At 38.2% G+C, this 72089-nt stretch overlaps 2 protein-coding genes and 1 pseudogene across 8 annotated transcripts; 1 reads left to right on the top strand and 2 right to left on the bottom strand.

Annotated features, from left to right (window-relative positions):
* Positions 1-43513: 43513 nt before the first annotated feature.
* LOC149224208 (beta-galactosidase 9-like) lies at positions 43514-51653 on the bottom strand. Of its 5 annotated transcripts, none has more exons than XM_089386035.1 (5): positions 49340-49577; positions 46886-46985; positions 45131-45310; positions 44687-45040; positions 43514-43553 (listed from the first exon to the last, which is right to left on the bottom strand). In XM_089386035.1, the coding sequence occupies exons 2-4, from the start codon at positions 46922-46924 to the stop codon at positions 44984-44986; spliced, it is 276 nt and encodes a 91-aa protein (XP_089242161.1). In that variant the 5' UTR covers positions 46925-46985; positions 49340-49577; the 3' UTR covers positions 43514-43553; positions 44687-44983. The 5 variants fall into 5 exon arrangements, 3 of the variants coding, with proteins under 3 accessions (XP_089242161.1, XP_089242162.1, XP_089242160.1); XM_089386036.1 differs by lacking the exon at positions 49340-49577 and adding an exon at positions 48972-49097; XM_089386034.1 differs by lacking the exon at positions 49340-49577 and having other exon boundaries at positions 46886-47923.
* On the top strand, positions 49592-51338 carry LOC149224209 (uncharacterized). Of its 3 annotated transcripts, XM_089386032.1 has the most exons (4): positions 49592-50118; positions 50290-50548; positions 50715-50920; positions 51139-51338. In XM_089386032.1, exons 2-4 carry the CDS (start codon positions 50462-50464, stop codon positions 51197-51199), a joined length of 354 nt encoding a protein of 117 aa, XP_089242158.1. In that variant the 5' UTR covers positions 49592-50118; positions 50290-50461; the 3' UTR covers positions 51200-51338. The 3 variants fall into 3 exon arrangements, with proteins under 3 accessions (XP_089242158.1, XP_089242157.1, XP_089242159.1); XM_089386031.1 differs by having other exon boundaries at positions 49592-50548; XM_089386033.1 differs by having other exon boundaries at positions 49592-50548; positions 50579-50920.
* A 576-nt stretch (positions 51654-52229) lies between the features above and the next one.
* LOC149224207 (peptide-N4-(N-acetyl-beta-glucosaminyl)asparagine amidase A pseudogene) lies at positions 52230-54051 on the bottom strand (annotated as a pseudogene).
* Positions 54052-72089: the final 18038 nt, after the last annotated feature.

Here is a 72089-nt window from a genome sequence, read left to right as displayed (position 1 = left end):
ATCAAATAGATTTGCAGAAAGTGAATAGCACACCAACGTGCACTGGTGCAGGTAATTTCTCCTGCTTAGACCAGGCAGGGAAAACCAGTTGAAATCAGATGCAAGAAAAGGAAATTTAAGTACTTCATGTAGCAGATCTTCTCTCACTCAAATAGGAATTTAAAGGATATAAAGCAAATCAAACTTGCCAGTTTTAAAGAATAAGTTAAAAAGACAAAAAAGAGGGTGAACGTGCTGGGTTGGCTGGGCCCTAGCCAACCAACGTGCTTCCCTTTTAATTAAAAACACTGCTCAGCACTTGCTCAATATATCAACATTCAAAACATGAAAGATACGATGTAGAATAGTAAGGCGGAGCTCTCTCTCTTTTTATTAAGTCATAAAGCAAATACATACATGATTACAATCCAGCCCAGATTGGGCGATAACAAAAGACAAGCCTGTTACCACCTTCCTAGTTCTATCTTTGTTCTATACACTTACTTAATCATTCCCCTCCAACTTGTCCTCTCTACATTGCTTCTTATATAGATCCTTAGTCGAAGGCCAAGAGGATCATTCATCTCGTTACATGCTGTTTGCAGAATTTCATTACAATAGATTGCATAACTATTTACAAAATAAGCTTGCGGCCTTCAAAATTAGGCGTTTTAACAAAACAGGCCGTGGCTATCTTTAGCTATCCGTTTCTCCCAAATCTGACCTCAGCTACTCTAGATTGCCTTGCTGTCATAGCTGGGACTCGGCTACCTTCAGATGTGTTCAGCGGTCATGGCTAAGGCGGTGCAAAAATAGGTAGCAATCAAGGGGGGTCCAGATTTGCTGCCAAGATTCACGTCGCTGGCACTGGTGTGAGATCTGATAATCACGGTGCTGGCACTAGTGCGAGATCCATTCTGCACTAAAATTAGCAGTCAAGGTAAGCATTAACTATTAAGTAACATAGGAGATATCGATGAGTTACAAAAGTAATTACAAGTGAGAAATCACGTAATAATAATTAATAAATGCTAAGTTTGAATTAAAAATGTAAAATATAAAGTAAATGTGAAATGTGTCATCGTTCTTGCACTAGTGCAAGATGAGGGCGTAAATGATAGGTAAAACAGGGGTAAATGGTTATGGTTTTAGGACAGAAAGATGGTCAAAAAGGGTACAATTTAGGGGACTAACATCCTCCCATCCCTAAGTTGTTGTGTGTCCTCACACAACTTCTTTACCTCTGCAAAAAAATCAAAATTTTGAGCACTCCAGCTCAATCCTACTTTGGTGCATTATCCTCTGGTTGCACTGTTTCAGCCTTCTTCTTCTTGATGTGCCTTAACTTCTTTTCTACCTTCTTCAACCGCTTAAAACAGCATCTAGCCCGATACTTCCAGGTTCTGACTTCACTTTTCTTTTGCTTGAGCTCTACCATTAATTCTCCTCTGCTTCGTTCGTTCTCCTCCTATGCCTCGGCCATAAATTGCTCCAAGTTTTGCACTTGAAGCTCCAATTCGGCTACCCGATTGGCAGGGGTTACCAACTATTTTTCTCCCTCTGTTTCAGCAGGGACTATAACTTCCTCAGGGACCTCTATATCAGGCATGGTCATATCAGGGAATTCCCCTTCCTATGGTTCCTCTTTCTCTGATTTTTCTTTTTCCTTTTCTCCCTTCGATTCCTCTTCTGGTTTTTCTTCTTCTATGCGTTTTGTTTCTTCTTTTTTGGGTTCCGCCTTCTCTCCTTTGGGTTCATCTTCCTCTTCTTTTGTTTCTTCGTTGTGTGGCTTCTCTCCTTCTACCTCCTCTTCTTCTGGTTCTTCCTCTCTCGCTGACACTTCTTCTTGCACTAGTGCAGGATGGGGTTTCGCACCCTGCGGGGGCTGTGGTTCTCCACCTGCTTCGGCGAATTTGCTATTTTTGTGAGGCCTTTTTATAAAGTCAGGCAGCAGAGTATCATCTCCAACCTCTGAAATCTTCACCGCGTCTGCAAGGACCGACAGATTATCATACTCAAAGGCCTATGCTTGTGTAGAAGGAGTTTCTTCTATGGCGGAGGACAAGGCCTTGCCTGTCGATTTTTCTGGCTGTTTCCTTTTAACACTAGTACGAGAAGGACTTTCTTTCTTGCTCTTGCTCGTATTGGCAGGAGTTTCTATCTTCCTCCCCTCGACTGACCCTTCATGCAATTGTTTCAACAACTCTTCCCACGACATGCCTTTCTTCTCCAGCTGCTTCAGGACCAATATCTTGATCAACCCCTGATGGTATAACCTTGCATCGACCTGGTCCTCCCTTCCATCCTGTACACTTTTAGCCATTTTCTCCAGACTCTTGAGCAAGAAGTAGGGGAATTTCATCCTCCAGTGAATGTGTCGGCCTGCTTCAAAGTGTTGAAGCATTCTGAAATGATACACCAGGGTATAGGTGTATCTCCCTTTGCAGGTCACGAAATTCTGCAAGATAAACAGGAGGTCCTGCCATTGACCCAATAGCGCTTTACATGGGACTTCGAGTTTCCAATCCACGTCTATATATTCCTCCACAACGAAACGCCGCCAATGTTTCCTTTCCAACTTTTGGTTTTTGAACCACTGTTCTCCCGTGTTTTCGAGACCTGTTGTAGCTGCTACAAACTCCCCCATCACCTTGAATTTAAGCGGCCCCACTCTGACTCGGCCATTCTTAAAATTCTTTGCAAACTGGGCGACTTCTCTATCATACCCGTCAAATTTTTGCAAGAACTGTAGGAAACCCCACTCTCGCAACAGTGCAAGACGGTTGCGGTATTCAGCAAACTACTCAATCTTGCTAAGGGATAGAGGTTCATTACGGACGGGTGACATTGTTGCTAGCGGCTGAACTGTCGAGCTCTGAGATTTGCATGCGATGTCGGAGAAACTGGCCACCTTAAATAAAAACTAACCATTTATTAACCAAATCATCGGTTCTCCCTCTGTAGAATCTCATCATTTCTGGTCAGGTCTAATTGGTATGTGCAGCGGTGATCTTAACGGTTAAGTGCGATATAATTATAGTGATGTGATGTTTAGAGTGAATAGAGGAGCGGGGTAATTATGAATGAATGACGTTTAGGATCATGGCGGAGCGAGGTGGATTTCATGCAAACAACTATTACCACACTTTCACATTTCTTCATAATTAAAAAAATCCTTAGCATTCATAAAAAAAATCATGATTTCTACTTAATAAAAACTTTGTACTTTTAATTAATTTCCTCCTAGTTAACATAATAGCATTAATACTTATTGATGAAATGAAAAATACTTCATCTCATGTTTCATCATGACCACTTCCTTATGTCATCTGATAACTCATACTATGATGCTGACGAAGTGCATTCTTATACTGGTCTTGCACCACTTTAAATCATATCGTTCTGCTGGTACTTTTTTTTGCTCATCTCATTACATAGGACAACATTCTTGCACTAGTGCAAGAATAATATTAAAACAGAGAATTAAAACATAGGCTAGATTTTCACATGATTTCTTTAACTTTATGCTGAAATTTTTTTGCCTTGTCTGATGTTTCAGAGCACACCTTTTGCTCTCCATATGCAAGATCCTGCAATAAATTCTCGAGGGAATAAAGAAGTGGGAAAAAGGGAATTTTTAGAATGGGAAGGAATTCTGTTACAGGGATTCCAAGAAAGTGCCAAGAGGGATAAAATAGAAATGGGATAGGGAAAAAAATTCAGGGAAAAAGTGGGATTTCTTCGAAGCGGGTAGGGTAAACTTTTGAAGAATATGGGAAGGTCAATATTCTGGGATCAAAGAAGAAAACTGAGGGGGGATTACAAAAGTGGAGTATGAAGAAAGGCAGAAAATTTTCTGGAAAGTCTGCCTGCACTGGTGCAAGAAAAATAACTGTAGCGAAAATTAGGCATTACTTGAATAAAAATATCCATGCTAATTACCCCAATTGTATAAAGGTTGGTTCTGTTGAACCTGCTTCTACTTGGTGGTAGCTTAGCATATCTAAAGATCAAGCAACATTTTCTTTTTATTAGAAATTTTTGATCTTCCTGCCAGCAAGCTGGTTTTCAGGTTGACCCTTCTGCAATCATGTCAGCAAACTGATTTTCATAATTACAGGAAAATATTTTTTCTTTACTTTTTCTATTTTTTTCTTTATATATATATATATATATATATATATATATATATATATATATATATATATAGATATAAATAATTCTTGAGAAGAAAAGGATTCATGTCTTCAAGAGGTTGGTATTACCATTCTCCACTACTGTCCCAAATTGTTGTTGGACTTGTTGTGTAAAATCTTTCTTGGTAAGTGGCTGAAAATACTTCTTTAATTGGTGTCCGTTTACCAAGAATATTGTATTTTGTCCATAAATAGTTTTAAATTCTATTGCTCCATTCTCAAATACTCGGATCACTTCATAAGGTCCCATCCAACGTGTATGGAACTTCCCTTTAAAAATTTTAAATCTAGAATCATAAAGGAGTACCCAATCACCTGGTTGGAACTGCTTTTTCTGAATGAACTTGTCGTGCCACTTTTTACGTTGTTGTTGAATCAGTATATTTTGTTGAACAACATCCCTTCGAAACTCATCCAACTCATTCAATTGGAGAAGACGTTGTTGCTGTGCCTCAGAGAGATCTAGTCCTAACTGAACTGCAGTCCTGTAAGTTTTGATCTGGAATTCAATTGGTAACAGAACTTGTTTACCATATACCAGCTCGTATGGTGTATGCCCCGTGCTATTTCTCCAAGTGGTTCTGTATGCCCATAAAGCTTCTGGTAATCTTTCAGCCTAGTCTTTCCGATGCATATTGACTGTCTTTGTAAGAATGGACTTGATCACTTTGTTTGTAGATTCCACCTAGCCATTTGCTTGTGCGTGATACGGCATGGACTTCCTGTGCCAAATCTTATATTGCTCTATCACACCTTGTACCAGATTAAAAATAAACTACGGACCATTTTCAGAAACGATTTCTATAGGCACACCAAATCTAGTAAAGATTTCAGTAAAAAGAAAATCAACAACAACTTTTTCTGTAGCAAAAGAAATAGCTTTAGCTTCTACCCATTTTGTAACAAAATCTGTACAAACCAAGATATGCTTTTTACTTAATGATGTTGGATTTATTGGTCCTATAAAATCAATAGCCCATTTTTCAAATGGCTCAATCATAACCTGAGGACATAAGGGCATTTCATTGGTTTGATTAGGCTGACCCATTCGCTGACAGCTATCACAACGCTTGACATACTGTCTGGCATCCTTAAACAAGGACAGCCAATAGTAACCAGTGTGTAACACCTTATATGCAGTTCACTTATCAGCGAAGTGGCCTCCACATGGTTCATCATGAGCAGATTTCAATATGTCAAACACTTCTTCCTCTCTTACACACCTACGGATAATCAAATCTGGGCCTGTGTAAAAGAGATCTCCTTGAATCCAGGAATATGCAACACTTTTCTGAATAATATTCCGCTTTTCATGAGCAGACAAGTGGGGTGGTGTTTTTCCAGTAACCAAATAATTAGCAATGTCAGCAAACCACAGAGAATCTGTCGACATAGCAAAAAGATGTTCATCTGGAAAGTCATCATTAACAGGAGTAGTTTCACCAGGATTATCTAATCTAGAAAGAAAGTTTGCTACAACATTAGATTTTCCTGGTCTATCTACAATAGTAATATTAAACTCCTGCAACAAAAGTAACCACCTAGTCACTCTACCACTAGTTAATGGTTTATTCATCAAATACTTAATTGTGGAATGATCAGTATGTACAAATACTTCATATCCTGTAATATAGTGTCTGAACTTATTAATTGCAAAAATCACAGCTAAAAACTCTTTCTCTGTAACTGTATAATTTAATTCAGCAAAAGACAAATTCTTACTAATATAATAAATAGCATAGGATTTCTTATTTTCCTCTTGTCCTAAAGCTGTGCCAATAGCCAGATCTGAAGCATCAGAGGAAATATGAAAAGGCAGAGACTAGTTAGGACCTCTCAGAACTGGTGCCTGTACTAACTTTTCCTTCAATGTTTCAAAAGACTGTTGGCAAGCTGTCGTCCAAGAAAACTCACTATCCTTAGCTAGAAGTCTAAAAAGAGGAGCAGCTATCTTAGAAAAATTTTCAATGAATCTCCTATAGTAACCAGCATGCCCTAGAAAACCTCTTACTTCCCTTTGAGTTTTAGGTGCAGGAAGATGCAAAATGATTTCAATCTTTGCTGGATCGACTTGGATACCTTTACTAGAAATCAAATGACCAAGTACCACTCCTGATTTGCACATCAATCTACATTTCTTGTTGCTTAAAGCAAGATGAGCTTCCTCACAACGAAGAAGTACTTTTTCCAAGTTTTCAAGAGCTTCCTGAAAAGAATTACCAAACACAGAAAAGTCATCCATATAAATTTCCACAAATTCTAGATCAGAAAAAATAGCCAAGACTGCCCTTTGAAAGGTAGTCGGGGCATTACATAATCCAAAGGGGAGCACTCTATAAGCAAATGTACCCCATGGACATGTAAAGGTAGTTTTATCTTGATCTTCGGGTGCAATCTGTATCTGGTTATAACCACTGAAGCCATCCAAAAAGGAAAAGTATTCCTTTCCTGCAAGGGTATCAAGCACTTGGTCAATGAATGGGAGAGGGAAATAATCTTTGAGAGTGGCTTTGTTTAATTCTCGATAATCGATACAAATACGCCATCTTCCATCTTTCTTAGGTACTAGTACTAATGGAGAGACCCACTGACTGTCAGAAATAGGATAGATGAAACCAACATCCAAGAGCTTCTGTACTTCTTCTTTCATGATGTCTTTTAGAGCTAGATTCATTCGCCTTTGGGGTTGTCAGACAGGTCGGGCTCCTTCCTGAATATAGATATGATGTGTGCAAGTTTCAGGAGGGATACCCTTCATATCTTCATAACCCCATGCAAAGGCACTAAGATGGTTTCGCAACAAATTCACAAGCTGCTCTTGTTGAGATGAGTCCAAATCTGAACTAATATACAGGGATTTACCAGGGCTAATCTCAACAAGAGTAGTATCAGGCTCGGGAGTACTCAAGGGAGTGGTCAAATGCAGTGGTGTAGAAGAATGAGGATCATGATCTTCTTGAAAATCTAGGCTGAAAATTTGGCTCAAAGGCTCAAAATTAGGCATAGTGTCTAGATTATTCAGGAAGTCTTGAATCTCATCTTCTTGCGAGGACCCAGTATAATGATGGATGAGGGAAATAGGTTGAGTCTTGTCATCACTACTTTGATCTAACCATAGAGTATCTCAAAGGTCCTGAATGGATCTGGCAGGGGGATATAAGGTAACTTTCTTCCTAGAGTCTCCATGTGAAATATACATATCACCAGAACGACATCCAATATATGCATTGGCGGTAGCAAGCCATGGTCGACCCAAGATCAAGGGATGTCCTCCTACTGGGTTCTTTGGCTGAAGCACAATGAAGTCAGTAGGATATTCCCAAGAGTCTAATGAGATGATCACATCATCCAATACTCCTTCTAGCTTAATTTTAGATCTATCTGCTAATTCAAGCACAGTGGGAGTAGGACGAAGATGGGATAACCGAAGTTGATCCATGGTTTGCTTGGTCATGACATTAATGGCTGCCCCCAGATCTATAAGGACATTAGAGACAAGGACATTACCAATTTGAACTGAGACAACAGGGTTTCCAGGATCAGTATATTTTTCCATAGATACACATCTTGTCATCAACTCTGCCGCCCTACCAACAAATTGAATGGTTTGGGGTTCCAATTTCTTCCTCCTGGGTTTCTTGAGACAAAGTTCCTTAATAATTTTAGTGCAAATAGGGATCTCTTTGATGGCTTGAAGCAAAGGTATCTTAATGAAAATATTCTGAAGCTCTGATGCCAAGCTAGTCTCAGAAATGGGCTCACTTCTTTCCATCGCTAGCCTCTCTGAAAAGGGAGGCTGGTTGGAAGAAGGTGGTAGGGATCTAGAGGGTAAGGGTTGTTTGGTGTCTGCTTTCAGAGAATGGTTAGGAGTTTCCTCTTATCCTTTCTCTTCAACAATCACTGTGGATCGGTTTTGATTTTCTGATGTTATAGTCCTCCCTAATCTTAACTGGATATCATGAACCCCAACTGGAATAGACTGATACTCAAATGATAAAGGTGGGTTTGTTACATAAATCATTTGCACTGCTTTGTTATTGTTAGGATTAGGCATGGGTTGAGCAGGCAACTGAGGGGGTCGAAAGGGTGGAGGTAAAGGCAATGGTGGATTAGACTGACTCGAAAGTTGCGGCATTGAATTTTGTGTATGAGGATATGACTGCATAGGTGGCTGGTAGGAATATGGGGAATGAGTTGGCCCTCTCCAACCTGGCTGCCATGGTTGAGAAGGTTGTCCATGCTAGTATTGATTTCCATACTGCCACTATTGATTAGTGTTAGGATAAGAATATGCATGTGAATTATAACCAAAATAGTGTGGAGAAAATTCAGGAGCCATACCTATACCTACCTAAGGCCAATTTCTTCTTGCTCCCATAGCATTCAAGTATTCAGCTTTAGGTTGTCCCCCTGTAAATACAGCTTTAAGTCCTGGTATAGAGGGGCATTTTTCCGTGGCATGGTCTTCTACACAAATAACACACTTATTAGTTTCTTTTAGATTAAGAGGACATTCTTTAGGAGGATGTTTATCTCTACACTTAGGATAGAAAATACATAATGAATCTTGTTCTTTTATAAGTTTTTGCTGGAATTTTAAAGAGTCTAATTGTTTAGAAACAACATTCATTATGTCGATTTTCATGTTTTCCATTTTATTTTCTAGTCCAATAATCATAGAATCGGTAGATTTAGTTTTTCGATCTCCTCTACTAGTTCTATACTGATTTCTTGAAAATTTCCTGCATAAATCACAAATTTGATCAAAAGTCTGCTGAGAGATATCACCTTGTCCTAGTAGATTTAGATTATTTCTAGCATTATCGGTAAGTCCTCTTAAGAACAAGGTTCTAATAGTGCTAGAATCAAGCTTAAGTTTCAACCTTTGAAAAATATACAGAAATCTTTCTAAGTAATCTTCAAGAGTTTCATCATCATCCTGTATGATTGTAAAAGTTTCATCCTGTATGTCCCAAGTTTTGCAATATTCCTAATATTTAGACAAAAACACTCTCTTCATCTGTTCCCAAGAGGTTATAGAGTTTCCTCTTAGCCTCATGAACCAGCGCAAGGCTGAGTCCTTAAGGGTAGCAGGAAATAATCTTAACTTCTGAGCATCAGTTGAATAATCATAACTTCTACACAAAATATCAAACTCGAATAGAAAAGAGTCAGGGTCTTCATGAACTTTACCATGAAAATGGGGGAGAGCGATGGTGGAATATTCTTCATCTGTGCCACAGTATCAAGATCCACAATTGGAAACACAAAAGTGGATTGTTCTTTGCTTACCTGATCTTGGTTTTCACCAGACCCTTCCACATAAATTTCATGATCTGCCATTGTCTCTTTCTTACTCTCGACAGGCTGAACCACACCTAAGTTGTTGTCACCAGAATCCAGGTGGATTGTTCCTACGTGATGGGTTTGATTGGGCTTCCTGCTCACAGAAGGAGACCCAATATGAGAATTATTTTCAAAATTCTTTTGGCCCTTAGTGGGCTTTGAACCCCTACCTTTCCTAGGCATGCATTTCAAAGAAATAAAAACAACAAGTAATTCTAATAAAAAGATGCTGTGAAAAATCAATTAACACCAGTAAAATTCCTTCAAAAGAGAAATCTTTCCCAAACAATGTGGAAAGAAAAAATTACCTCTATTGTACAATCAAAAAATTCTTACCAAATCAAATCGCCTCCCCCACAACGGCGCCAAAATGTTGGGTGCAGGAATTACACTTAAGTAAACTCCTCAACACTTAAATTGTCAACCTGGGGGATCCGTAAAATTAGAGATGAAGCACAGGCAATGCCAGAGATGGTATGAATGTTTCCAATATCAATCCCTACTTTCTTTAAAGGAAAAGTTACAAAATCAAACTCTAGAGGAAAAGTCAACATGAATCGCCAAAAGTAATCTAAGATTGGAATAAAAGAAAATGCATTTGAAAAAGAGAAAGAGGGAAATCACTCTAGCTGATTATTGACTAACTACTGCATGTGTGTTTCTTTCAGCGAAGAAACTTTAGCAGTCTTCATAGATGGGCCCTTCAAACCTACTTATATAAAGATTTCATTCTCGCAAGAACCTATCTTGCACTAGTGCAGGCTTCTTGCACTAGTGCAGGAACAAAGATTTATGCCAAGGGTGTAAAATGATGTCTGTACTAAAAGTGTTTTTTCTTTCGTGTAAGGTCCAGACTTTCTCAAGTCTAGAGAACTCAGTCCAAGCAACAAGAAACTAGTTCTTGTGCCAGACCAGAGCTTCTTACACTTTAACTTTTAATCCTTGAAATCAATGCTTAACTACTGCAAGTGTTAGAAAGCCAAATTGCATAAAAGGGTGATTGTTTCTAAGTTTATCAAATTGCAGAAAGAAAGAAACAATCCTTGTAATCTATCCTGTTATGAAATATCAGTGAAAGCAAGAAAGCTATTAGAAATAACTTAAAAAGAATTACTGCATCACACAATCTTGCATTGGTGCAAGAATGGTCCTTCTGCTTTAAACCAGGCAGAAAACTAAATCAAATAGATTTGCAGAAAGTGAATAGCACACCAACGTGCACTGGTGCAGGTAATTTCTCCTGCTTAGACCAGGCGGGGAAAACCAGTTGAAATCGGATGCAAGAAAAGGAAATTTAATTACTTCATGTAGCAGATATGCTCTCACTAAAATAGGAATTTAAAGGCTGTAAAGTAAATCACACTTGCCAGTTTTAAAACATAAATTAAAAAGACAAAAAAGAGGGTGAATGTGCTAGGTTGGCTGGGCCCTAGCCAACCAGTGTGTTTCCCTTTTAATTAAGAACACTGCGTAGCACTTGCTCAATATATCAACATTCAAAACATGAAAGATATGATGTAGAATAGTAAGGCAGAGCTCTCTCTCTTTTTATTAAGTCATAAAGAAATACATACATGATTACAATCCAACCCAGATTGGGCGATAACAAAAGACAGGCCTGCTACTGCCTTCATGGTTCTATCTTTGTTCTATACACTTACTTAATCATTCACCTCCAACTTGTCCTATCTACATTGCTTCTTATATAGATCCTTGGCCGAAGGCCAAGAGGATCATTCATCTCGTTACATGCTGTTTGCAGAATTTCGTTACAACGGATTGAATAACTGTTTATAAACTAAGCTTGTGACCTTCAAAATTAGGCGTTTTAATGAAATAGGCCATGGCTATCTTCAGCTATCCGTTTCTCCCAAATCTGACCTCAGCTACTCTAGATTGCCTTGCTGTCATAGCTGGGACTTGGCTGCCTTCAGATGTGTTCGGCAGTCATGGCTAAGGTGGTGCAAAAATAGGCAGCAATCAAGGGGGGTCCGGATTTGCTGCCAAGATTCGCGTCGCTGGCACTGGTGCGAGATCTGATAATCGCGGTGCTGGCACTGGTGCGAGATCCATTCTGCACTAAAATCAGCGGTCAAGGTAAGCATTAACTATTAAGTAACATAGGAGATATCGATGAGTTACAAAAGTAATTATAAGTGAGAAATCACGTAATAATAATTAATAAATGCCAAGTTTGAATTAAAAATGTAAAATATAAAGTACATGTGAAATGTGTCATTATTCTTGCACTACTGCAAGATGAGGGCATAAATGATAGGTAAAACAGGGGTAAATGGTTATGGTTTTAGGACGGAGAGATGGCCAAAAAGGGTACAATTTAGGGGACTAACAGTTCAAAGAGACCATTGCATCACTCTCCCATTCTAACAACTAGATCCAGGGCATAGCTTTGAGGATTTGGCCATTGGGCCTTTATACCAAATGCGACTCCTACATCAAATGGTGTAAGGTATAATTGTGACTTCATATTGGGGAGATCCCCTTAGTTGATGGATTTCGAGCACCGTAAAAAAATTGGCGCTAGAAGGAGGGCGAGATGACAATTTGAGCCCACTACATGTGGTTTGAATCACTTATCTAAAATGGCTCATACACAAATCCTACTCGAGTGGTGTTTCTCCAATTTTTCTCTTCATCAATTTTTAGCCTGTGTTGAACTTCTTGATCTCTTCTCCTAGTTAAAGTTTGATGGTGAGGATGGGACATCCAAAACTGAGCACATTTCCAATTTTCTTAAATTTTGTGAATCTTATGAAATTGGTGAAGAAAAATTGGCATGTGTGCTTTTCTTCCTCACCCTTGCAGGTTGTGCTAAATGGTGGTGGCATACCTTGCCACCCACTTCCATTCACTCCCTTTATCACTTCCTTGGGGAGCTTCATCAAGCCTTAGATAAGTATAACTACCGAGATGTTTATGGAAGAATCAATTTTTTAAGAATGAAGTATGATTAATCAGTTGAGGATTTTTCTGATCGGTTCCTTCACCTCTATTATGAAATTCCTTAAGAACATTTGAATTAGGATTTCTTCAAACAAGAGTTTGAGCACTCGGTTCATGTCTCTTCATACGGTGAGCTTGAACCTCCTGATTTTTCTTCTTCCCCAACTCTTGCAAATCATGAGGCACCTCAAACCTTAAAGGAGGAGCTTACTATCCCTTTTTTCTTCATCCTCCACCTTTTTTGGTCCTGATGAGGGTGCCTCCTTGCAGTGATTGTAAAATTGGGAAATCTGCGAATCAAATCTCTAGTCCATCTTCTCATTCTTCTTCCGCTTCAATGGAGGAAATTCTAGAATGAATCATGAAGCCTACAGTGAAGACTCACTCCTCCATTATGCAAGATGATGTCACTATTCACAACTCTGGTCACAAAGCTAATCCAGATTTCTATTTTCCTCTATCATCGACATAACATGACTCTTTGTACCACGATTCGCTTGATCAATATGCTTCACAAGCTAGTTCTTCACATTCTCTTGATTCCCAAGATGTTGGCCCAGATTATGATCGGATACAAACCAGTCACAGTACCCAAGTAGAGGAGCATCAAGGTGAAGATGCTTCCAATGTTTCCTCTTTGTTTGAGAATCTTCCATGTCAAAAAAATGAGTTTTCATTCTTGAATGATTCTCAATGTGTTAATCTCGGTGTAAAATCCAATACAATCAATTCTTTCAATCAACCTCGAGCCTTGGGAAATCATCATTCCAATGAGGATAACTCTATTTACGTATGTCATGATGAATGCCCAAGCACATCATATGATCTTTCGGTTTCTCATGAAGATTTTGATTTAGATCTAGAATATGGTTTAGTAAAAGAAGATGTTCATATCGAAACATTGTCTCTGCCTCAATATCCCTTTTGTCCTACCATTTACAAGACATCTTCTTGCAACGAAGATACTCCATCCTCTTCAATTTCTCCATTTGATGAGTTATTCCCTCGATTGACACAAGGCGATGAGGTTGCCCATGATGAAATTGAAAACAGTCAAATCATAGAGTACCCTTCCTATCCCTCATTATCTCTTATCCTACATGAAGATAACTCTTCAAATCAAATTTCTCATGAGATCTCACCGATTCATTTATCTTTGAATTTGCGATTAGAAGAGCCTCTACAATTGAGCAATTTGGTTGTTAAAATTGAAAAATATGGTAAAATTTGTGATAGAGATGGTTGTTATCAAATGGGAAGTGGTCTTACCAGAACTAACAATAGTAGCTATCCTCAAGCCATGCATGATCTGGTTAAAGCTTCAAAATGTGATTCTACAACCTTGGGACATTTCGGGAACTACTAGGGAGTCAAGGAACTTCAACATTAGTTGATGGTTATGTCAGGATCTCACGACTCTGGTAAGCCCCCCGAACTAAATCAGATCTTGTTTCTCTCGCATAATCCATCTAAATGCATTGTTTCACTCGATGTGAATAATTATGTAAAAAATGTTTGTTATTTCGAGTGTAAACTTTCAAATTTTCAATATTTTACTTATGATCGAATTCAAGAATTTGTTGCAGTTCATTTGTCTTCATGAATATCTCTCACATAAAACTCAGGTTGGGATGTGCATCTCTCATAGAGTGTTGGGTCCCTATAATACTAGTGATTACCCCATTACTATTGTAGTTATACCCCTTATTAATATTGTTGTGCCCCTATTTCCCCCATATTGTTATTACTGTGCCCCATAGAATCCCTCTATTGTTTTTTTTGTGGCTTTATATTATTATTGTTAGGTCGGCTGGATTATATTGTGACTCCTTAGACTCCTATATATAGAAAGGAGGTTTTGTCATTTGAATCATCCAAGAATTGTTCATTTATGTAATGTAAAGGAGGTTTCCCCCTCGAAGAGGCTGAATTCTAAGGCGTTGATCTATCTTTTCTATCTTTTTCTTGAGCTGGTTTCATAACATTTGGTATCAGAGCTTTGGATTCTAGGGTTTCGCTGCTCCAAACAGGTCATCGTGGCATTTTCGCTATAACTTTTTTTCTGCGACGTTTCAGAAGTTGCAAAAAAAAACCCATTTGAGAAGAAATCGCGCTGAACCTCGGGTTTGAATTTTAGATCTTTTCACGCTATATTTGCGGAGATATGATCTGAGGAAGTTGGTCTTTTTGCAGACTCCTGAATTACATTCCAAACAGGTGACCTGGGGAAAATCGTCATAACTTTCTCTCTGGGGATCGGATTGAAATTTCATAAGAAGGTACAGAAAGAGGACGGACGTAGTTTCTTGTATGCATTTTTCAGATCCAAAGGTCGAAACAGTGACTCGTGGCACGTCGTACAATTTCGCTCTACTGAACTAGTCTATAATCAAGTCACTGTGGGAGATTTCGCATAACTCTTCCTTGGAGAATCCAATTTGGGTCAGACTTGTGGCATTGGAAAGAGGACACAGAGGGCTACTACAGGTCACAAATTCAGAACTAGATGATCGAAAAGTACAGAGATACATCAGAGGCAATATCGAGCTCCTACAAAGTGAAAAAAGGTGTGTAGATTTTCTTAAATTTTTGCTTAAGATTGGTTTGAAAATTATTTTGAAGGAATTATTATCGGTAACTGATGCCCCGAGGAAAGAAAATGCAAACACCTAGTAAGGAACCTGAAAGCTCTAGCATGACTCATGAAGAAGAGGAAGAAATGCTACATGATATATCAAAATTACAAGAACAAGTGCAACAAATGTCACGCTCACAAAAGCTAACAGAAGCTAAGATAAATGGCATGGAATCTAAGATAAAGGGCGTGGAAGCTAAGATGGATGATTGGAAGACAGATTTGAAGATAGACATGGAAGAATTGAAGATAGATTTGAACACAAACTTGAAGACAGGCATGACAGATATGAAGACAGATTTGACAAATTTTCTACAAGAAATACTTACTAATGGTGAAAAGGTAGTAAAGGAAACTCATGATGCGAACAAAAGAAATGTTAATCATGATATCATAGACTCTAATGTTGGATCGAAGACTCACCATATTCCAAAAATCGATATGAGGAAGTTTGATGGCAAGGATCCCGCCACATGGATATTACAGATGGAGCAGTTCTTCGATCTCAATAATGTGCAAAACACACAAAAGGTACGTATGGCAACTTTATATTTGGAACCAAATCAGTTTGTATGGTATCAATGGCTTTGCTCTCGTAAACAATTTATCACTTGGGCAATTTTTACGGAAGAATTGATAGCACATTATGAGGATACAAAAAGCAACACTTTTTTTAGCCAATTGATAAGTCTCAAACAAAAGGGTTCAATAATGGAGCACATTGAGGAGTTCCAAAAATTGAACATAAGGGTAAAAGATATTCCAGAGGAGCATAGGATTGATGTGTTCATAGGGTCTTTAAAGGATAATATCCAACATGATGTTCGCCTTTGGGAACCTGATTCATTAGAGAAGGCATTCAGGTTAGCAAGAAAAATGGAAAGCAAAATTATGGCAACCAGGAAGCATACCACTCACAACTATAAAGACGGAAGTGTTGTTGCCCCTAGTCTTCCACAACCTATAAGGTTGACACCACAACAATTGGAAGAAAAAAGAGCAAAAGGGCTTTGTTACAGTTGTGATAGCAAATACACTAAAGGTCATAAGTGTGCTGAGAAGAAATTATTCTACATAGATTGTGAAGAGGAAGAAGAAAAGGAGCAAGAAAGGTCAAAAGAAGAGGATATATTCCAGGAACAAAGCCTAGATGAAGAACAAATAAATCCGACCATATCTTGTAATGCATTGGCGGGAATTACCACTCCTCAAACCATCAAGATAGAAGGACAAATCAAGAAGAAAAAGGTAATAGTGTTGATTGATTCAGGAAGCACCCACAATTTTATTCATTGTAGGGTAGCAAAAGAATTGAATTGCTTCCTATATCCAGCACCAGAGTGTCAAGTGATGATTGCAAATGGAGGAACAATAAATTGCTCTGGAAAGTGCCATAATATCAAGCTATCCATGGGAGAATATGTATTGACTAGCCCAATGCTTTCCATTCCAATGGGAGGTGCTGATGTTGTACTAGGAGTCCAATGGCTACAATCCTTGGGTACAATAGCTTTTAATTTTCAAGAACTTTTCATCAAATTTTCTATGGAAGGAAAGGAAGTTGAATTAAGGGGTATTGCAGGGAAACCAGGAAAGATAATCAGCTCTAATGGTATGACAAAGCTTCTAAAAAAGGAGCAAAGAGGTGTAATTGCACAATTATGTTCGCTAGATGTTTCCACATTGGAATCATCTATTTCTCCAGATCTCCAAAAAGTCCTGGACAATCATTCCAAGGTATTTGAGACTCCCAAAGGTCTCCCACCTATGCGTGATCATGATCATGCTATTCATCTGATTCCAGGAAGTGTTCCTCCAAACATCAGGCCGTACAGATATCCCTATGTCCAAAAGAGTGAAATTGAACGTATGGTTGCAGAAATGCTAGAGGCTGGTATAATTCAACCGAGTCAAAGTTCTTTCTCTGCTCCAGTAGTATTGGTGCACAAGAAGGATGGATCATGGCGCATGTGTCCGGATTATAGGGAGCTCAACAAGCTCACTATTAAAGATAAGTTCCCCATTCCTGTCATTGATGAATTACTGGATGAATTGCATGGATCAATTTACTTCACCAAGTTGGATCTTCGTTCAGGATATCATCAAATCAGAATGAAGATTGAAGACATTCCGAAAACAGCATTTAGAACTCATGAGGGTCATTATGAATTTTTGGTCATGCCTTTTGGCCTTACCAATGCACCTTCAACATTTCAAGGTTTGATGAATTCAATTTTCAAACCATTCCTTAGAAAATTTGTGTTAGTATTTTTTGATGATATACTAATCTACAACAAGTCTTGGAAGGATCATGTTGAACATGTTGACAGGGTGCTACAACTATTGGAGGAGAAACAATTATATGCAAAAAGATCCAAATGTTTCTTTGGAGTCCAGGAGGTGGAATATTTGGGTCATATTGTATCTCATGAAGGAGTTAAGGTAGACCCTAGCAAAATTAAAGCCATTAAGGAATGGAAAATCCCCACATCCATAAAGCATCTGCGAGGATTTCTTGGGTTGACAGGGTATTATCGCAAGTTTGTTAAGAATTATGGGAGAATAGCAGCACCTCTAACAACATTATTGAAGAAAGATGCATTTTCATGGACTCGGAAGCAACAAAGGCCTTTGAACATCTTAAAGAGGCAATGTGCCAAGCACCGGTCTTAGCTACACCGGACTTCACAAAAACCTTTATTGTGGAATGTGATGCTTCAGGAAATGGAATTGGTGCTGTTCTAATGCAAGATGAAAGACCCATTGCTTTTGAAAGTCGTCCAATCAAGGGAAAGTTTTTAAGCAAAGCTATTTATGAGAAGGAAATGTTGGCAATACTCCATGCACTTAAGAAATGGCGACCCTACCTAATGGGAAGACACTTCAAGGTAAAAACGGATCATGATAGCCTTAAATACTTTTTAGAACAAAGATTATCCTCTGAAGAGCAACAAAAGTGGGTCACAAAGATGTTGGGTTATGACTTTGAAATCATCTACAAAAAAGGGAAGCAAAATGTGGTGGCAGATGCACTCTCAAGAAAGGATGAGGATGTGGAAGCATTGTTGTGCGCCATTTCTATTATCCAACCAGATTGGATAAACGAAGCAAGGGAGGAATGGAAGAATGACGAAGAAGTGTGGGCACTTATTCGAAAGCTACAACAAGATTCCAGTACGTCTGATACATTTAGCTGGCAAAATGATTCGTTATGGTACAAAGATCGCTTATACCTCTGTAAGAATTCCCAGCTAAAACAAAAGATTCTTATGGAATTGCACACTTCTCCCTTAGGAGGGCACTCAGGATTTTTAAAAACTTACCACAGGGTTAAGAAGGAATTTTTTTGGGATGGCCTTAAATCAGATATTCAAAAGTTTGTGGCGGAATGTTTGGTTTGCCAACAAAATAAAGTTGAAACAATTAAGACACCGGGTCTATTACAACCTTTATCCATTCCAAGCCAACGTTGGGAGGAGGTTTCAATGGATTTTATCACAGGTTTACCCAAGTCTGAGGGAAAGAGTGTCATCATGGTGGTAGTTGACAGACTTACCAAGTATGCACACTTTTGTGCATTATCACATCCATTTAAAGCCAGTACAGTTTCTACTGCATTTATGGAAACAATTCAAAAGCTACATGGAAACCCAAAGATTATTGTAAGTGACAGAGATCCCATTTTCACTGGAAATTTTTGGACAGAATTATTTTCTTGTCTTGGTACTCAGTTAGCTCATAGCTCATCTTATCATCCTCAATCTGATGGGCAAACTGAGATAGTAAACAAATGTTTGGAAGGATATCTTCGTTGCTTTGTATCTGATAAACAGACACAATGGGTCAAATGGTTGCCTCTGGCTGAATGGTGGTATAACACTTCCTTCCATACAGCAACAAAAATGACCCCATTTATGGCACTTTATGGGTATCAACCACCATCCATCACATCATATTTAAGAGAAAATTCTAAGGTTCAGGCAGTGGAACATCACATCGAACATCAACAACAAGTCCTCCAACTCTTAAAGGATAACCTCGTGTTGGCACAAAATAGAATGAAACAACAGGCAGATCAACATCGCAGTGAAAGAAGTTTTGATGTAGGTGATTGGGTATTCCTACGGCTACAACCATATAAGAAAATGTCCCTCAAGCAAGCTAAGAAGGATAATAAATTATCACCAAAGTATTATGGTCCGTACAAGGTGTTGCAAAAGATTGGTACTATGGCATACAAATTGGAGCTTCCTGCAGCTTCTCGATTGCACCCAGTTTTCCATGTTTCATGTTTAAAGAAGGTTATAGGCGACAAGCTCCCAGTTCAAACAATATTGCCAGAACTTGACGAGGAAGGAAAAATTATATTGGAACCGGAAGCAGTCACAGAAACAAGAACTCGACAGCTACGAAATCGATCAATTTCAGAGTATCTTATCAAGTGGAAGAACTTATCCGCTGAAGATTCCACATGGGAGGATGAGAATTTTATGCAGAAGTATCCAGAACTACTCAAGCGTTGAGGACAACACTTTTTTGAAGGAGAGGGGCATGTTGGGTCCCTATAATACTAGTGATTACCCCATTACTATTGTAGTTATACCCTTATTAATATTGTTGTGCCCCTATTGCCCCCATATTGTTATTACTGTGCCCCATAGAATCCCTCTATTGTTATTTTTGTGGCTTTATATTATTATTGTTAGGTCGGCTGGATTATATTGTGACTCCTTAGACTCCTATATATAGAAAGGAGGTTTTGTCATTTGAATCATCCAAGAATTGTTCATTTATGTAATGTAAAGGAGGTTGCCCCCTCGAAGAGGCTGAATTCTAAGGCGTTGATCTATCTTTTCTATCTTTTTCTTGAGCTGGTTTCATAACATAGAGTCATGGAATTGTGAAGCTGATTATCTAAATTACTATGTTTTCTTAGAGGAATCATACTTATCAAAATTATCCCTTAATGGTCAAATCCTCTGTCTTCTTGCTAATTTTATATTGCAAATATCTCCTCTCATCAAACCAACAATCTTCTTGAGTGATAATGAATGCACAAGTTGTCACACAAATCAAGTTATTTTCCATTCACCGTGTCTCACATGGTCTCATGCATTCATGGTGTTAACATCCTTTTTAAGCTCTTTTGATGACTACCATGCTTGTACAATTTGTCGCCAATTTTAGGAAGGTGGTCTATCATAGTTGTCTTAGATGGAACTTGGTTCGATTGTTCAGAGCATTCATTAGACTGTTCGAATTGATTTTTATTTGTTGAACACAAAATGGGAATCTGATGCTTCAATCAACTCATCTGATCATTCTTCTCTCCTTGATGACTCTCATTCAACTTATCATTTTCTCATTAGCACATCCAATGAAAATTGTTTCACACCCCATGATATTCATTGTTCAACAACTCTCTATTCATTTTTTTGTCACGCAGGCGAGGCACTTTAGTGTTCGCCGATGATTATGATAGGTCCTCATTATCTTGACATGAATATCGATTATGATCATATATGTTTTCCCTCACACGATTCCCATCGTGATCCCACTCTTCTAATTGAAAAGTCACCTTTTCCAAGATTTCAGGGCTTTCAAGAGGGCCATCATGAATTTTATGATCCAACCGCTGAATGGATGGAACAATATTACTTAGAAAGCTATGTTGCAAACAACAAGTTTCAGTATTTCCTCACGCTTGCTAAGGAGCTTGGTGTAGATGAAGACACATCTACAAGAGGCTTCCGAGGTTTGTTGAAAAATGGTATTCATCGAAAAGGTAAGCATGTGGATTGGACGAAAGTATTGGTTGTGACACATATTTCTGCCCATAGGCAAGACCTTCCTTTTCTTGTGCAAGTTATTCAAGTCTTTATCTTTTCCATTGCACATTGCTTTATATCCATTTTAATTGTCAGTGTCTATGTGGATGTAGGTTGGGAATAATTACGCTGGCTTCACTGGGAATTTCATTTCATGTGACCCGACCTTTTAGATGTTAGGTTAGCAATAGGATTAGTTGCATCCTAGCTTTCCCTTTCTTGCACTCATCCCTTGTATTCTGTCCTTGTTTTCATATTCTGGTTCTACACCATGTTTGCTTTAGCCATTTTGTTCTCTTTTCTTCTAGGTTTGTTTCCTAGTTCTGTGTTTTCTTTCTTTTCGTCTTGTTTTCTTTCTTGTTGATTGTTTCCCTTTTGTTTTAATCGTGCGAATAAATGTTGTGCCTGGACCTATTTTTGCTTCTTCGTATGTGTGTGGCGGGACTATAAAGTGTCTTGTGGCACTTCGGTATTTGGCTAGCCATCTGTCCGTCTTCCTTATGATGGTTACACCTTTTGGCCGATGATGTTTCGAAGGAAAATACAATTAGTCCATAAGGAGAGTTTTAGTCCACCTATGAACCTGTTGATAGTATTGGACCCACCAACATGTCAAGGGATCTCCCCAGTAAGAAGTACCAATTAGACCTTAGACCGTTTGGTGTAGGAGTCGCAGCACTGGGTCATACGGTATCGCCTTGACTGCGGTTTTACATAGAGGCAAGTAATATGTCCCTATTGTTAGCAAGGGTGTGACAACTGGGAAAAGTCAAGGAAGGTGCATTAATGGTTCTAACACACAGAAACTAGGGTGAGTATGCCCTTTGGAAACATGTAATAGCAAGCAACTTGGAAGGGAAGACACAAGATAAAGTGCATCACAAACTGGAAAGAAAGTTAGCTAACAATTCAAAGTGATGTTTAAACCAATCAACACATTTCAGTAAGATTCATACATACTTAAACAGAATAGCCCATTAATGCATGTGTAAGCAAACAAATACATATATCATTTAGAGTAACCAAGTTAGCTGAGATACAATAAAAACATATGCATGAAACGTGTTGGCTTTGTTATATTAAGAAGTGTAAGTTCCATTCATACAATACATCCATGAAAAAGCACTAGTTCCGACAGCAGAACGTTACAGCCACAATCGCCTAATCCTCCAAAGAGATATACTAGCTCTGCGTAGTGGAGAAGCCAAGGCTCGTTACAATACCGTCCAATATTTCTCTAAGATACTCCTATCAAAAGCTTGGTTGACCAAAAGCCTCTATAGTGAATTATGACAGACTATTTATAGCAAAGGGTGGGGTGGCCCTTGACATTCCCCTTTGTGACAGTTCATCTACCCTCATGACTCTTCATCTACTTTATGATTGTTACATCCAACTATCGACACTTGAACTTCCACTTGACAAGACATTACATACAATATGCACATGTACCCATGTGAGACAAAATGGCTTGAGCAAGCCATGCAAGACATCACAAACACTCAAACCATTGTGGTGAGACCAAATCTTTCACATGGTTCCAAGCTTTGTCATCTGTGATGGTGTCCGTGCGCTCAATGGTGACATCTTGCTAAAGTGAACTCTTGCCTCTGTTGCATATGGTTACCCTGATATGGATCCTCCATCTAACTCGTCTGATAGCATGCACATGGTCATCCTGGGTGCGACTAGATTGAAAACATGTTGATGCATACTCTAATCTCCAAGCATGTGTTGGTGGCCATGCACATCAACTTGTCAAAATACATGTTCAGCTCCAGTTGGACTTGCTTCTTGTCTCTGACTCGGTGATTGTGCCAAATGGGTGGGATCACATGAATGGATCTACTTTGAACTTGCAACTTTTCTCTGCCTCTATGCTGTCAACAACCTTCCTCTTTCATTTGTCACGTGTAGGTGTGTTGCCTTCTATTGCTATTGATGGTGCCACTCATTGTTATGCCATTTCCATTGATATTGATATCCATGTCCATGAACAACTTGATGTATTCATGGATAGGCAAGTTCATAAACACTTGATCGACTGCATCCCCAATTGCGTTCTTAACCGTGTTTTTGACTATGCTCTCCTGGAATTCATTGTACTTGTGCTGCTAAGAGATAGACGAACACCTATGATTCTTGGAGACATAGCAACACTCATGGCTAGCAATATTTTACTTGAAAACCAAAAAAAATTGAGGACTGACTCACAACATACCTGTGTGATTGAACGTGAAGGTTGTGCAATTTCTGCGGGGAGGTCAAGAGACTAACGACCAAAATTGTGCAAGGCACAATCTAGGCCGTCACGTGGGTGACTGACTACTGAAACTACAAAATGCATAGTCCAACTTGGCCTACTAAGGACTAAAACTGTGCAATGTGCAATTTCAGTCAGCAGTGACATGCAACCAGCAAACTGCATTGCGCAGTTTCTGGGGCCAGCACAACACTGCCTCCAAGAATTTCACAATGCGAGCCTAGAGGTCAGTGTTGGGACAAAATTGCAAAATTTCTAGAGGGAAGGAAGAGTCTTCACTTCTAAAAATGGGCAGTACTAGATGGGAAAGGCACAGTCCGGGCCAAGGTAGCCCAGTTCGGCTGACAGGCGACTGAAAACATGAGAAGTCCGAATGCACGGTGGGATGAGTGCAAACAAGAGTGAATGATCATACATTAAAACAACAAGTGTAGGATTTGGAAAACGGGAAAGCATGGATGTGTGTGAAGCGAGTCACCACAATGATGACCGTCCATGCAAAAACAATGTCATGCATGCCACAATAGTGAGATGCGAATGAAAATTGAAATAGTGCTTCCACAACCTAACATACGTCAAAATGACAACAAGTGATTACTGAAATCAAGCAAACAACAATCACACAAAGCGAAAGACAAAAATCGATAGAAACACAGCAAGACATGAAAGGTGGGCTTACCCCAAACCAATTGTGCTGAATGTGCCGACGACTACTGGATGCAAGGTGAGATGTCAGTGCTGTAATTTTGATGTGAGGAATGAGCTCTGCAACATCCAATTGATGATTTTTGATAAAATCGAGGTTGTGACACTTGGCAAGAGGTTTCTAAAATGATCCTTGCATGTAACCTCCAGTTGCTAAAAATAGATCCCTGAATCAAGGGATGCCTTTACATGTTGCATTAGGAGAAGTAGTCCATGCAAACAAATTAGTTTTGCTTGGTCCTAGAGGGAGGTGGTCAACCTGAAGGCACATGCATTGGTCTGGCAGCTTGGGATGGAAATTTGTGCAGTTTCTGGGCTGCGAAGAGATGGTTGTCCCAGAGGGATTGCAATTTTTGGGAGGAATGGGTGACTGTCTCCTAGGATTGCGCAATTTATGGGCTAAGTAGTTGTCCTCGGCCAAACTGTGCAATTTTCTCAAGGAAGCATGTCTGATAATATTGCGCAATTTCTGAGCCCAGCAGGCTACCCTGGGTCAGACCTCGCAATTTTCTTAAGGAAGCTTGTCTAACTGCATTGCGCAATTTCTGAGCTGAGCAACTGTCCTAGGTCAGACCTAGAAATTTTCTCAAGGAATCCTGTTTGACTATATTATGCAATTTTTGAGCCTAGGAGGCTACCTGGCTAGATTTCACAATTTCTGCTAGTTGTTGGGCTAGCTGTCCCAGAGGGATTGTGTAACTTTTGGGAGCAACGGTTGACCGCTGCCTAGAACTACGCAATTTTTGGGCTAAACAGTTGTCTTGGGATGAGTTGCGCAATTTTTGGGAGGAATACTGTTAGGAAGAATTACGCAATTCTGGAGCCCAGCTAGGTTTGCACAATTTCTGGAGGGAAGGCTGGTTCCCCTCCAGAATTGAGCAATTCCCAGAGGAAGTTTCTCAACGAGTAACTGACACTAAGTCCAGAAAGTGGCCTGTGAAGGGGGTGGAACAAGATTGCATGCATAGGCTGACAAGACTCTATGGAATAGCTAAAGCTGATGTGCTTGACAGTGCAAGACATGTTGTTGAAGATGGTTGGTAGGGAGGCTCCAAAACAAAGCTAAGGCAAAATTTTGGAGGGTGGTTGTAGTCACTATAACACTTGGTGACACACTGGTAGAACTCCAGCTCTCTGAATGGACCTTGTTAATGAAAAGCAAGTCTAACACCTCCAGAAGTGTTGTTCGGATCTCTAGTCATCTTGGTTGCCACACTTGCTTGATTGTAAGATGTAGCATCTGCCAAGCTCTTGTTTGGTCGACACACATTCCAGGAAAAGTCAACACAGTTGTTTCAATTGGGGTTAAGGGGTATATTTGTGCACAAGAAATATAGTCATCAGAGTCTTAGTTTCATCTCTGGTGTTGCTCTACTGCTAACAGGCCTAGACAGTACCTCAACAGAGTCACGCAGTAACACAAGCATCGCTCTGCTGCTAGCGAGCTTGATCATTACCCCAGCGGAGTTACCTGCATCACCTCTTTGTGAAAGAAGCCTTTCTCTTCTTTCACCTTATTCATTTTTTATTTTGAAAAATTTTTAGAGGCGAAAGAGGGATCTAAATTTATTGCGGGCAGAAGTGGTTGTTCCTTCAGAGAAGTAGTTTATATCTACCTCTGATGTGCTTCTTAAGGCTTTCCCCCTCACCTTACTCTAATTGACTGAGTTGCCAAGGGTTAACCAAAAAACAACTGACTAGAGTAGGTGACACTAGTTAGTGTGCAAGCGTTGTGTTTTCACCAAGGTTCACTTCGAACAGTAAATCTTTTCCATCGAGTATCATGGAATAAAATTAAAAAGTTCTTCATATAGAGGCAAGATGACTGATAACCAAGTAGTGATAGCTGCATAAGGCCTCTTGTACTTTACGCAACTTGTTTCAAGAGTCATGCATGGTTTCATGTGACACTAACCTACGAACCAAAACAAGAAACAAACAACAAAGCAAGTAGAGGCAAAAGTAAATGTGAAAGCAAAGTGAGTAAGAAAACAAGAAAGCAAACAAATAAAAATGCAAAGCAAGAAAGAAAACAAGCATGAAAGAAGACAATCTGAAAGAAAACACTACTCCTACTCCTAATATAACGATGCATGGTCCTGATCACGTGAAGTGATATTTCCAATTCAGCCACCAACGCATTAGTTGACCCATATTGGCGAAGGCTTGGTCCGTGAACAACCTGGCTGTGTGAATGAGCAAAAAAGAAAGATATAACAATGAAGATAAACACACTTCATGTTTAAAAGTATCCACAAGACATAAGTGAGTGCAAGTACATGCCATGTGTTCCGTTGACTTGTCACAGAGCTCTGCGACATTGTGTACAGTTGTGAAGCATACGCATACTCTTGATTGTGACACGCAAGGAAACAAAAGAAACAAAGACAACTTGCATCGTGCAAGTGTGCTTGCAATGTAAGATTCCTCCAATGCATGAGCGATGGGATCATGTAGTTCGAGTGGAGGAAACATGTTCTGTGTGTGAGATTGATCTTCAATGCATACATATGAGTGATGAGGAGCCGCGGGTGATTGAAAAATTTCCTGATCGAAAGTGAAACCAATCTCCGAACAACAAGGGCTTGACATAACCATTAGCTCAAGCTGAAATGCCTCGACAATCTAGGGTGTTTCGACTTCATCATCAGATAGCTCATCATAAATAGGTGGCTTTGAAAAATCAAGTACAATAGAATCATGATCGTGATCGAATATGGGAGTAAATATATCATGAAAGCTATGATTAGGAAAATCAATGATTTCATCGGCATCCTCATGATTTGATAAATCAAACAGAGGGGTAGATGAGAAGAGGAAAAATTCACCCTCTGTGTTTCTGGTAAAGGCAGATGAAAGGTCAAGTGGATTTTCAATGAATAATTTATCCTCTCCAAGATGGTGGACTGACATTTGGTGGGTCCTGTGAGTGATCAACAATGGGTGCATCTGTAGATGAAGACACACATGCGAAATCATGGATGGCAGGTTCACCAAAGATGTCAGGAAATAACAGAGGAGGCTCGAAAAGAAGGGAGTCATCCTTCACCGAGTGTTGATGCTAAAGCTTTGAGTCATACTCTTCATGAATAACAATGCATTATGGTTGTGCAACACCAACTCCGTTAGTGGCTTGATCCTCGTTCACAAAAAGTGTAGAGTCTAGAATGGAAGAACAAAAGACACTATCATCTAAAGGATCATTCGAGTACAAAGACGAAGGTTGTAGTACAAAATGCATATGACAACTTGATGGTCTCACAACCAAACTTGCGCGAAAATTAAGTGAGGTGATGTTGGGAGGATTTGACAGCTAAACAGATGTGTGTGCCTGATCTCCCACATTACTCTCCAGTGGTGAAGTTATTTGATTAGGGGACGACGGACAATCACTTGTGAAAGTGATCGTACCCATTTGTAATTGTGCAACTCCATCACTAAAGTATGCTGAGTGAGACTTGAGTTCAAACTTATTCTTAGCATAGGTGGATTTCTTAAGACAATACTCGAATCTATCGCAAAGATAAAAAAAATTCATCTGACCCTTCAGAGCTTGAAACTGCAAATCAGGAAGTGCCACCAAAAATCCATAGGCGATTCATGCAGAGCCTTCCATTGTTGTAATAGTTTTTGATCAAGATGTTATGGATCAAAATGATAGAAAGTATCTTCAATGAGATCACAAAAATTCTCAAGTGAGTGCACGCCATCAGCCAGTAGGCTTCACAGCCACCGATGTGATGTTTCACAAAGTGTGTATGCAAGCAGTAGATTGGCCTGTTCATCAGAACATCCATCTTCCTCGTGAAGCATGGCAAGGAATTCATATAAGAACTCAGGCCACACCACTTTTCCCTCACCATTATACGTGTATGTAGACAAGAGATCAAAAAACTCCCTCAAGATGGTGACAGGTTCGGCATGCAAAAAACATTGTGGAGGGTTGAGAGTGCGAGACTCCATGATAGATATGCAAAGGTTTAAAATAGGATGAGAGGACATAGCTTGTCATTTGGCCCTCCTTCTAGTGCCATAAATTTTGATGGGGCTGGACCTGCCAACATGTCAAGGGATCTACCTGGTAAGAAGTCCCAATTAGACCTCATAATGTTTGGTGTAGAAGTCGCACCAGTGGGTCATACGGTATTGCCTTGACCACGGTTTCGCACAAAGGCAAGTAAGATGTCCCTGGTGGTAGCAAGGGTGTGACAGTTGCGGCAAGTCAAGGAAGGTGTATGAATGGTTCTAACACATGGAAAGTGGGGTGAGTGGGCCCCTTGGAAACTTGTGATAGCACGTGGCTTAGAAAGGAACACACAAGAGAAAGTGCATCACAAACTGGAAAGAAAGCTAGCTAACAATCTAAAGTGATGGTTAAACCAATCAACACATTTCAGAAAGATTCATACATACTTATACACAATAGTCCATACATGCATGCGTAAGAAAAAAAATACATATATTAGTTAGAGTAACCAAGTTAGCTGAGATACAATAACAACATTTTCATGAAATGTGTTGGCTCTATTATATTAAGAAGTGTAAGTTCCAATCATACAATACATCCATGAACAACCACTAGTTCCGACAGTGGAACGTTACAACCATAATCACCTGCTCCTCCAAAGAGATATACTAGCTCTACACAGTGGAGAAGCCAAGGCTCGTTACAATATTGTCAAATATTTCTCTAAGATACTCCTACCGGAAGCTTGGCTGACCAAAATCCTCTAAAATGAGTTATGAGGGACTATTTATAGAAAAGGGTGGGGTGGCCCTTCACATTCCCCTTTGTGACAATTCATCTACCCTCATGACTCTTCATTTACTCTATGACTATTACATCCAACTATCGACAGTTGAACTTCCACTTGAAAAGACGTTACATACAATCTGCGCATGTACCCATGTGAGACAAAATGGCTTGAGAAAGCCATGCAAGACATCACTAACACTCGGACCATTGTGGTGAGACCAACACTTTAACATCCTTGTGATGGTCAATGGTGGCGAACTGATGCCAAGATTGGTTGTCTGTGATGGTGCCCGTGCACTCAATGGTGACATCTTGCTGAAGCGAACTCTTGCCTCCGTTGCATCCAGGTACCTTGATATGGCTCCTCCATGCAAATCGTCTAATAGCATGCGCATGGTATTACTAGGTGCGATCAAACGGGCAACATGTTGATGCACAGTGTCTGTGCTGATCTCCAAGCATGTGTTGGTGGTCATTTGCATCAACCTATCAAAATACATGTTCAGCTCCAGTTGGACTTGCTTCTTGTTTTCGCCTCTATGAGTGTGCCAAATGGGTGGGATCTCATTTGTGTGCACAATGACATGCATGCTGCTGAATTCCCTTCCATACGATTAACAAAACTACTCACCTTTTCTACTCTGTGCCAGCTACTGGGATGGATCCATAATTTGTACGGGTGCAGTTCCATCTGTCTGTGCATGTTGCACCCCGTGTTGTACCTGTTCCTGCTATAACTCATTCTCTCATCTACGTAGCTCATGTTCTTCCTTGAGTTGTTGCTTCAGCACATGAAACTCCTTCTTTATTTCATTCTCTTACTTCACACAATATTCATGTCGGATCATCACTACATAGCCTCAATCCCCAAAGCTGGTTTTGTCATGATTCGATCTGCTTTGAACTTGCAACTTTTCTCTACCTCTATGATGTCAACAACCTTCCTCTTACATTCGTTGCGTGCAGTTGTGCTTCCTTCTGTTGTTGCTGATGGTGCTTCTTGCTATGATACCATTGCCATTGATCTTGATACCCTTGTCCATGAACAACTTAATGTCTTCTTGGATAGGCAAGTTCATAAACACTTGATCGACTACATCCCTAGTTATGCTCTTAACAATTTTTTTGACTCTACTCTCTTGGAAGTCGTTTTACTTGTGCTGCTGAGAGACAAATGAACAACTATGATGCCTGGAGACATATAAAAACTCGTGGAAAGAAATCTATCTGTTGAAAACCAAAAAAAAAATGAGGACTCACTTGCAACATATGTGTGTGATTGAACATGAAGGTTGCACAATTTCCACTGGGAGGTCAAGAGATTGACTACAAAAACTACGCAAGGCATAGTTTGAGCTGTCAGGAGGCTGACTGACTGCTAGAACTGCGCAATGCACAGTCCAGCCTAGCTTGCTGAGGACAAAAACTTTGCAATGCGCAATTTCAGTTAGAAGTGACATGTAACCAGCAAACTGCATTGCGCAGTTTCTGGGGCGAGTAGGACACTTCCTCCAAGAATTGCACAATGCAATCCTGGAGGTTAGTGCTAGGCCAAATTTGACAATTTTTGGAGGGAAGGAAAAGTCTTTGCTTCCAGAAATGCGCAGTGCTAGTCGGGCAAGGCACAGTTTGGGCCAAGGCAGCCCAGTCTAGCGGATGGGCAACTGAAATCATGAGATGTCCGAATGCATGGTGAGTCGAGTGCAAACAAGAGTGAATGATCATACATGCAAATAGCAAGTGCAGGATTCAGAAAATGGGATAAAATGCATGTGTGTGAAGCAAGTCGCCGCAGTGACAACCGTTTGTGAAAAAACAGTGTCATACATGCGACATCAGTGAGATGCAAACAAAAATTGAAATGGTACTTCCACAAGCTAACATAAATCAAAACAATAAGAAGCACTCACTAAAATCAAGCAAACACCACTAACATAAAGCGAAACGCAATGCAAGACATGAATGTCGGGCTTAACGAAAAATAGCTGAGCTGAATGTGCCGACAACTCCTAGATGAAAGGTGGGATGTCGGAGTTGCAAGGTTGAGGAATGAGCTCTATGACATCCGGTTGATGAGTTTTGATAAAATCAAGGTTGTGATGTGCATGCCACAAATCTAGGAAAAGTGACACTTGGTTGGAGGTTTCTGAAATGATCCTTGCATGTAACCTCTAGCTGCTAAAAATAGATCATTGAATCAAGGGATGCCTTTGCATGCTGCCTTGGAAGAAGTAGTCCATGCATCCAAATCAGTTTTTATTGGTCCCGAAGGGAACCAGTTAACATGAAGGCACATCCATCAGTTTGCGAGCCTGGCATGAAAATCTGTGCAGTTTTTTGGCTGAGCAGAGATGGATTTCCCAGAGGGATTGCACAATTTCTTGGAGGAACAGGTGACTATCTCCGAGGATTGTGAAATTTTTGGGCTGAGTAGTTGTCCTCGGTTAGACTGCATAATTTTCTCAAGGAAGCATGTCTAACAATATTTTGTAATTTCTGATCCCAGCAGGCTACCCTGGGTTAGACCTCGTAATTTTCTCAAGGAAGCCTGTCTAACTGCATTTTACAATTTTTGAGCTGAGCAGTTGTCCTGGGTCAGACCTCGCTATTTTCTCAAGGAAGCATGTCTGACTGTATTGCACAATTTCTAAGCCTAGGAGGTTGCCTGGCTGGATTTTCGCAATTTATGCTAGTTGATGGGTTGGTTGTCCTAGAGTGGTTACGCAATTTCTAGAAGCAACAGGTGATTTCCGCCCAAAAATGTGCAATTTCTGGGCTGAGTAGTTGTCTTCGGATGAATTACACAATTTTTGGGAGGAAGACAGTCAGGAAGAATTTCGCAATTTTGGAGCTCAATTGGGTGTCCAGCTGGGTTTGTGCAATGTTTGGAGGGAAGCTTGGTTCCCCTCCAGAATTGTGCAATTCCCAGAGGGAGCTGCTCAACCAGCAACTGATACTAAGTCTAGAAAGCGACCTATAAAGGGGGTGGAACAAGTTTGCATGCACAGGCTGGCAAGACTCTATGAAATAGTCAAAACTGATGTGCTTGACAATGCAAGACATGCTGCTGAAGATGGTCGGTAGGGACGCTCCAAAACAAAGCTAAGAAAAAATTTTGGAGGGTGGTTGTAGCCACTACAACAAAGCCCATATCTAGTCCAAAAACCTCATGCTATATTCAATTTTTCTTCTTTGGTGTTCTCAAGCTTATCTAACGAGTAGAAATGGAGAAGGGGAAAAATCTAAATGAGTAAACCTAAATGAGAGGTATTTATATGCTTCTCTAAAGAAACAACCTCTTTTGGTCTCAATAAGTCAGGATCCCTCTTCCACCCCAAAATAAATAAGTTCCAATGAACAATTATCTTTAAATAAATAAATAAAGGTGAAAGAAGAGAAAGGCTTCCTGCGCAAAGAGGTAAAGTAAACAGCTCTGCTGGGGTACTTTCCAAGCTCACTAGAAGTGGATAAATGTTTGTGTTCTTGCGTGACTCCGTCGAGGTACTATCTAGGCTTGCGCACAGTGGAGCAACACCAGAGATGAAAAATTATACTCTAAAAATCTGAAGCTCGTGAACTACACTACCCTTCCCAACTCGAAGCATTGTGATTATGCTGAGTGTTATGTTGTGCTCGACTGAGAAGATATAGAGGAGACCATGGTTGTTCATGGGTTAAGTAAGAAGGCCAAGGTAATATTGACGATGAATCAATACTCCTTGAAGAACCAAGGCACTACATGAAAGGATTTAACGAAAACAGAGAAGCTAGATTCTACTAGTTTGTCACCAAGTGTTGTAGTTGCTGCAACAACCTCAAAAATTTTGGCCTACACTCAAATTTTGGAGCATATTATGGATCCTATGATTGTTTGTTCCTTAGTCACTTATTGGTAAGTTGATGATTTCAAGCTCCCTTCTCCAATATCAAGAGTCATTCATGCTTTTATATTTATATAGAAAGTGTCATCTTCGGGTATGAGAGTTATCTCTTGTTGTGTAAAGGGAGGTTTTGTTTGCTTCAAGGGGAAGTATTTCTAGAAATGAGTTGTTCTCATCATATAGACATGTTTCGCACTCATTTCCAAACTTTCACGCACTATTACACAAGTGTCATCATTATCCTCACAAAGTATATCGACAGAGCCACACTTTTCGTAAGCTGCCACAAAGGTTGTTTCATTAAGAGAAGTATGTTTTCATATGTTCTGGATGATCTATGTTGTATCACTAAGTTTCCAAGTGTGTGGTCACAGTTTCCAAGTGTGTGGTCATAGTCAAGCTCTATCATGTTTCACATTGGTTCCATTGATCCCACAATTAGCCAAATTCTTGAGGATTCCTAGCAACCTATCCTCATCCAACATTCCTAAACTCTGCACTTTACATCTGTAGCCTGCAATATTTTTCCTTACCCACTAGAACCATGCAATGTGCAGAAATCCAAACATCCCTTGGCATTAAACAATGCACACAAGCTACCTCTAGTGGCCCTCCCTCAGTTGGAGCTCACTGCCCTCAAGAACTATGCATATTTGTCCTCGAGGCCTCTTTGGTTCCTAGTCCCCCTTGCCTCTGAAAGTTGCACAAATTTATCCTCAAGAGCCTCATGCCACAACAACCACTGCCTGCTTGAATTTCACAATTTTGGCCCTTAGTAGGCACTACAAAAATATTTCCCTTAGTGGGAATTGTGCAATCTTATCCCTCATTCTAGCCCACTCACTAAGCCTTCTCCCCCCTGACCATATACTAGTTCTAGCTCAGTCAGTGGATTATCATGTAACATATTAGACTAGGGGTTTATTAGACTGATGTCATCTTGTCATGGGTGCATTACAAATATATAAATGCTACCAGCCTATGGAAAGATGATTAAGAAGGAGATGACAAAGGAGGACATGGTGGATGATACTTAAGGAGCTGATGGGAAAATATAGCTATTAGATAAGAAGACCAAGGAACCCAGGTTATGATAGAATATTGGGACTACATGAAAACCCCATCTGATTCAACAATCTTTGGAGGATAGGTATAAAAAACAAATCACATCTTTCATGAAGTTGAAACACACCTCTTAGTGTAAGATGAATGGAAATTTATCATTGTCCTATCATTATGTCTTTAAAGGCATGTATGGTTGCAAACACTGAAAGTCATTCCATGTGTTTTCTCTAAGTATTTTGCTCCCTTTCACTTGTTAAATCAACTATCGTTTATTGGCATTTTTGACTATTATGACATGTTTGAAATCCTTCTCTAGTGGTTTTCAAGGTGGAACTATGTGTATGTGAATTTTCCTAACCATGTAAACACATGTTGCACTCATATACAAGGGCTTGAGCATTTTCCACAAGTGACGTCACAGTCACCCTAAAGTCATTATCAACTGTCGCACTAGTTGCTTCTTGACCTGAGACAATCACACAGAGGGTAATTCTTTGTTTTTTGTCCCGGTGGTCTATGTTGTCATGTTTTTGAAGTATTTTAAGTGTGTGATAACATGTTAAGTTCATCGCGGGTCAATCTCCCTCCCACACTTAGCCATTTTTAGAAAATATTCCCCACAACGCAACTTAGCTTCACCGAGCCTTGTGTGAGTTGCACTCTGCACAATATCATCCCTCATCGATATGACCTTGCTGCTTGGGACTGCACAGCGTGCAATCACTGTCCTCCAGGGCCGTTGGTCAACACAATTCCTGAGTCCAACAATCTCCTTCAACCTTGAGGATTGCACAATTGTGCCTCTCAGTCTACCTTGAACTGCACACTTTTCACTTTCAATCCTCAAGCTTTTCCCTTGCCTACTGAAACCCCATAATGGAAAGAGAGTCAAAAAGCCCATGGCCTCTAGAACTGCACAGATGTGCCTTCATTTTTCTCAAGAACTACACAGAATTGTCCTCCACACCTCTTTGTTGACCAGTCCTCCTTGCCTCTAGAAACTGTGCAGATCTATCTCCTAGGGTGTCATCCTACATCAACCACTATCTCCCTAAACTGTAAAATCCTGAATCACAGTGGCCACTGTGCAATTTTTCTCCCAAGTGGGGACTATGCTCAAAATTTCCTCAATCAAGCTTGAGCTATGCTCTGTGTAGTCTCAGTGATAAAGCCCTCTCCTTATCACCTCGAACAACATAATGTGCAGTTACTGGGCCCTCTCTCCCAACCTGTCACTTGTCCTGAGCTCAGTTCATCGATAATAATGCATCATCTTAGATTAGGGAGTTTTTGGATTGATGTCGTCCCATCATGAGTGAATTTCAAGATTAGGTGTACTATTAAGTCATGGTGAAATGATGAAGAATAAGAAGAAGGAGGGAAGAATGCCTAGAGACTCACTTGTAGCTGAACGAACGAGTGAACCTATCAAGAGAAAGAAAAGGGGCACAAGTTTGCAACCACTTCACAAGACTGATGTTAGTTCCCTATACTACTAATGATACCCCTTATTGTTATTAGTACAACCCCTTTATTATATTGTTGTGCCCATGTAATTCCCATATTGTTATTATTGTGCCCCATAGAAGCCCACTATTGTTATTATTGTGCCCTTACATTATTATTGTTATGTCGGCTTTGATTATATTATGACCCCTTAGACTCCTATATATAGAAAGGATGTCTTGTCATTTGTATCATCCAAGAATTGTTCATTTGTGTAATGTAAAGTAGGTTGCCCCCTTGAAGAGGCTTATTTCTAAGGTGTTGATCTATATTTTCTATCTTTTTGTGAGTTGGTTTCATAACATTTGGTATCAGAGCTTTGGATTCTAGGGTTTCACTACGCTAAACAGGTCATCGCGGAATTTTTGCTATCACTGTTTTTCTGCGATGTTTCAGAAGCTAAAAAAAAACCATTTGAGATGAAATCTCATGGAACCTTGGGTTCAAATTTCAGATCTTGTCTTGCTATATGTTCGGAGATATCATCTCAGGAAGTAAGGGTTTTTGCAAGCTCCAGAATTTCATTTAAAACAGGTCATCATGGAATTTTTGTTGTAACTTTTTCGCTACAAAGTTTCAGAAGGAAAAATAACCCATTTGAGAAGAAATCGGTCGAAACCTCACGTCCAAATTTCAAATCTTGTCTTGCTATATTTTCGGATATATGATCTGAGGAAGTTAGGGTTTTTTGCAGACTCCCGAATTACATCCTAAACAGGTGACCTTGGGAAAATCGTCATAACGTTCTCTCTAAGCATTAGATTGAAATTTCATAAGAAGTTATAGAAAGAGGATGGCCTGTGGTTTTTTGCATATCCTTTTCAGGTACAAATATTGAAAAAGTGACACGTGGAACTTCGTACAAATTCGCTTTACTGAACTAGTCTATAATCAGGTCACTGTGAGAGATTTGGCATAACTCTACCTTGGAAAATCCAATCTTGATCAGACTTGCGGGGTTAGACAGAGGACTCAGAGGGATATTGTGGGACACAATTTTAGAACTTGGGGATCTAAAAGTATAGAGTTACGGTCGTTTCAAGATCAAGCTCCTAAAATTAAGAAAAGGTGATATGAGGAAGTTTGATGGCAAGGATCCAAAAAATTGGATACTACAGATGGAGCAATATTTTGATCTACTTGAGGTTCAACTGTTACAAAAGGTACATATTGCATATTTATATTTAGAATCGAATCAATATTTATGGTATAAAGGGCTTGGTTCTCGTAAATCAATTGTTAGTTGGTCAATTTTCATGGAGGACATGATAGCACATTATGAGGATACATGGAGGAACACCTTCTTTATCCAATTGATAAATGTCAAACAAAAGGGTTCATTCGTAGAGCACATTGAGGACTTTAAAAAATTGAATATAACAGTAAATGATATTCCAGAGAAGCATAGGATTGATTTTTTCATAGGGATTTTAAAGGATAACATTCAACATGAGGTTCGTCTTTGGGAACCTGATTCATTGGGGAAAGCATTCAGGTTTGCAAGAAAAATTGAAAGCGAAATTATGGAAACAAAGAATATTACCACTCACGACTATAATTATGGAAGTGTTTTTTCTCCTAGCCTTCCACAACCTATAAGGTTTACGCCACAACAATTGGAAGAAAAAAGAGAAAAAGGGCTTTGTTACAATTGTGATAGCAAATACACTAAAGGTCATAAGTGCACTGAGAAGAAGTTATTTTACATAGATTATGAAGAGGAGGAAGAAAAGGATCAAGAAACATCAAAAGAAGAGGATATACACCAGGAATCAACCCCAGAGAAAGAAGAAATTAATCCGACCATATCTTGTAAAGCATTGGCAAGAATTACCACTCCTCAAAGTCTCAAGATAGATGGACATATCAAGAAGAAACACGTTCAAGAAGTGAAATATCACATCGAGAAAGAAGAAATGAATCTGACCATAGATTCTAATGCATTGTCCATTACCACTCCTCAAACTCTCAAGATAGAAGGACATATCAAGAAGAAAAATATTCAAGCAGTGAAAGATCACATCGAGCATCAACAACAAGTTCTCCAACTTTTAAAGGATTACACCACTTTGGTGTAGAATCGAATGAAACTACAGGCAGATCAACATCACAGTGAAAGAAGTTTTGATGAAGGTGATTGGGTATTTTTACAGATACATCTCAAGCAAGCTATTTATGTGAAAGAAATGTTGGCAATACTACATGCCCTTAAGAAATGGCTATCTTACCTAATGGTAAGACACTTCAAGGTAAAAATGGATCATGATAGTCTTAAATACATTTTAGAACAAAGATTATGTTTAGAAGAACAAAAAAAAAATGGGTTACAAATATGTTGGGTTATGACTTTGAAATCATCTACAAAAAAGGGGAGCAAAATGTTGTTACAGATGCACTCTCAGGAAATGATGAGTATGTGGAAGCATTTTTTTGTGCTATTTCTATTATCCAACCAGATTACATAAACGAAGCAAGGGATGAATGGAAGAAGGACGAAGAAGTGTGGCCACTCATTCCAAAGTTGCAAAAGATCCCATTTCAAACAATATTGGTAGAACTTGACGAGGAAGAAAAAATCATATTGGAACCCAGAGCAGTCATAGAAACAAGAACCCGATAGCTATGAAATCGATCAATTTTAGAGTATCTCATCAAGTGGAAGAACTTACCTGCTAAAGATTCCACATGTGAGGACAATAATTTTATACAGAAGCATCAAGAACTACTCAAGCATTGAGGACAACACTTTTTGAAGGAGGGGGGCATGTCAGGTCCCTATACTAATAATGTTACCCCTTATTGTTATTATTACAACCCCCTTATTTTATTGTTGTGCCCATGTAATTCCCATATTCTTATTATTTTGCCCCATAGAAGCCCACTATTGTTATTATTGTGCCCTTACATTATTATTGTTATGTCAACTCTGATTATATTATGACCCCTTAGATTCCTATATATATGAAGGAGGTTTTGTCATTTGTATCATCCAAGAATTGTTCATTTGTGTAATGTAAAGGAGGTTGCCCCCTTGAAGAGGCTTATTTCTAAGGCGTTTATCTTTCTTTTCTATATTTTTGTGAGTTGGTTTCATAACAAGCAAAAATAATTGAAGGCCCCACATCATCAAACTACGCAAAGGAGAAGAGAAAGCATAAGAGAGAACACATTTATCACTCAACAACAATAACGACTTGACATTGCCACACCATCAAGTCAGTCCATGTCATCAGCTTCGTGTAAAGTCATGTCACGAGTTGTCATATGCCACATCACTATCACGAGCCATGTATATTATAAATCTAATGTATTCTAAAGTGAAAGTTCAATGGACACACAAGAATATGAAGAGTCATGTTAGTTTAAAAGTCATAGGAAGTTGAGAAGTCATGAGGGTAGTGAAAGAGTCATGAGAGGATGCATCGCCCTTGGTTATGTATACACCCTCATTGTATGAGCAAAGGACTTTTCACCTTGGCTCTTCCCACAAGGTATTAGAGAGGCTATCAAGTTCTATGAGGAGCAAGGAGTGGCTCCAATGTACCACTACCAGGGCTAGTGATGTACAATGTAAATATGTGTCTTGGAAGTTTTGCTTAATAGTACAAGCCTTTTAAGGCCATCACATTCTTAATGCATGACATATGAATGTTTGTAAGACTATTTTTTCGATGTTTGTACTTCATGTTTGCTTTCACATGTACTAACACAATTGAACTATTTCTATTATTTTAGCGTTTATCTTGTTGAGAATGTGCTATAATGGTTTTTATTGCTGTCTCATCCTTATGCACTATTCCACGAGATATTATATACACCTTTCCTCACTTATCGATTATAACGACCATCACGTCCTTTGTGGACTATTCTACTGGATGTTAGATGGATCTTCCCTTGATCATTAGTTTTAATGACAGTCACATTCGTTGTGGACTATTCCCCTGGATGTTAGACACATCCTTCTTGTTCATGTGTGTCTCTTCCTGAGTGGTACTATTACCTTTCTCTTAGAGGCTCACTCCCCCCACCACCCCCCCCCCCCTTTTTCATCAAGAGAACCTAGACACAGTTGCGTTGCACACTCAACAAGCGCACTCACCTTGTTGTTTGAAGAAACCATTGCACCACTCTGCTATGTTGACAGATAGAGCCAAGGCAAATATTTGAGGATTTGGCAACTGGGCCTTTATACCAGATGGGACTCATACACCAAGCGGTGTGCGGTCTAATTGGACTTCATATTGGGAGATCCCCTTGGTTGATGGACTTCCAACACTGTCAATAGTACCCAAAACTCACTTATTTCTCTTCCTTTTTATCTTTCTAATTCAAGATGATTTCTTTTGCACGATGGCTAGAGGCCCCGATTTGACCAATTTCAAGTTTAGGCTTGTATGCTCTCATTAGAATGCTTAGTAATTTTTTCTTACAAGAACTAAAAACTTAGTTTCTATTTATTCCATCTTATGTAGCAGTGGGTTTGAAAACACTTATTTTTGGTTCCTTGTCCCCTCAAAATTGTAACTTATTAATCCTTGAAGGAGAATGGATACAATTATTACTACATTTGTATTTAAATGTTTGCATTCTTTTCATATCTAAACATGAATTTTATTTTGGACTATCAACACTATATTAAGTTGTAGTATGTTGTATTTATTTTGTAGTTCTTACTTCTTCTCGCTAGAACCAAGTACAGTTCAACATTGAGTACTTTCTTTGTTCAGAATTTTAAGTATTATTTTCATTAATCTTTATCAACAAAGAATATAGAATGTATACTCTTTATCTTATTTTTGTTTCATAAATAATTCTCCTTTCTCTATGTGTAAATAACACATTTTAGAAATGTCAATATTTTTTATATATGATTAGGGCTTCTGCACCTTTTATAACTTTTTTTGAGTATTTATCTTCCTAGTATAGTAATCACTAGTTGTACTGTAAACCATTTGTTCATATTTGATAATTGTGTTCATGTTTCGTTAAACATTAAATATAAAGAATGATTCATCCTGTCTTACTCGTCAATTTTACATCTATTTATACGTATAGGGTAACCAATATGTATATTTATAAATACGAGTTAGGTTAGGGAACTTTTATTGCTTGAGTGTTTATGTATAAGACTCCTAACTTTTGGGTTATTGTACTTAATGCTTTTAAGGATTTCCCATATTACAACATGGAATGCATGTTATTGATGGATAATCTGAGAGCATTTTCTCAATTTAACCCATGACCTTGCTAACCCAAACACATATGTTTATATGTATATATTTTTCAACCCCTTTATGAATCTTTCATTGAAACAGTTCACAATAGTATTCATTGTTCTATATACATAATCCATCCAAGAATATGATAAACCCTTTTTTCTTTTCAAAATTGCAACCAAAAGGAGTTTGGCTATTTTACACAAAACACTTAAACTTGGACAACTTCATAACCAAGATTATATTTTTATCAGGAAGCTTTTAATTATATAATACAAATTCTCTATAGATTTTAAGAAGTTAATCCATTCACTTGTCTAAGTGTTTTGAAATATAATAGAAGCATATGTGATCCACCTAACCAATGAATTATTACCTTAGAAACTCTCCCTGAGCTTCAAGTTCTCATTTATATAAGTAAATTTATTAGTATTTGTAATCTGGTTGTCCACTATAAGTCTCTCCCTCACTTGTACCTCTCGTTTCATCTTTCCTTCTCTCCCACAATCTGTCTTCCTCCTTAGACTCCTCGCAATGTCTCCCTAGCACTAAGTCTTCCATTAACAATCTTTCTCTCCCAATGGTACCTCTAGTTTTGGATTTCCTTTATCTCCACCAATATATCTTCATATTTTTCACCTCATGACCTTTCTCTCTAGTTCTTATAATTTTTATGGTACGAATCTTTTTTACAAAGGATGATTTATTTTCATGACTCTAAGAGTTGTCTCTCCAAAACTGTCCTTTTTTGAACTGTAATGGATTCATAGTTGTTTCCTCACAGTTGGTAGCCTAACTATTCATGTGGTGGCTCCTATGATATTTCCAAATAAATAAACAAGTGGAATAATATTTTATTAATGAAAATATCATTGCTAATACTTATATCTATCAACCAACTTTAGTTTTTCCTCCACAAATTATACTTTGAGAATATTTACAAGTAAATACAAATAAGAATGTTTGCAAAAAGGAATTGCACTAGGGGTATCACTAGATTCTCATCATATAGTGTCCTTTGTCTAATATAAGTCAATTATTTCTTGTAGTTGTAATGAAACTAAAGACCACTCTACAATAGGGCAGAATAAGTTAAATCTACCATGACAAATGAAAACCTAATCCTATAAATGTTTAAATTAGTTATGTTGGTACTATAACTTAATATGTAAATGTTTAAATTAGTTATGTTGGTACTATAACGTAATATTGTAGTTTGAACTAAAAAGGACTAGTAGATAGTGAATTCTACTATCTTTCTGTTGTGTAGAGAAGTTGGTTATGTATTCCACTTATTGATAAACAATTTTTGCAAAAAGAAATATATATTTAATGTGAAAATTTGTGTCTCCTCACCTACACAAATTTTCAATGTTGGGAGATATTTTTTCTGCTATTAGAATTGTTAAAGGTATCCTTTGAAAACGAAATTATAGCGTAATACAAAGGAAAATTATTAAGTAGGAATTTCAAATAATTAACCATCTTTCCCTTGTTACTCTTGAGGGAAATAATTAATAAAAAGCACCATATACATTGTGGAATACTCATATCTATATGCATTCATTATGCAATTATTGTGCGAAATTGTTTCCATGGTTCATGTTAAAGAAAACAAGGAGCCACTGCCGTGGCGGTAGTCCCTGCCGGGGTCTACAGGGACAACTGCAAGTTAGCTAACAGCAAATGGATTGCATGAAGTAGGAGTTGGACTGAATTGCAGAACTTGGAAAAGTTGTTGTTGTTAGTCTTCTGCAGAATGGATTAATCATTTCTCATTCAGCGTTTGGGGAGCTATGAGTTGTTGTTGTTATTCTTCTGCAGAATGGATTAATCATTTCTCATTCAGCATTTGGGGAGCTGTGAGTTGAACTATGCAATGGAAGATAAAATAATACCCTCTGAATGATTGCTATAGGTTTTCTTCTCAATATTGATCTAGATAGAACATAGGAATAATTGGGGGAAGCATATAATAAATTACAATAATGCACAGCCCAACTGAAACTGCCTCAATCTTTGAAAATGACCCAATTTGGAAAAACACAAACAGGAATCAAGCTATATCACAAGCACGAGAAACTGCCTCAATAAAATAAATTTCTAGAGTACAGTTGGAAAGAAATATTAGTTTGAACATCTATAAGTAATCCAAAACTTCAAAACAGAATTTACATAAAATGGCTAAGCTGTGGTTATATGTGTTTAATATACTACAAGGATTACTCCATATCCTTTGATTTATTTTATACTGTTTCCACAAATCTTTGTGAACTCTCTGGGCAATGCCCAAGCCTACCTAAACATATACTAGATAACCAAGTATGGTATAGATCCTGTGTTTGGAAATTCTGCAGACCTGGGAGCATGAACCTAATCAAAATGATGTCGCATTTTACAAAAGGACTGTGGGCAATAGATTATATTACACTCACTTTCTGGCGGGTCCAAGCCATTCTAATAAGTATGGCAGTAACTAATAGGAAATTAAAGTTTAAAGGGCAAACTTGGTTGGGCACTATCTGAATTTTAGTAGTTATCAACCACAAACAATTGGCTAGACAGGACAAGTAATCAGTCTATGAAAGACATGTTTAGATTCTAAAAAAAATATGGTAGCCCAGTTCTAAGTGCAAGAAAAGATGACATTTGTAAGGTTCAAATCAATAACAGCAAAGATCAGACAACAGGTTATCATGCCTTATGGGGCAATTTACAGCCTTTGTTCATTTCATTCCTCTCAATATTGATCTAGATAGAACATAGGAATAATTGGGGGAAGCATATAATAAATTACAATAATGCACAGCCCAACTGGAAAAAACACAAGCACAGACCATGCTACAGCAAAAGCACAAGAAACTGCCTCAATCTTTGAAAATGACCCAATTTGGAAAAACACAAACAGGAATCAAGCTATATCACAAGCACGAGAAACTGCCTCAATAAAATAAATTTCTAGAGTACAGTTGGAAAGATATATTAGTTTGAACATCTATAAGTAATCCAAAACTTCAAAAGTCAAACATACATTTCAGATATCATCAACAATTCAGAGTTCAGTTCGAAGTCAAACATACATTTCAAGATTGTTAAAATATTTTAAATAGTTATTACATGATGTTGCTCTGGCTCATGCCCATTGCAAGAGACACATGTCTGGATAACATCTATTGCCCCGTCTTTAGACTTGGCAATAAGATTGGACCACATCTGTTTAATAACATGAAAAAAATTTAAGCAAATTGTACAGTTAACAATAAACAGAAACATAGGTAAAATAATAGCAAATGCAATACAAACCAGTGTTGTTAAAAGCGCGATTAAATCGCGCTTTTTTCCCTAAGCCGATTTAATCGCGCTTTTTATGGGAAAAAAGCGCCTAAATTTTTTTTTGCCGCTTTTTTCGAAAAAAGCATGCTTTTTTGAAAAAAGCGCGAGGATTCATGGCAGCACGATTTATAATTAAAATTTGGATTTATTAATTATTATTTCATGATCTTTGTACAGGTTGGAGTCCCAGCGACTTAATGACATGGTCTACGTCTACTACAATCTTCGATTGTGGGTGAGGCAACTTGAGAGGACACCTGATGTGGATGCCATCTCATTGGATGGGATTGACACCACTGCTACATGGAGGGTTGAGGCCGAGAGACCTCTCATGGATTCTACTGATGATTGGTTAGTGCAGGATGAGGGGGAGGAGGAGCAGGAGGAGGAGCAGGTGGAGGAGCAGGAGGAGCAGGAGGAGGAGGTGACACCGCCTACCCGGGCTACCACTAGGACCAGTAGAGGACGTGGTCTACCTCCTGTAGCTCATACTTCTAGTTCTTCAGCTTCTAGAGCACATCAGACTCCATTGCCATTTCCACCAGCACAGGCACCAGCATCTACATCTAGAGGGAAAGAGAAAGCTGTGACATTTTCTCGCAAGAGGGGCAGAGGAAATCAATAGGATTAGACTTTCATTTTATTGTATATGAGTCTATGACATTATGACATGATGAGATACATTATCATATTTTTTGTTGATATTTTGAGGCTGAGCTGGGACTCAGGACTTACTATTCAGGACATGATTCAATGTTATGTGTGATTTTAGCGCTAGAAATGATATTAAACATCTTATATATTAGTTTTCTTATCCTATTTATGTGTCAATGTATTTATTTTATGTTGTAGATGGTTTAGATATTAAAAAAATTGAAAAAAAATGAATATTTTTGTACCAAACGCTTTTTTCCCGCTTTTTTCCGCTTTTTTCCCGCTTTTTCCGATTTTTTCCGCTTCATTCCCGGCGCCGATTTAATCCCGCTCGCGCTTTTAACAACATTGATACAAACCTCTGCGGTGCTTCGAGGGCAATGTACGGAGCCAGAAATTAATAAAGTACACTGTCAATTGATTAGCAAAGCTCTCTCATCATAGCTAGTTATCAGTAGATTTCAAGCAGGAGCTGGACTGAATTGTAGAACTTGGAAAAGTTGCTGTTGTTAATCTTTTGTAGAATAGATCAATCATTTCTCATTCAGCATTTGGTGCTTTTGTTTTTTCTGCTGTACAAGCTCAACGATCTATTAAACAAGAGGTACTCTGTTCAGAATATAGATGGCCGTAGAAAGGGCATAATTCAAACATAACTACAGCGTGGTTATTTTTGCCCCGTCTTTAGACTCGGCAATAAGATTGGACCACATCTGTTTAATAACATGCAAAAAAATTAAGCAAATTGTACAGTTAACAATAAACAAAAACATAGGTAAAATAATACCAAATGCAGTACAAACCTCTGCGGTGCCTTGAGGGCAATGTACGGAGCCAGAAATTAATAATGTAGACTGTCCATTGATTAGCAAAGCTCTCTCATCATAGCTAGTTATCAGTAGATTTTGTATAGCAGTATGCCATAATTCCATCTTCAAACAGCATAAATTCATTTTAAAGTTCATATAGTTTGCACAGCCCAACTGGAAAAAACAGAGGATCCTCAGCTTGCACTCGTAAGTATATTGAACTATTAACATGTTTCATGTATATTGGCTGACTGCAACTATTTACAGAGAATTTAGGCAACCATACAACTGCAATAATTAGTTGAAACAGAGAATGCTAGTGCTTTAGAAGGTCCCATATCATATATCTTACATTATAGACCTACAATGTTAAGAACACTGTAAATGTGATCTCAAACCAGTATGTGACGAACATTTTCTGAACTGAAGCTGAGGACAGAAAACAATCCTTGGCAGAATTGAGTTCCTTTGAGGTAGAAACGTTTTATTGCTAACTTGCTCGGGACTAATGATGCGGAGTGAAGAGTTCCACACTGTTGACCAAGGCCCCATTCCCATGGACATTTCTTGGAACTTAAGGTAGCCACAGGGGCACATGAGGCAGGGGTCAAATTTGTAGCACCAGGAGATGAGATGATTATGGGTTGGAATAGGATGATTATGGGTAGTATTCACCTCTAAATCTTCGAAAATCATCTTGTAATTCTTCTTAAATACCAGCCCAAACTCTCTCTTCATTCGTGTTATAACTAATTTTGGCACAGAAAACCAACAATATTTATTTTATAGGAAAGTATATAACGAAACATGGGCATTCATTGATATTACCAACCTCTACCTCACTAGGTTCTGGGTACGTTTCATGGGCTACAAAGAGGCACATCACATTTTTACTGTTCCATTACATGTTTACAAACTGATTATAACTTGCATTAAAAGCTTGTAATTTTCAAAGATATATTATTCAAGAACTCAAAATTTACTTTAAACCTTACAGTGTTTTCCTTCAATTCCTAAGCAGATCTGTAACAAGACCAACACATTCAACCCGTCCATAAGAACACTTTATTTCTACAGCCCAACAGTTTGCAACATGGTGAGCCATTTTTTTCTATAAATTCTAATTGAAACACATACACTCCTTATCAATTCCAAGTTCTATTAGAAACACATAGGTCCATCCTATGAAGTACCCCAGCATCTCATTGTTAACAATGCCCTGTCCATAAGAAGGAAGCTTGATATTTTCAATGGGTGCATGACAAAGAAATAATTTAAGATAACATTGTCATAGTAGGCTACTAACTAGACTTAATAAAGAATTTGACAAGATGCACTTATCTGAGCTTATTAACCATAATATTAAATTCCATTGTGATTTGTATACATGTTGACATCAAAAGAGCTTTCTGATCTTTGCAACAGATTCCCAAAGACAAATCTTTAAGGGTGATTTTAGAGCCATTTTCTCTTCCCAAATTACAAATCAACAACACTTTGAACTTTGGATGAGATTTATCATCAAGATTGACAAAGTGTTCAATCTTAACAAGTGTGAATTATCATCCTCTCAAGAGCCCTTGACGGGGTGATATTTGTAATGTTTACAACTAATTGTCATTCCATAGTAATAATGCATATTAAATGTATACAGGAAGAGAGAAATTGAATCATGCATGAGAAACCAGATTTGAAGAGAAATTAATAAATGATTAAAAGGATAGTAAGCCTCATTTCTAAAGATCTAACCAATTTGAGCATCTGCAAATCGAAGCTTGCTTCCGTCATAGTAATAAAGGTCCTTGAAGTTCACAAAAAATACCTTCTGCAGTCTCTGAATGTAGATAATCTGTAGAATGAAACTCAAAGCTATTACACACCTCTTTACAAATAATCTCATTTGAGTTTTAAGAAATAGAAAAATACAAGGGAATCATTATCTTTTAGGGTATTGGTTTCTCAAATGTTCTTATAAATAAATAACAGATCTTCCCTGATTCTAAACGGCACTACTGAATTTATTGCATTTGGAATACAACATAAAAAGAACATAATTCTGTTTATGTATTTTCTTTTATGAAAGACATATAGCACTAAAGAAACAACTCTAGAATTTTGGTAAATTGTTGAAGGTTGGCATCATGGACAATGCTTACCCTAGACTCAATCCTGATGGGCATATAGAGATGGAAAACATAAGATTGAATGGAGAGGGATCTGAATAATTTTTTTTTTTTATCCAAGGTGGTTAATCCATATTCTTTGATCTTTGTACCCAAATAATTAGCAGAAATCTCATCTAGAACCACCAAGATTTGTTTCAATTCATTTAGCTTATGTGGCCACAATAAAACACTCTTATTTTCTCATCTTTGACCATCAGATTTGTGAAATTTTGAACATGCCCAAATTCTTTTAGGATGACTTTAGGCATGACACATGGGAAATCAACCTCCAACATGTTCTCTTCTAAGACATAGTGCTACAAACATAAATCACATATAATTGTTTTCATATTTTAAACTACCAGCGGTAAAAATGATATTATAATTTGCAAAATGTAACTGGTACAAGATACATGCATTTACTACAGACCACATCCAACTACGAGTTTCAACTAATTTATCACAATATTGTGGTTGTGCTAGATAGCTAAGCTTTAAATTAGAACCTAGATTTTTACTCGCTTAAGTGTGAGAGAATGGTAGGCCTATGATAAGATGAACAAAATCTGAGAGAAAAAGCCACACATAGACTTCACAAATAGTAAATAAACAACGACTAGCTACCAATCTTTATTAGTTGGTAAAGCATAGACTTCACAAATAGTAAATAAACAACGACTAGCTACCAATCTTTATTAGTTGGTAAAGCAGGGGCATTTCTTAGACCCCACTAAGGCTCACAGTTTCATGTGATTTGGACCAGGCGCAATCCTGCAAAATTTAGTAGAATATATGCCTCCAACCATGGTTTCTAAACCAATGAGATTTTTCCAGAGTGTCATAAACCATCTACATTCCATTGTAATAAAACTTGAATGAGGAAATGCACATTTGTAGAAGAGATATAAAAGGAAGAATCTTATCAAATGAACCAATAAAGAGTAAAAAAAATTCTTTTAAAAAAGTTTAAAAACTGAAACTAAGAGAGATTAGGACCCTCAAACAACAGGGGAATGACGCACAACGTAAAACAGAAAGTATTATAATCAACATGAAATAAATGAAACTGGGAACATTGAAGACTTATGTAAGCAATATAATGCACTAAAAATGAGAGGTACGCTAATATAAACTAGAGGAACAACGCTTCTTTCTTGGAAGTTATGTTTTTGCTTATAGGCCCATCATACATCGACATAGAAGTTTTCGCTTTATCACTCATGCACTATATAAATAACCATTGAAAGGGTAAAGTTGGAGTGGGGAGAAATACAACTGGAAATGAAAATCTGGCTTTGTGATATGATAAACCATTAAAAACAAATTTATGAAGAAAATAGTGGGGATCTAACAGAACTCAAACTAAAACATTAAAATAACTAACAAACGGAGAAATGATAACTGACATTTTTCGAAAAGTCAATGACATTAGTCTTGATGGCACATCCGAGCCTTTCGGGGCTCCATCACCTCCGGGTTTGGACTGCCCACAGTTTGGCTCCTAGTGTCACACTACTCGCTATGGGGTATGTATATATAATAACTACAAAGCTACATAACTTGTGATAACATTATATAATATCTGAGTCGTCTATGAAGTGAAATGGAAGACGATATAATTATTTTTCAACACAAACTGCAGGTTGGCATGCAAGGAGATCCAAACCCACCCTCAGCGTGATAATAGGCAGATACAAAGGGAGCTAGGGCACTAGGAACAGAGGCGGATGACACCACCCTAATAACTTTGATGCTGATTGCTAGAGCTGATATTCTACTTTCATTGTTGAAACCGCTTTGAAACCATGCAATCAACTGGAAGGCATTAAGAACAATATGTTGCATATGTAAAGAAAGGATATCAGTTCTGTCTATCAAATTGATTGAAGCATTTTCTTTATACGTGAATATTGTGAAATCAACTGGAAGGCATTAAGAACAATATGTTGCATATGTAAAGAAAGGATATCAGTTCTGTCTATCAAATTGATTCAAGCATTTTCTTTATACGTGAATATTGTGAAAGAATAACGCATACCAGAACACCGCGGTTTGCAACAGATCGCCAATTGAAGTGGAAAGGCTGTCAAATTGCACTGGACCTCAAACGCTATACCAATTCACTGGTCTGAAACCGTAATGTATAAAACCAAAGACAAACTCTATAGTAACAAGGTAAAGACAAAGCTTTTAAATAGACACTTGTCACACATGCAAAAAGAAATGTATAATACAAAAACATATTTCAAACACGTAAAATACCATGGGGCTCACAACTTTACCTCTGTCTCGTTTGAATGTCCAGCGTGTCTACCTCCTACCTTCAGTTTGCAAACCCTCGTCTAAATGGGAAGTTGAGACCATGTTTCCTACGGAAGCTTGAGACCATGTTTACAAGAAGAAAGGATTAGAGTTTTAATGGCATCAACAATGCGAGCCAGGTGCCAAAAACAATCTGGCCATAAAACAGATAGCTAGCTAGCTAGCTTCGAACATTCTATTTAGAGTTTTACTGGCATCAATAATGCGAACCAGGTGGCACGGAGAGGAGGCCGAGAGGGGCGGTTATTGGTAGACATCAGTCAGCTCGAAATGCGGCAGGAGGAGTGGCTGGAGCCGCACCCTATCTCTTTAGCAGGGGGTTTCTATCCTAGTCACTTAGTGCCATATCTGTTTCCTGTCCGCAAGGATGAGTATAACTCAACTCGAGCCGAGCTGTATCAAGCAGTATGAATACGGAGGGGCAAGGATTTCGATCAATCAAGGGCAAATCCTGGTCAGTGGGCAAGGATTTCGATCAATCAAGGGCAAATCCTGGTCAGTCAGGGCTTTCACGAAAGCCTGTCCCGGAGCGCTGTAGCTCCTCCGAGGAGCGGAAGCGTACCCTCAAGGGGCGGCTAAATTGTTTATTGCCCTCAAGCTTCCGTAGCACGAACATTCCGTTTCTTGATCGAAAATTGAACTTGCAATTTTTGTTGATGAATTCAGGAAGCAGGCAGCTGGTACTGAAGGTGTCTGTGGCCCTCATACAAAGGTCTGTAGCGGACAACAGAAAGCGTAGGGAAAAAGGTTACTGGTTACTGGTTTGCAACTTTTGTGTGCTGCGTTAAGGTTTTCTGGAAAATCGACACTGAGACTGTCATGCTTTTATTTCTATGAAATGAAAATCGATACTGAGACTGTCATGCCTAGGTTCTCTATTTTTCCAGGGCAAGGGCAACCTGGTTTTCTGCGCAATGTTAAGGAGGTGCAAAGACCCATTAGCTCTGTTAAGGAGGTGCAAAGACCCATTAGCTCTTCTGGATTCAGACCAATATAAAAGACTAAAATACTTAAATTCTTGATCAATAATTTCCAAGTTCATGTTTGTTCCTCAGAGTGAATTCGACATTGAAACCCGGAATGGATTGCAGGGAACCAAAAAGCCGGATGTAGCGGGGGACGGATGGATAGATGCAGTAGAATTGGAGATCGGTGAAAGACCTAATGTTGAATGGTGCATTTTTGTTCCATCCGGCACCGGGGCGCCCAATAGATATGCCTTAGCTTCCAGTATCCGGGCAAAGCCAACGTTCCTTATGGAAAGCATTATCCAGGAGCACAACATCTTACAGGGCAGGTAAGTATCGAATGGGAAAACCCTATTCCTCCTTCAATTTTCTTGACAAAGGTAGATAGAACCATAGTAGTGTTTAAAATGTTGGAAAATTACTCTAACCACCGTGTCATGCCTAGGTTCTCTATTTTTCCAGGGCAACGGCAACCTGGTTTTCTGCGTTGCGTCAGGGTTTTCTAGAAAATCGACACTGAGACTGTCATGCCTTTATTTCTACGCAGGGTTCTCTATTTTCCAGTGCAAGGGCAACCTGCTTTTCTGCGTTGCGTTAGGTTTTTCTGAGGCTGTCATGCTCCTGAGATCAACTGGTAAAATCGACTCATCACAGGAAAAAGCTTATGATCCCAATATATATTTCTGTTGGGAAGAATAATGACATGAATATAACAGAAGCTTACCTGAGTCCGGATTGAACAGATGAGTAGTAGTTGTGGGCCTGTCTGTTAGGTGTGTTCTAAGGTAATATTCTCTTTTGCAGAGTGTCTCTGCTCCTCTGCTCCTCAAACTAGCTGGTCGACACTCTCTGCTTTGCTCCTCTGTTCCTCGAACTTACTCCTCGAACTTACTCCAGAGAAAGCATTTCTAGACCACCAAACTCCTCAAACTTACTCCGGAGAAAGCATTTCTAGACCACCAAACATCTGGCACACTTCAACCGTATGCAAACATCTGGCACTTGCAGGATGCAGGACACTGCATGCCGGACACGGAGAACAGGTAAGCGAGAACAGGTACCAAAAACTCAGTGAGAATAGGTACCAAAAACTTAGGACAAACTAATGTGCTTTCCATAAAATGTTCAGCTCGGCAAACTTTGGATATCTTATTTTTACCCGAACATGAGCTTTCAAAACCCACAATAAGACCCAAACTTTGGATATCTTACTTTTATCAGAACATGAGCTTCTTGAAAGCTGCAAAACCCACAATAAGACCCTCAACTTTGTTGTGCAATCAGAAATGATGTAATAAATTTTATATTATATTATTTTTTATTATTTTATATTATATTATTTTCTAATATGAAAACTTTGGTTAAAATTGTAACGGTTGTATATAACTACTTCAGATTATATATAATAAGAGCAACTGTCATTTGTGAAATTTGAGTTTCAACGATGTTTCGATATCTAAAAATGTAAAATTAATCCAATTTCTAAGTCCCATAAACTTTAAACAGTTAGATGTTAAGAAATTGTTGAGCTTGAATTTTGATCTAATGTTAAGAAATTGTTGAGCTTGAATTTTGATCTAAAAGGTTATTCAAATTTAAAATCTTTATACTATTTCACTATTATGCAACAACTTCAAAGAAAAAACATAAAGATGTTTAAAATGAGAGAGAGGAAATTGTTTCAAGACACTGGGAAGAGAACTGGGAAGAAACAAACATCTCTCGCAAGATTAGTATGTCTTGCCGCAGGAAGTGTCTGTCGAGTTTGAAACAATTTCAGAGTTGCTTACGTTAACTTTCCAGGAAAAGCATCCATCAGTGCTTTGATAATTGTACATCTGTTGCATGCTCTCCCCTGTATTTTGAGTGTTATTCAGAGAGCTGAAGAAGCTACCATTAGGGGAAACAACGGATACATTTTTATTAAATGCGTGTGCAATGTTCGAATAAGAAGAATCCAGATATAAGGGAAAAACGACGTCAACTTTAGAGGATAGTACTATTCCTGTGGCTGCCGCTAGAATAACCCTGCTATTGGTTGTTGTTGTTTGCTGCACATCTCCATACTTTGTCATTAAATTATCATACTTGAACACTTGCGAAGTATTAGTAATGAGCTTTCCATGAGAGGATTCTACCCAGCCAGAGGAAGAGATCGTCCTATTCGCAGATGTGTGAAATGATCCATCGGGGTTTGGCCCAAAAGACAACTCCAACTTCGGCTCCTCGTGTCCAATCAATTGCCCTCTGACACTGCTAGACTTCTCATCAAGCCACAGTTGCAAATTAGCATCCACATACCAAACGGTCATAGCATTGGTCACGCCGAAACCGAATGTGTGCTCTTTTCCGTCCAACAGTTTCCCCAAAAATGGTGTAACCTCAATCTCATAGCTGGGCAGATCAAATGCCCCAATACCAACAACAGGTTGCCAGTAGTATGGATGAAACCCTCCTGTGAAAATCACAGGATAAGGCCACACAGCACCTACAAGGACACCATCGATAAAGACTACCACTTCTCTAAAAGGCCCATTACCACTGGAACTCATGTACCAGAACTCATCATCTTCTTGGCCAGCAACAAAAATCTCCAAAACTGCCTTGTAAGTGTTAGGTGGTAGTTGCAACGACTTTGACTGCACATCAGATGAATTATTTATTTGAAACCATGAGCCCATTATCTGAGTATTAGGAAGTGAAATGGGCAGAATCGAATCTGCAAACCCTGAGTTATCTAACCCTTTTTTCCCATAATCTCCATAAAAGTGAAATGTTATATTGACATGATAAACCCCAGTATATCTGTTATTAACTAAGTTACCAAGCCAGACTTCAAGGATTTGAGGCTTATCTAACAATGAAGAATACTTAGTAATGTCCTTCTGAATGGTCCATTCAATCGCTACTTCAATAGGTTCTGCTGTAGAAGTGCGCAGGATCTCCACTCCATTCAACCACACGCCTGCAATTCGGTCATACTGATTCCCATCACACGTTCCCTTCCACTCCATCACCACTTTCGTCCAATTCTTCTGACAATTTGGGGGTGGCGTATAATTTACTCTAACCGGAGGCTGAGTATAAGTGAACGCAAAATCGTGGTCTAACAGTTGGACAGAGCATGGCTTCTCCTTGGGAACCTCGATGGGCTTTGTAACTTCAAAAATTACCTTTGGATTGCCTTGAGAGGGAGACAGATTTACCAGGTTTCTTGAAGGTCGAGCCGAGGAAGTAGAGACCTCCCTCGGCCTCCGTCCATGAACGATGGCAAGAGTTCGAGTCGCCACCAGTAGCATCACCAGCATCTGCCAATGGATCTCCATTGTCTGTAATAAATGCAGAATTCAACACAGGCTACTGATCAATGTTGGGTACTTTCCCAGTGCTTTATAATAGAAACAGCCAGGTTCATTTATACCGATGGCAGGATAGTAATACTTTTTGACGCAGTTGCAGACAAAGATATATTCAATGAACGTTTGACTCGCGTGATTTTGACAAAGATATATTCAATGAACGTTTGACTCGCGTGATTTTGAATAGGTTTCTAAGTTAGCAAATTGAGTACGTTGAACGAATCTTTATGCAGACAAAGATATATTCAATGAACGTTTGACTCGCGTGATTTTGAATAGGTTTCTAAGCTAGCAAAATGAGTACGTTGAACGAATCTTTAAGCAAACAAAGATATATTCAATGAACGTTTGACTCGCGTGATTTTGAATAGGTTTCTAAGTTAGCAAATTGAGTACGTTGAACGAATCTTTATGCAGAAAAAGATATATTCAATGAACGTTTGACTCGCGTGATTTTGAATAGGTTTCTACGTTAGCAAATTGAGTACGTTGAACGAATCTTTATGCAGACAAAGATATATTCAATGAACGCTTGACTCGCGTGATTTTGAATAGGTTTCTAAGTTAGCAAATTGAGTACGTTAGCAGATAGGTGAAATAAAATAAAATTTGTAAAGATTATTATATATTAATTATTACGATGAGGAAACATGCTTCTAAGGTAGTGAAAGAAAGACTTCATTAGATTAATAAAAAGGCCAAATAAAATAAAATTTATAAAAAATAATATATATTAATTATTATACTAAGGGATATGGTGTAATAAAAAGGCCAAATAAAATAAAATTTATAAAAAATAATATATATTAATTATTATACTAAGGGATATGGTGTGAATAAAAAAGTGTAAAGGAGATGCAATATTATTATATTATCAATTTAATAATTTCGAAGGACCAACCATGAAAGAAGCATATTTAATGCACGTTTGACTCGCGTGATTTTGAATAGGCAAACTCAGTAGGTGAGCAAATAGGTAAAATAAAATAAAATTTGTAAAGATTATTATATATTAATTATGACGATGAGGAAACATGCTTCTAAGTTAGTGAAAGAGACCATTCATTAGATTAATAAAAAGGCAAACTAAAATAAAATTTATAAAAATATAATATATATTAATTATTATACTAAAGGATATAGTGTGAATAAATGAGTGTAAATATTTAATATAAGGAGATGCAGTGTTATTAATTCCTGTTGTCTCGACATGGGATTATAGTAATCGAAAATTATGAGTTTAGTATTATATGCGCTGTTTGTTAGTCTTTACTTATTAACTATAAACAAAGTTTGCAGACACATATTGATTTATCATGTTATTTGGCCTCTTCCGGAGGACCGAAGCTAATTCCGAAGCTAAAAGAATAGGTTTAATTTTTTTGTTTGCTTGATATTTTCAAACTCGTGAAAAGACTACCTAATCTAATGCTGGCATTAGTCGATGGCATTAAACGTTAGCTCAAGCTCAGGAACATGCTTGTCAGGTAGCAAGACATAACAGGGAGCTGGCTAGGTGGCGGTTGCAAAACATGAGTTATCCACGATCTGCATGTACTACTCTACTTGTCTGTCAAGCCATCCATGTACTACTCTACTTGTCAAGCCAATCAGGATCTGTATTCTCTATGCAACAACTTTCCTATTCTACCAAAAGACAAAGTCGGGGCTGAGGCTACCAACGCTATCTATAGAATCTAGTTAAAGAAATGAGTGATTGGTTTCTTGGTTCTCTAATATTTGCTTTACTTACCTGTAAGTCTTGATCAAGTCTGGGTCACACAGTGCACAGGGCAGAGGTGAGATCATCTCGGTGAAATGGAATTGTATCTCCAATGAATAGTTCAAGGTAAATGACTGGCTTTGGATTTGGCAAACTGACCTCCTTGAAGTTGCCTATAATGTCTCAGTCTCTGAGCGGCTTGCTATCGCTCTATGAAATTCCGCCTGGTACACCTCTATTTGCTTTGTTGGCTGATCAATTGAATTCAAAGTGTATCTTTTTGCTTACAAAGCGTGTCTCCGTGTGGTATGATGGATAGTTTGATATCTGGGTAGCTTGCTATTGCTCAACAAAAGAAATAAATATGAGAGGAACAATCACTACCTCAGGGGATTTGGTTCCCCTCCCTACATTGCCAGATTTCTCACCATTCGCCGCAACTCAAAAGCCCTCTTGCCTAACGGTCACCTGTTGGATGCCATGGAAGTTCTCTGAAATCCAACTTCATAAATTGGCTAGGATGGCTCGAATAAACTCTAATGTCTGCTTTACTTACCTGTAAGTCTTGAACAAGTCTGGGTCACACAGTGCGTAGGGTGGGCATGAGAGTGGAGCTAGATGAGGTGAGTGCCAAGGAGAGAGTCGAGAGGAGATACCAGTGGGTGGCCAAAAACGATTCCAGGGGAACCGACACCTACGGTGTTACAACTGGCTTTGGAGCTACCTCCTACCGTAAAACCGACAACGCAGCGAATCTCCAGAAAGAGTTAATCTGTTTCCTCAATGCGGGCGTCGTGGGGAGGGAACATTTGTGCCTACCTGCAGAATACACAAAGGGGGCCATGCTGGTTCGGACAAACAACATCGCACCCAAGTTGCCTCTCAGAGGAACAATCACTGCCTCAGGGGATCTGGTTCCCCTCTCCTACATTGTTGGATTGTTGACCGCTCGCCCCAAATCAAAAGCCTTCTCACCGGACGGCCACCTGTTGATTCCATGGAAGCTCTTTGAAAAGCCGACTTCAGAAATTGGCTAGGATGGCTCGAATAAACTCGGGCTGGGAGATGAAATGAAATAGTCCTGGACCTGCTCGTTACTTCGACCTTGCGACTTGAAGATCTGAGCATTAGGAGCAAGGAAACATGTCAGCTCTCTCCTAAACTGAGAGCAAGCAGTCCCCTTAAGGGTTATAATTTTCTTGCAACACAACAGAATAATTACAAGTAGGAAATAAAACGTGTAACCTGACTGAATGATAGGAAAGAAAACGTGTAACCTGACTGAATGATAGGAAAGAAAACGTGTAACCTTACTAATGACATCTGTCAAAATGCATGTTGAAACATTGTCGTGGATTGAATGCAATTTATTTCTAAATATAGATTATTAATTTGATTAGATATCCATGATGCAACCACATGATTACTACCTCCTGTATGTGTTGTGAAATTCATTTTCAGCATTTTTATCTTTTCAACTACATGCTCTTGACAGGATTCAAGGGACAAAACAGAGGACTGGTAGGCGCTAGAATACAGGTACGCAACACTCTCTTTAATTTTTGTTATAGCTTATTTTAAAAAAATTCACTCGATAATCCTTAAATATTGAAATGATCAAATAGAAAGTCAAACTTGAAAATAATAATCTCAAATAAAATGTAATCAGATGAGTAAAAATAGATACAGAGATTAGCACGATGCTCGTCCAACTCCCATCATGGATGGGAATCTTTTCAAATCGTGCAATCACTTAACTGCAAGTCCAGAAGATCCTGGCTGTTGAATTCAGTTGTTCATCTTTTATCTCCATTCTTTGTCAGAATATTTGTTTTGTGCATTCCTTCGCTCCCCTATTCCGCCTCCTCCTAGGGCCGCTTGCGCTACATATATTACATCAATATTTGAATTAGAATTCGATCCCACCTACATGAGATGATATTATTCACCATGCTTTTCGAATCAGTTGGCATGTGGAAGGGTTCAATCCCAACTGGGCAAGGAGATACTGGACTATACTGAAGCATGGAAAGATATCCTTATTCTCCTCCTCAATTCTGTTCAATTTCTCTACAATCTCTTTGATCTGTGTTTTTTTAGTTCTTTTTTATAAATGAAAAAAAATCACAATAGCCTAGTCAGCAAGGTCTACACAAATTACACGAGATGGTATTCTCCACCGTGCTTTTTGAATCAGCTGACGTTTGCAAGGGTTCAATCCCAGCTGGATAAGGTGTTATACTCTTCAATTCTAGTAATTTCTGTAGATGGTAGTCTCTTTGTATCTGTATCCATTTCCTTTTTTGATTACAGAGTCAATTAGTTTAGCATAGTGATGATCTATAGGAATTTATTTGATTTTTGTAATTTCATATAATTAGCTCTTTGATATGCAATTCTTAATTAAATTCTGAGACTAAAATTAAGCCCAGAATGATATACTCATTCTCCTCCTCAATTCTGTTAAATTTATGTACAATCTCTTTGATTTTAGCCCACATAATTAGCTTTTCTTAATTTCTATTACTTCTGATCGTGGATGGGTTTTTCTCATTTTCTCCTTGATTTAGAACATTCTTACTATGTTCCTTACTTCCCCTCCTACCTAATTTTTCGGCGCTTCGAAAAAGGGCAACCATCTATTTGCTATGCTCTCTCATAATTGGTATTGACTCACAGAGGCCACTCCAAAGACTATCATGATAGCCATGGGTGTGAAAGAGCTTACACTTTACCACCTGAAAAGTCATCTTCAGCTACTTGCCATTTGATGAATTATTTTCAATGTAAATGTTTGAGGTCATAGTCATGCAACTATTTGATTTTTGACTTAATGAAATCTACAACATTGATTGATGATTATAAATTAAATGCTTAACATTAATCAATGGTTATAAATGAAAAGGAGAAAAAAGAGATTCATAGAATTAAGTTTGCAAACTCGAGACTAGTTCAATTTCTTATGTTACATGCACTTCTCTCACTGGAGTTGAGTAGAACTGTCAACCATATGGACTCTAAATGTTCACATGCTAGTTTGGTACAAGTTTGCATTTCATCTTGTTATGAATCTTACACATTGATAGGGATTTAACTCGTTTTATTATTTTACTTAAATCTCACACAATGGTAGGAATTTGACTTGTTTTATTATTTTGTTTAAGTTACAGAAATACAGGCTTGGAAAACAACCTTTTAAAGAGTTCAACGATCAATCAAACAAGGATGGTAAGAGAGATCCCCAACTTACTTCCCTTTCAAGCCTATTTTGTTAAATGTGTATTATCATGCTGTAGATGATTACAATAATAACAATCAGATGCACCTTGATCTCGTCCATTGGCTATTGGCTATCTATCTATGTGAAAGTTGAAACCTTTCAAGTAGTTTATGTAAACCATATGTAGGCTACAACATGCAAAATGACCCTAACTACTGAATTTCAGATTTTCAAATAACACATGGTTAATGAAAATTTTGAAGAAGGAAGAAAACTTCCAGTGGCCACAATTTTCTATCTGCAAAGTAGAGATACAATCTGTCAAAGGCTAGCCAATCAACTAAGAAAAGAGGTTTAATCCATCCACAGGTCACCCGTACATGCATTCCCCTTCCCGTTGTGGTGCAGCATGATTATCAGGCTCGACAATAGAAGATTTGATAGCAGTAGACTCAGAGCAAAATACACATATTCCTTTCCTTGGTTCCCTTGTGTTACTGTAAGGATAGTGGAGTGAAGGTGTGGTATTAGGACCCTTGTTCACTATTGTTGTTGGCTATCACCAATTTGGAAAATCCCCAGAGTGCAATGATGTGTGTTGATCTCTGTCTGTCCCTATATTTTCTTATTCAAGTCCATTGCATCAGTTAAGGTCCTCTTTCTTTCTTGTTAATACAAAGATATGTGACTGGGTGTGTTGTAAATATTCTTGATCTCCTTGTTTCCAGGGCTCTATGTTATGCAGGATTAAAAGGGCTCATCCACCATTTTGAATTTCTGTAGGTTGTTCTTATTTTCGAACTTTTGTGCCAGTGGATTTAGTGCCCATAGTTTTTCTGTTTTGGTTGGAGTTTAAGCAGTTTCCATTTCCCTAGCAGTTGGGTTTTGAATGTATATCTGCCTACCATGTGCTAAAAATATATCTAACCTATTTTCCATTCTAGATAGATTATAAATTTACATTAAAAAAATTGTTAAGAGGCCAACAACCGCATAGAAGAAAATTCCCTACAACTATGTAGGACATAGCCAATGATGAAGAAATACAACACTAGTGCAACCACACAACAACATTGACATCATTAAACAAACCCCAAAGGGTAATAAAGATCTTGATGTCATATATAAAGAGAAAGCATGGGTTTGTTTTAATGGGGCATGCCAGGGCCCTATGATAGTATGAACTATAACAGTTCTGTGTTTAAACACTTTTTTCAAATGAAGTAGGATTATGAGCCGGACTCATGAACTCATGAATCTTAGACTCCTCAAATGTGCTCTCGATAGTAGCTTATCTCATTTTCAAGTATATGGGGACTAAAGACTGGTTAAAAGATGGTCGAATGTTATTGATTAGTTTCTTAATGTCAATTTAAGGCCTTCGAATCACGCATGTGTACAAGAAGCACAATGTGACAACAAATGCTTTCTCAATCTAGTTGTTGTAGGCAAAGCATTGGTTGAAGAATGCAGGGATGGAGTTGTAGCCTGTATCTATCTTTGAAATCAACTTTTAATGTCCAATTTGAGTGATCAATTAAAGGAAATTGCAAGTGCCTTCGAATCTATTTCATCACGTATGTGTACAAGAAGCACAATGTGACAGCGGATGGTTTATCAAACAGGTTGTTGCAGGCAAAGCATTGTTTGAACCCTTCGATGGACCATAACTAGTTGACAGAATCCCAACTTGCCTTCCACCCTCTCAATAACTATAGTTAACCCTACACATTGTCTCTTTTCTATAGCTACCCATTCAAATAATATCTTGGTATATTCTTCCTTATGTATTGCTTTATTATAGCTAAGGTAAGGTGGTCAAAGTAGCATATTGAGATTGAGCAATTCCAAATCCAGTCGAAAAATCAGTAGCTTACCTTTGTGCGTCTAATTTGGTCGCCATATATAGATAGGGGCGTTCAGAGGTAAGGCGCTAGTCCTCAGTGGTGTAGTGGGCTCACCCGTCTAATGAGTTTAACTAGTCTCTTGAGTCGGGGCACACAGGCTTACAGATCCATGAAACCATTTGTATCAAGTGAGCTTAGTAATGTTGTTCAGTAGCAAGGAGATTCACTCCAGCCAAAGCTTCCTTGAAGAACCTAACACCATTGCAGAACATGGCCCTCAAGCGTCAATCAGGGAAAATCCTTTTGCTTCCCCGTTAGAGCAGGTTAAACATTGCTTAATATTGCTTTGAACATCCATATAGGGCAGGGACTACTTGCCCTGCAACCCCTCTTGTTATATTATCAATTTAATCATTTCGAAGGACCACCCATGCTTTTGCGAGAATATCTTCATTTACCGTAGAGTCATACTTCAATATAGTTTGGGTTAATCTATGGAAGTACTACCTATCTACACAATGTATAATAAATAAATATAGAAAAGAAACATAATGTATAATAAAAAATTATTTATATATAAAAGAAATATATTTATAATATATAAAAATTAATTTATATATTTGTAAACAATTATAATAGAGGTTTAATATTTTAATAATATATAAAACAAATTGATTTATATAAAATAATATTTTAAATTTTAAATTTTGTTGCTAACTCTTTTTTTTATTTTTATTTTTATTTTTATTTTATATTAAATTTTTATAATTATAATAGAAGTGTAATTTTATTTTATATATATATATATATATATATATATATATATATTAGATTTGAATGTTATTTATTAGATATGTTTGTGTGTTGTAAATTTTTTTATATATATCATATATACTTAAATTATATAAATTTGTATATTTATAAAGAATTATAATAAAAATATAACATAATAAAATATATTAAAAAATATATGGATATTAAAAAATATTTTAATATTTTATTTTTGTTATATATATATATATATATATAATAATAGATGTTCCATATTTCAACAAAATAAAAATATTAAATATTTCAAAGAAACATATTTATATTAAAATTTTATTATAAACATTTATGTATTATAGTTAATTATTTTTTTTCGACCTTATACAATCAAATTATATATATATATATATATATATATATATATATATATATATATATATAATTTTGATTTCATTAAATTATATAAATTCATATATTTATAAAAAATTATAATAAAAAATATATATATATATATATTAAAAAAATAGTTTTTAAATTTTGCCACACAAAGTGCTACAACAAAATGCAAAAAACATTATTTGTATGTATGCAAATTCCACTATATCGCACCACCTGAAACTAAACAAAATCAGTCATGTCACCTTACCCAACCCAAGTGTGACCTTGTGCTTAACCCTCTTCTTAGAAGGGCTTCTCGGAGTGCATTATTGCAAGTGGATTTATCTCCCTACCATAAGCTGCCAAGTTTTGTTTTGTATTCTTGGACCAGTTGACTCACACACCTATCTCCAAGACCCTAGCCTAAGATAGTTTTAGTGTACTACCAGTAAAAGTAAAAGATGAGTCTAGTTGCTTTTATTATCACGCTACTTTTAAGTGGCTGCTATTTACACAGTTGGGATGCAGCTTGAAACTTAGATGGTGTGAATGACTCTTGTTAGTAACCCTGATGCACCTATATGCAATCCTCAATCCTCTGTCTGAAAGGATTACTAGAAATAAAAATGAAGATAACTAGTGGATAAATAGACAAATCCCAACCCAATGCTCACACATGAAACATACAAATAGATCTAATTGTTATAAGAAAAGAGTGTGCACCTGGCCTCCTCGAAGATTAATGAAGGGTTTCGATATTGATACAAAATCCCAACCACTCTACTGGAACGATCTACTTCATCCATGCTCAATCTCAATACCTGCGCACAATCACAAACATGCAAAGACGACAAACTATCTTCCTCGAAAGAACATTAGCTCAAAATACCATAGATATAATAATAAATATTGTTGCAAATATGTGGATATAGAGAAGGAACAATTAATTTTTATTAATCCAAAAGCAAAGTACAAGTATACTTTGGCTCAAGGTCTCCTCTTAAAAATCAACATAGCCTCCCCACTACAAAAGGAAAAATATGGGCTCTAGTAGCATGACCCTCATAAGCTTGGTCTTTATCACCAACCGTCTAAATCTGAAGCATAGACGCAGTGTACCCAATACTCAAGCTCTTTGTGTCTAGCCTGACCCTCTCAAATGGTCCAGTATAAATATGATGAAGAGAGATCCTAAGAGGATGAATGTGGATGCTTAGGATGATGAGAATTTATGGAAACTTCTTCATGATAATCCTTGGCCGGCTCGAATAAGTGATGAATCGAAATGATCTCCTAGGAACCATGAAACTCTAGAAGAAGTCCTTAGTGGTAGGTATAAAGTAGAGGGGAAAATATTGTAGTCACTCCCATAAGGTGGTCTTGCGAGCGTCTCAGAAGGTATAGTCACTCTCACAACGTCACCATCCACAAGACTCGGTGTCATGACTAGAAAAAGAAGGTATAAAGCCTAGGTAAAATATCAATCAACATAATGTCTCAAAGAACTGACCGTAGGGAGAAAAATAGGTTGATAAAAAATATGCCAAATAAATTTTAAATACCATGGGTGGATGCCACTTACAATACCATGGGTAAATTCCATGGGTGGATGAATAACATGGGTGAATGAATACCATGGGTTGATGCCATTTTCTATTCGGATCATTCCTCCCTCCTTAAGAAGCAATGGTCTCCATTGCGTAAAGTTCCCTCCTGCGAAACCTTTGTTGAATATGAAGAGCCACTGAAGAGAAGGGTTTTATGTGGTTAACCCATAACCATGACGAATAAATATTTGAGGATAGAGATACCCTATAATGCTTGTGACCAACTGTGATACTGACAATGTGCGACCCTAGCAAATGGACTTCTATGAAGTGTGGGCTTGTGGATGACCCATAACCATGATGAATGAAGATCCGAGGATAGAGATACCCTGTAATGCTTGGGACCAACTGTGATACTGACAATGTGTGGCCTAGCAAATGGACTTTTTTGAAGTGTGGGTTTGTGGATGACCCATAACCATGAAAAACGAAGATCCGAGGATAGAGATGCCTTGTAATGCTTATGACCAACTGTGATATTAACAATGTGCGACCTAGCAAATGGACTTCAATGACAAGGATTTTGTGTGGTTGACCCATAACTGTGATGTTGGTTGTTGGTGAAGTAGCAAGTGCCTACATAGCCTCGGGTGAGAGGGCACATCTCCAAGCAACCCAAGCCAAATGTTGCTATGCTGAAACTGAGGAATGTGAAACAGGTGCCTACTAAAGCAGGGTCGGAGGCCATGTCTCCAAAAGGAACCAACTCTGATGCTGCTCCAGAATTAAAATGGACATAACTCAGCCAATATAACTCAAAACATATATTATAACCTGTTTTTGGAAACAAAAGAACCATTTTTCATCTTCTCATGTGTTGGAAATCCTTATCTGGACACTCTAGAATCTCATATTCGCACTGCGATTTTTCTGCCATCACAAAAGTTCTGAAAAAATAGTTGATTTTAAATAAACGATATTTCCCACATCCGAACTCCTATTCGACCCTTTTTTTTTTTAAATTGGGTGATTTTTCAAGAGGAGCTCAAATCTATAATCCTTTTTTTGAAATTATACAGGAAAACTTCAAAAATTGATAGGAGAGTCGTCCACCAGTTGTTGTCAGAAAAAAATTCTACAACATAGTTGATTTTAAATCAACGATATCTCCCTCATCCAGACCCCGATTCGGTCGTTTTTTTTTTTTTTTTTGGTATTTTTCGCAAGGAATCTAGATCGGTTATTTTTTTTTTTGTAAATATTACACCAAATGTTTCAAATTTGATCTGCAAACTTTCAGCCCAAAAAAAATTCCTGCAAAAAAAAAAAAAAAAAAAAAAAAAAAAAAAAAAAAAAAATTCTTCCCGCTTGGCCCAAGAAAGTGCTCTATGGAGGTTGTAGCGCATGCTTGAAGTTTGTTGAATATTGATGCAACAAATTTGAAACTGAAATATGCATTAAACCCTCATTCTTATGGAATCATAACTTGCTCTGATACCACTGATCTAGATCTTGGTGGGAGGCCCTCAAGATCTAAAAGATTGAAATGGATCTTGGGGGGGAGGCCCCCAAGATCTGAAAATTTGAAATTGTTAGAAGAAAAAGAGGACAATGTCCAATAAACAAAACGACAAATAATTTTTTTATTAAAACAGATAATAACTGTAAGGACTACATTGTGGTGGACAATCTGTCCTTTTATAAAATGCGACTTGTTACTTATAGTATTTTCCAGATACAATACCACGGGCCAATTCCATGGGTGAATGAATACCATGGGTGGATGTCACAATACCACGGGTCAATTCCATGGGTGAATGAATACCATGGGTGGATGTCACTTACCATACCATGGGTGGATGCCGCTTACAATACCATGGGTGGATGAATACCATGGGTTGATGGCACTTTCTATTCGGATTAATGATCTTCTTCTTTGAATCCTTGGCTACAAGGTTGAACTTTGCGACCTTATCTTTTGTTGAGTACTCCTCACAAACATCCATGTCTCGAACTTCCCTCTAAGTAGCTTCAGCCACCTCTTTTAGTCTCTATTATTATAGCGCTGCATGTTCCTTGTCCTTGATGGTCTGGTCAAGATGTTTCTTCAGAGAAGTGCGCTCTTATTCTATGTGGATGTTCAAGTGGGAGGTGTGCTGTTCATGCTCCTTGAGCTCATTTGTGATGCGTTGGTGCAAGTCATGTAATACTAGAGTGGGCAGCGCTGCAATGTTCATATTAACATGGTCCCAACCTTTTTCCCGCTGCTTGATTTCGTTGGAGTTGAACTGTAGAGCTCTAGTAGGTATCTGCATTATCCTCACCCCAAATGTTGTTTCTATTAGTCTTTCTCGATGGATTCCTTGGCTTATCTACGTTGGTGTTCTGGATGTTTTCACCAAGAGTTTCAACTCCGTAATATTCTCGTTAACACTTGTCAGGAGTGTGTCATAGTAATCCTCGATCTTCTTCCATGACTTCACTATAACTTCTTGAAATTTCTCCCCAATTTCATCTAGGTCCCATCAGTAAGGATGAGTGGAAGTGTTTCCTTGGATTTATCTACTTTGTGCTTCTTTCTACTTCTTCGTGAAGCTCCACTTTGGATCTTCCTCTTTCCTTTCTCTACCTCTGTGTGCTTATCTCCCTCAATAGGATCCTATTGACCCTTGTCATGCTCCTCCTCTTTCTTAGATTCATGTTCCTCATGCACCTTATCTTTTCCACTAGCCTTGCCATGGTGTGCAGTGCCCTCATGTACTTCACTATCTCCTTCATATTTCTCTGCTATAGTCATCCATTCTACAGGCCACTACTATATTAAGTTCGCAAGATCGTCCTCGATGACTAAGTATGAAAGATGATGCCATGTCTTCATCATATCCTTCCGAGCCTGTAGATAAATCCTATGAAAGTCTTCTTTGAAGTTCACAACATACTTGTATTTCTAATACAAATTTGGTGACAGTCTAGGGTACTAATTTACCAAAATGTGTAAATCCATTTGATACAAGACGAAGAATATTTTTTCTCCTGGGCTCACAATGGCTTCTTGGTATACCAAAGTGAGGCATATCGTGAGACTTCACATATGTCTGCTTCTACTAGAGGAAATTGTGTATCCTCTCGCTCCTTCCATGTCAACAATGTGATGATCAAAATGAGTCATGCATAATGAAAGGCATTACCTTCCTACTAGACTTTGTGACAATCCTCTAGGAATTCTCTACATAGATATTTGACACAGTGGTACTCGACCCCGTGGTTGCACTACACAGTTAAGGAAACAATTGCTGCAGGGACTTCATTAGCTTGGCATTTTCTCATGATCTTCCCAACTAAGATATGCATGGTGAAGCGTACACCTTGGTTACTGATAGAATTTATGTCATAGCCTCACGTCTTCTTAACCAAGCCAAACTTATCCTTCATGCTCTATGCGATCACCTTGTCCTAATATTTTTCCACAATTTTTTTCGGATAGCTCACTTCCTTGGTATGGCAGCTTGGTGATCCGCGAGATCAACATCTTGTTAATGGGGATCCTCTTTCCCATCCAGAGGCATTTGTCATGCACTAGAACAAGGAATTGTTTAACTTTTGCCGAAGTGTGGCTATATTGGATGTACTTATGCCGAAGTGCAACACATTAAGCATGTTCAATAAGCCCAATCTCTCCAATCCTTGCACCCACTAATGTGGTTCCAATCTTATTACTCCACTCTCTGGGTAATGGACCTGGTTTAGGTACCTTCTTGGCGCAAACTACAGGTAGTCAGTGTGGTTGTTTAAATCGTTATCCTAGAACTTTAACTCCAGGATTTTCCTAAGAAATTATCCTTCAAATAGTATATTTTATGGCAGTAGCAACATGAATGTGCCATACTTTATGTCCTTGGAGTCTTTGTCTGGTTTATCATTGGGTTTTATGGGTGGTAAATATGGTGGAATTAGGGATGGAATTGTTGCGCTCTCTATCTACATTGGTGGTTGTTCTGCTTCTTCTTCACTGTCTCTTATGGAATAGGGTTCTAGATGAGGTTCAATAGGCTTCTTGGGCTTCTAACCGAGCTTCATCTTCGTTCTCATCTCCTGAGTTGTTTTCGTCCTTAGCGATCTTCGTTATGAGAGGGGTTATGCTACATTTATACCAGATGGTGTTGTAGCTTCCATAAGTCCCTCTATACCTCTGTCTTCAAATATGCAGATAAGTTCTTCAGTGTTCATACAATAGCGCAATTTCTCAATGCTTAGCATTTTCTGAGCTCTCATACAACAAAGTGCCAAAATTTTGGTGGGATGCGGCCTTCTATAGCACTCCTAATCTTCTAACCCCATCATTATCTTAGATCTTTATCAGATTCTTTTCATTAACTACAGATCTATCCCTAGATTGTTGCCAACCTATTTCAATAAATGCAATTTTTTCTCCTCCAATGGGCAGTTCCCTTTTTAACTTCTTAATGGGAAGCAAACAATCCTTCCTATGTTGTGGTTCTTACGAACTTTGACATACTCTTGATTGTCGGGAAGTAACCTTGTTTTTTCAAATTTCTTTTCTGCAACATAGTTAATAGTCCAATTCCCACTTTCAACTGCATGTGACACCAAGAATTTTCTCCTTTCTTTTTAGAGGGAAGCTACCATGGTAGGGTTGTCCTTATATAGTTTCAACCTGCTGCTATTCACCCTGCCTGATATCAATTCTCCATTCAACGTCACCAACCGAATTGTCTCTCCATCTGTGAAATGATTGATGATATATGTGCCCAACCCATGCACCTTAAAATTTCCTGGGAACTTCGCGAATTTACTGTCATACAGAAGGACGAGATCTCCTTCGTAGAATGTCTTCTGCATGATATGTCGGTTGTGTGAAGATTTTTCTCTTGCTTTCTACACATGTTGATGAAATCCTACTATAAATTTATCTTCCTCTATGCGAGCAACTGTGCCATTATTTCCTTCATTATGTCAAGGCCAACCATATCTATAAAGGCTACAATCCTTACGCTTTACATAATATATTCCATAGGCATCACAACTTCTTGCCCATTAACCAACCTAAAACTTGTCTGGCCTGTCAACGTCTTGCATGTGGTTCTATAATCCCATAACACCGTTGGAACTATTAGATCCCATACATCTTTGTTCACATTGCACACTTTGGTCAGTGCATTCTCCAAAATCTTGTTAAAAGATTTGTTTGTGCCATTTTCCTAAGGGTGATATGGGGTGCTCTTCTGATGATACACCTAGAATTCTTCACTCAACGCGTCAATGGTCTTATTCATGAAATGTGATCCTTAATCACTCATAAAGACCTTTGGACATCCAAATATGGATAAAATATACTAAAAAATGAACCTCGTAGTGGTTTTTGTGTTGCAATTCCTTAATGGTTGTGTTTTGGCCCACCTTGTCAATTAATCAATTGTTGTGATTATTTACCTAGCATGAGTCTTCTTCCCAGGTGGGTTGATAGGTCCAACGAAATCAACGGCCCATTTGTCAAAGGCCGGCAATGTCACCTGTGGCACCAATGGCATTCCATCCCTCCTTAATGGCTTTCGAGTTCTCTGGCATACATCATATACTTGACAATACTCCATTTCATCCTTGTATTGTGTGCCCCCCATAGTCCTTCTCTTAAAACCTTTTGTGCAATAGCCTTTCCTACATAATGTCCACCAGCTACGCATCCATGATCTTCTACCAAAATAGTATGTCTCTCATGTTCGGGAACATATCTGCACAATATTTCATCTAGTGCCATCTTATACAAATGTCTTGCTATCAATGAAAAATCAGGTGCTTTTACCACCAGATCCTTCTGCTACGTAGTGTATTCTGCATGGGATATTCCCGTAGCTAAAAAAGAATAATGTCAGTGAAGTAATAATCTGCAATTCTGATTGGAAAAAACTACCATCAGGAAGATTATCTTCAATGTTTGTTGGTTCTTCTCCTATTTCCAACCTTGATAAGTGAGCAGGCCCGACATTCAATGTTCTTAGTTTAACAACAACTTCAAAATCGTACTCCCTGAAGAACAATCTACATCTACAAATTTTCCCTCCTAGGACAAGCTTATTCACTAGATATTTCAATGTAGAATGATATGTGGACATCTTAAAGTGTGATCCCAACAAGTAATGTCTGAATTTCTGCAATGCATATAACATAGCCAAGCCTTCTCTTTCTTTGGTAGTGTAGTTCTTCTCTACTTTAGACAAATTCCTGCTTGCAAAATCTATAGGGTGATCGATTTTCCCTGTACTAGGTTATGTCAATACTACTCCAAAAGCTATGCAAGATGCATCTACATGAATGTTAAACTCCTTATTCCAGTATGGGAAACCAAGATAGGCGCAATTACCATATTTTCTTTCAATATATTGAGACTTTTCTGGCATTCTTCAATCCATTGAAAGGTCATATCTTTCTTCAATAGTTTCTCCATTGGCATAGTTATCTGCACATACCCCTTAATTAATTTCCTATAATATCTAGTGTATCCCAATGTAGTGTGCAACTGTCTCACTATTTATAGTGGTGGCGAGTTCACAATGACAACTATCTTCGTGGGATCCACCATGAACCCCGCTTGCAAACAAGATGCCCCAATAGTATTCCAAAAGGCACACAAAATATACATTTCTTTAAGTTCAATGAGATTTTGTGTTGCATACACGTGTCCAACATAAGTCTTCAACTCGCAACATTCTTTTTCAACAGTCCAAAGACTGTCGAATCATCAAGGTATACCTTCAGGAATTTATATGTACTCCTTGAATGTTGAAACCAGAACTCTCGAAAATATAGCACGTGAGTTCTTCAACCCAAAAGGAATCATTGTATATGCATATGAGCCCCACTCTGTTGCAAATGTGGTCTTATTCCTATCTTCTGGTGCAATCCTGATTTGATGATAGACAGAAAATCCATCTATGAATGAGTATGCCTGTTGTCCTCCGACATTATCTAGCACTTCATCTGTAAAGGGTATAGGGAAGGGATCATGTATGCATGCATCATTTAATTTCTTTAGATCCCTAACAATGCTAATTTCTTCTTTAGTATTCTTTTCCTAGACTACCATAGGACTTACCCACTTTGATTCATCCACAAGTTTAATGATCCCTGTTGTTATCATTTTATCTAACTCTTCTTTCACCTTTTCCTTATATTTTGGGTTCAATCTATAGGGGCTTTGCTTGACAGGCTTTGCATCAGGTTTAAGGGTAATCCTCATGACTCCCAAATCCCATAATATGCCCTCCATTTCTAAAAAAATTGTAGGGAATAGCTCCTGGCATAAATGTAGCAGCTATGTAACTTTAATAATTGTATATTCGTCCCAACATTCTCCAATTATTGCGAACTTTGGTTCCACCTCTAATCCTATATTCACCTTCTTAATATTTACTGGCTTCACTATATCTAATATTTCTGGCTTAGGTCTAGTGAATTCGTGGTGTCCTTCAGATTCTTCTATGTCAATATTGCACAAATCTTCATCTTCTTCTGCAATAATGTTGTAACATTCCAATGCATGTTCTAGCTGCGCAGTCCAATCTAGTTGCTACCATGTCAATAAAGTTTCATTTCCAAAGATATTTTCTTTGACTACCTAAAGAGTCGAGTCTATGCATGGGAAATCATCTTCGAAGCTAAATGTTAATATAAACGATTCAACCAAATCTACCTAATTTAGAGTACCATGGCACAGTTCTGTTTCTAGGTACTAGTTTCGAGGAATTATTTCCAATGTTGATGGGTAAGCTGAAGTTAAAACGGTCACCAATTCAGTTGAGAATGGCCAACCAATAGAAAATATTCCCTAAGGGGAGGTTATTAAGGGTTACAATATACATTGAAGGAGTTCGCACTATTGCAGACTTTGAAGTGATAGAAATTATGGATGACAACAACCCCTATCTAGCCTTGCTTGGACTAGATTGGGAATTTGATAATCTAGTTGTAATCAACTTAAAGAAGAGGAAAATGGTGTTTGAAAATGACAACACAAGAGTAATTGTTCCATTGGACCCATCAGAGATGGTGAGATATATAGAGCCTATCACAGATGTGTATTACGTAGCAGTCATAGATAACATTTATCAGATAATAGCCAAAGAAGAGGATTGGAACGAAAGGAATGGAGGCTTTGGATGGGGTGAGGGAGGGGGGTTCCTAAGGGGAGGGGGATGGGGGATACTGGGGCTAGGGGGACGGGGATAACCAAAATCACCCTCATTACTAATTGAGTCTAGCTTCGATGAACTTTCAAGCTAAAAGGTTGAATACTCCGGAGTTACTTCAAGGTCTTTAGGGAGGTTTTCTTGACTTTCAGACTCACTTAAAATAGGGCTATAGTCAGTTCCTGTAAAAGTCTTTGGATATTGGTAATGACATCTCTTCCTAGTGCCTATTTTATATGTTTTTCTACTTCGCATTGTTCTAATCTCTTCTTTGGATCTTCTTCCAAACAAAAGTAACCAAGGATAATTTTAGGGGCGAATGTTCGCCCTTTGGCGAAATTAAGGGGTTTTAAATTTTTAGTGGGCGAATAATTTGTATCATAGTACATTTTTACAAATCACCTCAAATAGCCCACCTTATTTTAAGGGAGAGGGTAAAAAAGGTAAATTTA

This window comes from Pinus tabuliformis, chromosome Q (genome assembly GCF_031772625.1).
Source record: "Pinus tabuliformis cultivar Carrire ecotype Pingquan chromosome Q, CPIR1, whole genome shotgun sequence".
NCBI lineage: Eukaryota > Viridiplantae > Streptophyta > Pinopsida > Pinales > Pinaceae > Pinus > Pinus tabuliformis.
This window is presented reverse-complemented; position numbering and strand designations above follow the sequence as displayed.

Bases quoted from the DNA above. Each gene is read 5' to 3' on its own strand.
- LOC149224208 (XM_089386035.1), bottom strand. From the start codon at position 46,924: ATGACGGAAGCAAGCTTCGATTTGCAGATGCTCAAATTG. The intron at 45,311-46,885 runs GTTAGATCTTTA...TGTTTTTTCCAG, and splicing joins ATTTGCAGATGCTCAAATTG to TTGGGCTGTGCAAACTATAT. The intron at 45,041-45,130 runs GTTTGTACTGCA...GTTATTAAACAG, and splicing joins GCCCTCAAGGCACCGCAGAG to ATGTGGTCCAATCTTATTGC.
- LOC149224209 (XM_089386032.1), top strand. From the start codon at position 50,462: ATGAAAATCGATACTGAGACTGTCATGCCTAGGTTCTCTATTTTTCCA. The intron at 50,549-50,714 runs GTGCAAAGACCC...AATGGATTGCAG, and splicing joins TTCTGCGCAATGTTAAGGAG to GGAACCAAAAAGCCGGATGT. The intron at 50,921-51,138 runs GTAAGTATCGAA...ATTTCTACGCAG, and splicing joins CACAACATCTTACAGGGCAG to GGTTCTCTATTTTCCAGTGC.